General features: G+C 39.6%; 1 long non-coding RNA gene across 4 annotated transcripts; it reads right to left on the reverse strand.

Annotated features, from left to right (window-relative positions):
- Positions 1–26665: 26665 nt before the first annotated feature.
- On the reverse strand, positions 26666–49535 carry LOC140507169 (uncharacterized). Of its 4 annotated transcripts, none has more exons than XR_011968229.1 (3): positions 49220–49535; positions 36329–36446; positions 26666–27056 (listed from the first exon to the last, which is right to left on the reverse strand). It is a non-coding gene; the product is annotated as an uncharacterized lncRNA (long non-coding RNA). The 4 variants fall into 4 exon arrangements; XR_011968228.1 differs by lacking the exon at positions 26666–27056 and adding an exon at positions 35479–35806 and having other exon boundaries at positions 49220–49533; XR_011968230.1 differs by lacking the exons at positions 26666–27056; positions 49220–49535 and adding exons at positions 35479–35806; positions 46608–47102.
- Between the last annotated feature and the right edge of the window lie 22554 nt (positions 49536–72089).

Genomic DNA, 72089 nt, shown 5'->3' on the forward strand with positions numbered 1-72089 from the left:
TTTGAGATGGCAAGTTCTACACCCTTGTCTAGGCTCTCTCTCTCTCTCTTCTCTCTCTCTCTGTCTCTCTCTTTCTCTCTCTCTCTCTCCATGTATGAGTGTATATATACACATATATGTATATCTATGTGTAGGTATATATGTATATGCACATACATACATATATATTTACATATACACACATATACAATAGGTGTTGAGGATACAAAGCCAAAAAAAAAAAAGCAGTCCCTTCTCACATCTTCCTGGGGGTAGGAGTAGGAGGAAAGGGAGAATATTGCTTATGTGTCATGCCTGATAAATAATTACAAAATATCCCTGGCATACTGGAAAAAATATTGCATTTAGGTCACCTAACCTGAATTAAAGAGGCTGCCCTTTTGGTCTACTCCTACATCTGTAAAGTAAAGGGAGATTGGACCAGATGACTAAAGCTCCTTGCAGTTCTGTGATCTACCTGGACACATGAAATTCAGCGTCACCAATAGCTGTAACTTCTCACAGAACAAACACCTGGTAAATGAACACTAGGCAAATGCGCTCTCAGGATGGAGGAAGGGGACCTTCTGTCTAGTTTTGCCATGTTCTACCTGGGTGACTTTGGGTGAATTTATGTAACTTCTCTGAGGCCTCAGTTTACTCATCCATCAAATAAGACTTCTGGGGAGGAGGCAGAGAAAGGCAGAGAGTGAGGAGTGGAGCCAGGAGTGAAATGCAAATGATCCAGACATTCCATAAAATGGTGGGCAGGACCAGCTCACCTATCAGAAGAGAAATCTGCAGTTGCATTATAGCAAGATTGTGAAGGGTTTTAAATGTCAAAGTACCTTACATTTTATCCCTGGGGCAAGAGGGAGTCCCTGGAGCTTCTTGAGCAGAGGAGTGACTTGATCAGATCTCTGTTTTTGGAATATAATCACTGTGTGGGGGAGAGATTAGAAGCTAGATGCAGGGAGGTGGAGGTGAAGGTGAGTGAACATTATTGGAGAAACTCTATAAAGCCTTGTTCATTCAAACCTAGCTTCAAGTACTTACAATCTGTATGATGGGGCAAGTCATTTTGTCTGTGTGCCTTAGTTTCCTCATCTCTAAAACTGGTATAATAATAGTACCAGGGTTGTTTTAAGGATAAAACAGATAATATTTGTAAAGTGCTTTGCAAATCTGAAAATGCAATATAAATGCTAGCTATTATCTTTTTTTACATCCATGTCCTAATTCTTTATCTCCCTCTAGTAGATAGATCTAGCCAAATGGGGATTGTGATTAAGGTTTTAAAGGCTGACTCAGGCAGCACTTGGTCATTCAGGCTACCTAAACAAGTAACTTTATCCCTCTGAATATCAGTCACATGACCTACAACATAAGGATCGTTATGCTTGAACTACTTTGTGGCAGAGTTATGGAAAAAGTGTAACCCTTAAAGCGCCAAATGAATGGGAAAACGATTGTTATTGGGAGTCATTGAATGGTTAGCACAAGAAGGGGCAAGGAGGTAGAAGGGATTATCGAGAGATGTGGACAATTATACAGCTCCTGAACAGAGGAGTGCTTTAGAGAAGTAATAACCAGAACCCCCGAAACTTCGTGTTTATCAGTTCAGGTGACAGAATCATAGACTTAAATCTAGAAGGGACCCAAAGGGGCACTGAAGGTAGTTTGAACTGACTCCCAAGAGCCAATAGTTCAATTTTCAGTGAGTATTTATATCTCAGAGAAACAGGGCTTGATTTATTATTGCTTTAGTGATACTGTGGACCTAAAAACATAATGTATAAAACATTTGTAATATAGATTAAACTTAAAAGTGTATCTTGCATCTATATATATGTGTGTATATGTGTATGTGACACACACATATGCATACATACACATATATTACCCTAGACTTAGTTGTCAAACATTTGTCAGTAAGCTTCTGAAAAGACTCTAGAGATGATTTCATCCAAACCCTTTATCTTACAAAGGAGGAGACTGAGATCCTGGAGCAAATGACTTATCCAAGGTCATATAGGTAGTAAGTATCTGAGGTGAGATTTGAATAGAGGTTCTCTAACTCCAGAGTTATTGTCTTTTCCACAGTACTATGATGTCTTAATTTAATTTGATTCACATTTTTAGTCTCCATTATGTATAAAGCATCATGCTAGGGATGTAAAGATGTCATGGAATACTATCTATATACTCAGGAAACTTATGATCAAGTAGAGGAGATGAATTATCTGCATAAATAAGTGTGATATAAAGTAGAAATAATAAAGATAAAATCCTTAATTTATGGATGAGGAAACTAAGACCCAAGGAGAATAGGAAGAGATCATTTTCAATGGAAGGAATTAGGGAAGTCTTCATGGAGAAGGTAGTGCTAGAGCTGGGCCTTGAAGGAAGTGGGAAAAAAAATGCAACTAGCAGGGATGGGTGGTGTCCATTCTTTTTTTTTTTTAAATTATTATTATTATATTTATTTATTTATTTTTAGTTTTTAACATTCACTTCCATAAGATTTTGATTTCCAAATTTTCTCCCTCTCCCTCCCCTCCCCACTCCCTAAGAAGGTGTGCAATCTGATATAAGCTTTACATATACATTCATATTAAACATATTTTCACATTAGTCATGTTGTAAAGAAGTTTTAGAACTAATGAGAGAAACTATGAGAAAGCAGAAACAAACAAAAGAGAGAGAGAGAGCGCGCAAATAATATGCTTCAATCTTCATTCAGACTCCATTGTTCTTTTTCTGAATGTGAACAGCATTCTCCATCATGAGTCTTTTGGAGTTGTCTTAGATCCTTGCATTGTTAAGAGGGGACAAGCCTATCAAAGTTCAGTCATCACACAACGTAGCTGTTACTGTGTACAATATTCTCCTGGTTCTGTCCAATTCACTTCACCCAGTATCAGTTCATATAAATGTTTCAAGGTTTTTCTGAAATCTGCCTGCTCATTAATTCTTAAAACACAATACTATTCCATTACCACATATATTGTGGTATATTACCAATATACCACAACTTTTTCAGCCATTCCCCAATTGATGGGCATGCCCTCAATTTCTAATTATTTGCTACTCTTGACATGGGGGGATAAACTACATTTATTCATTCACTGTGGACTAAAAAGGACTGAATGAGATCAAGAAAAAATAAGTCTAGTAATGACTGAACCATTGGGTACATAATCAGTCAACCAACCAGTCAATAAACATTTATTAATGGAGATTTATTGATTGAAAAGATCAAAGGAGTTCAACTGGGTGGGCAATGAAGAGGTGACTAGCCTGGGAGTCCTTTTCAAATAGAGGTTTTAGAAAGAACTTATCACCATCCAATCAGAGAAAACAGAGCAAGCAAATCTTAAAAAGTCAGTGGGTCCCGCGTTGTGAAACACCTCAAATGCCAGGCTACAGAATTGGTTTTATCCTACAGGGAATAGGGAAACAATGAAGTTTTTTTGGGTAGCGTACTGATATGACCAATGTAATATCCTAGAAGTATTATTTTGAGAGCTGTGTGAAGGATGTATTGGAGAAGGGAGAGGTTAGAGGCAGTGAAATGTTTTAAAAGGTTATTATGCCTTATTAAAGATGTAAAGGGTAGCTAGATGTCACAGCAGATAGAATGTTGGGTCTGAAGTTGGGAAAGTATCTTCTTGAGTTCAAATCTGGCCTCAGATACTTACTAGCTGTGTGACCTCGAAAAAGTCACTTAACTCTGTTTGCCTTAGTTTCCTCGTCTGTAAAATTAGTTGGAGAAGGAAGTGGCTTTGCTGGTAACTTTGCCAAGAAAACTCCAAATGAATCACCAACAAATATGTAAGGAGAGGATTTTTTGGTTAAAATGGTGACATAGAAGGTTGTAGAGAAGCCCAGTTTTCTAGTCTACAAGCCAACAAAGATTTAAAAAAGCGTCAGACAGAACAAAAATCAATAAAGCCAAAGAAAAAGAGTAGTAGGCTCTTCTACTCAGTCCATGTTTACAAAAGAAAATAAACAAAGAAGCCTGTGCTTACTGGGACAAGGAGTCGGACTAGATGAAGCAAAAGTCAGCATGATCTCTTGTTTATTATTAGATTATGAGGTTATTGAGATCTCAGGTTTGGTCTGGTAAAGTGGCAGTAGGGAAGAGAGCCTGTCCTATTGGGTAAGGTCATGACCTGTACTGAGCCACCAGAAAATAGATCCAGATGTCAGGGATTATGATCCTAGTATCAGTGTCCTATCCAGAACAGGAGTTGCATAAAAATGATGGAGGATCAAGACCAAACGTTGCCTGACTACCCAATCCAATAGCATGAGAGGGTGACAAAAACATCTCAATCTAGAAAGTTAGCAATGCTATTTTTAATTGCCAGATTTAATGACTTTTTCTAAATCTACATTTTGCTTGACCTCTCTGGAGCCTTTGACATTGTTAATTTTCCTCTTCTTGATATTGTGTTCTCAACATTGTTCTTTGCTAGTTCTCCTCCTAACTGACTCTTCTTAATTTCCTTTAGTGGATCTTTGTCCATGTCATGCCTGCTAACTGTGGGTGTTCCCCAAGGTTTTGTCCTTGACCCTTATCTCTTCTCCCTTCTCACAGTTTCACTTAGTGATCTCATCAGCTCCCATGGTTTTAATTATCATCAATATACAGATGACTTTCAGATCTACTAGTACAGCCTTGATCTCTCTCTAGGCATCTAGTCTCACATCACCAATTGCCTATTAGCCATCTCAAATAGGATACTCCATAGACATCTTAAATTCAACATGTTTAAAACTGAACTCATTATCTTTTCCCCAGACTCTCTTCTATTCCTAATTTCCCTATTATTATCAAGGGCACCACCATTTCCCTAGTTACTCTCACTTGAACCTTAGATATCCTCACTGTCAACAAACAGTTGCCAAGCCTTAATGTCTCTCCTAATTCCTCTTTCTCTTTCCTGATACTGTCACCACTTTGGTATAGACCCCCATCACCTTATGCCTGAATTTTTTCAATAGCCTGCTAGTTGGTTTCCCTGCCTCAACTCTCTCCATCTTTCATTAAGCTATCAAAGTAATCTTTCTAAAGTACAGGTCTGACCATCCCTCCTCTTTATGCAATCAACTCCAGTGGCTGCCTGTTACCTCCAGGATTAAACATGAAGTCCTATGATTTTTGAAGTCATTCATAGCCTGTATTCTTCATCACCTGCATTCATAACCCTCCACTGCATATTCTCCAATCCAGTAACACTGGGCTTCTTTTTGTTCCTTGAATATGACATTCCATCTTTGAATTCTATGCATTTTCACTGTCTGTTCCTCCTCCCCCATGTCTGGAATTCTTTCCCTAATCATTTCTGCCACCTGGCTTCCCTGGTTTCCTTCAAGTTTCAGCTAAAGTTCCACCTTTAGGCAGAAACCATTCTTGGTCCCTTTAATGCTGGGGATTTCCCTTTGAAATGATCTCCAATTCATCTTGTATATAATTTTGTCTGCATGCTGTCTCCATCATTAGAGTATAAGCTTCTTCAGAGCAGATTGCTTTTGTCTTTCTTTGTGAGAGCATAGCACAGTATCTTATACATTTTTTTGTTCAGTCATTTAGTTCTGACTCTTTATTAATCCATGGACCAGAACATGCCAGGCCTTTCTCTCCTCCACTGTCTCTTGAAGTCTGGCCAGGTTTATGTTCATTGTTTCTATGATATCTATCTATCTCATTCTCTGCTATTCTTTTGCGTTCAATCTTTCCCAACATCAGGGTCTTTTCCAGTGAGTCCTGTCTTCTCATTATGTGGCCAAAGTATTTAAGCTTCAGTTTCAGTATTTGTCCTTCCAATGAATATCCTGAATTATTTGCTTTAAATGTTGACTGATTTGAACTCCTTGATGTCTAAGGGACTGTCACAAGTCTTCTCTACCATCACAATTTGAAAGGGTCAACTCTGCAGTGTTCAGCTATCTTTATAATTCAACTCTCACAGCCCTACATTGCTACTGGAAGAAACCGTAGCTTTGACCATATGGATCTTTGTCAGCAAGGTACTGTCTCTGCTTTTTAGTATGCTGTCCAGATTTGCCAAAGCTTTCCTTTTAAAGAGCAAGCATCTTTTCATTTCATAGCTGCAATCACCATCTGCAGTGATCTTTGAGCCCAAGAATATAAAACCGGATACTATTTCCAGTTTTTCTCCTTCTATTTGCCAGAAAGTGATAGGACCCATCGCCAAGATCTTAGTTGTTTTGTTTTTGTTTTGTTTTTATGTTAAGCTTCAAGTCAGCTTTTACATTCTTCTCTCCACTCTCACCAAGAGGCTTCTTAATTTCACACATAGTAAGAACTTAATATATTCCTCTTAACTCGACTTAAGAGAAGTTGCAGTTCAAAGAAGAAATGGTTAAATGAAGCGCAAGAGATAAGTCCAGATAAAGAGAACAACTACACAATTAGTGCAAGTAGTAGCTCAGAGAAAAATACCTTGTCATAAGAACTGCAGGAGTGGCTAGAAGAAATAAAGCAAGAACCAGCTGTGGTAACACACACTGATAGTAACTGCTGCTGAGGAAGCTGAAGCTAGTGGACTGCTTGAGTTTGGGAGATCTGAGCTGCAGTACTAGGGTAAAGTCAATCAGAAATCTGCACAGAAATCTGTGGCATCAATATGATGGACCCTTGGGAAAGAAAGACTACCAAGGTACCTAAAGAGGGTTTAAGTATCTCAGAGCAGGTCAAAGAAAGAAATAAAATAAGGCACAAAAATAGAACCAGAAAACAAAATTAAAATGGAAAAATACACATTACCTGCTGGGGAAAACAACTGAAAATGCACAAATATTAAGGTCAATATCTGTAGCTTTTAAGTTAGAGGAAAAATACTGCAAGCAGCCATACAAAATGAGTTTTAGCATCTAGGAACCACAGTCAATATCACATAAGACTCAGCAACAGCTACCATGAAGAAGAGAAAATATTGGAATGCAATATTCCAAAGGGCAAAAGATAAAAGACTTACAACCAAAAAATAAGCCACTCCATAAAATTGAATATAATGCTAAAGGAAAAAAAATATTGTGTCTCTAAGAGAACAGAAAACTTTCAGACATTCCCAGTGAAAGGACCATAGCTGGATAGGATCATTGAAACACAAACAAAGGACACAAGAGAAATCTAAGAAGGTACATATGTTTGAATGATTAAAAAGGGCTAAAAGATTATGAAGTCCTTATACTCTAAAAGAGAAGAAAAGATATGTCCCTTCAGAATCCTATTGTCTTCAAGGGCCACAGAGGGAGATAAGAAAAACAAATATAGGACTCAGATTTAGTTTTATTCTGTTTAGTTGGCTTTAAAAGAAGAAAAGAGAGGGGAAAAGAATACACTAGGAAAGAAAGGAAGAATTAGTATATGTAAATTTGCAGTAAGAAGGGAGGGGAATAGACATCTCATGAATCTCACTCTTATTTGAACAGGACAGAGGGACTTTTCATATACATAGCCATACATACAAAAAATTTAGGGCAAAATATATTAAAGTCAACAGGGGAAAGACAGAAAAGATGAAAGACAAAGAGAATTAATTGAAAGGGTAATGTTGGAGATAGGAAAACAAACTTTAATTTCGTAGGATTTCATAGGATAAGGGGGATAAAATAAGAGAAATAGAAAGTATAAAACACTGATTTCATCTCATCTTGATGAAGAGATGAAGGTTAGAATTGTGTCCTTAGATCACTTCAGCTATAGATTATTCATTACATTATTTTTCTTTTACCATCTTTGTAAAGAAAACAGTAAAGGAAGCAAAAAAAATGAAAAAGAACAAGTAGATATGATAGAGAGAAATATACAATTAACAATCCTAACAGTGAACATGAATAGGATGAATCCACTCACAAAATGGAAAGTAGCAGAATAGCAAAGCAGAACCCAACACTGACAATGCAGAACTTTGAATAGAATAAGAATTTTATATTGGGACAGAATTTATTATAACTCAGGTGACTTTTTTAAAAAGCAGGAGTAGCAATCACAACTTCAGCTAGGAAAAGAGTAAAAATACAACAGTCAAAAGAGATAAACAGAATTAGTAAACTATTCTTGAATGCATCATATATAATGTAATATATATGGACCAAGTTCTGAACATTTAACTATTAAAAAGTTCTTTAGGGAGAAATACAGACAAATTATAATAATTGGGGACCTCTTCACACCTATGCCCCATTTACACCAACATAAATGTAACAAAAAGACAAACAAGAAAGAAGTAAAGTGTCTAAATACAATTTTATTCAAATGAGACACAGATACATTACTGAACTGGAATACAAAGGAACATATGTATATATGCACAAGATAATATTATATATTACATATATACACTATAAACATTATATGTACATAATATAATATAATATAATACATATTATACATATACACATACACACGTATATGTGCATATGTGTATAAAATATTTCAGTTTTAAATAGTGACTTTACAAAAATTAATCATGTTCTATGGCATGCAATCCTCATAAGCAAATGCAAAAATGTTAAATCCATTCTTTATTAACCCCAGTACAATAAAATTATTATCAATAAAGACCATTTGAATAAAAGATTCAAACATAAAAGCGTACTAAATAATTTATTCCTAAAGAATTAAAAAAAACAAATCATAGATAATTTCATTGAAAGAACTGATAATAATGAGACAATATGCCAAAACTTTTGAGATTTTGCCAAAGCAGGCATCAGAGAAAAAAATATATCTTTATACACTTTCATCAAAGAAAGAGAGAAAAAAAGAATTGGGCATAAAATTCAAGTTTCAAGCTATATCACAAAGCACTAATTAGCAAACCTATTTGATAGTGGTTAAATACTATTTAAAAAATAAGTTGATCAGTGCAACATGTAAGATACACAAAACCAAAAACAATTGATTGTAGTAGCACAGTATAATTGATATCAACTACACCCAAGGACAACATATATTTGAATAAAAATTTAAGTCCTTACTGGGGATTTGGGAAATTGAGTGAATTACATTGATTTCATCTTGTGATTCAATTCTGGATCTAGCATAGTTCTGTTGAATTATGGATCTAGTCTAATTTCTGTCTTGTGAAAAAACTATATTCAGTTATTGGAATTATGAAAAAACTTCAGGGTTGGGAAGCTGGACCACCTACATTCATTGCTTAGAGGCCCTTAAATAAGAACTTAGCTTATGCCGGTCAGATTAAAAAATTAATGCAAGTTTTCTCACAATTACACATCTCAAGCAACCCAAATGCCTTATCTAAAAACTGACCCCTTCCTAGTCAGTTCCTTTGATTTAATACATACTCTTGGGGAGAATGGGACACCTCTTTTTCTGATTTTAGGGAATTGTATCTGTTTGCTCCTCTAATTAGAAATAAGATTACTTAATTTTTCTTCCTGGTTAATTGTTTTCTTTTCATTAATTGGTGTTATTTGATTAATTGTTTTTAATTCATAAAATCTGTCTCCCCCTGTATTCAGGGCTTAGTGCTAGGCTAAGGGAGGCCTGGTCCAGATTTGTTTTGTACCTGGCATGCATTTCTCATAAATTGATATGCTCAGAAATTTGAACCTTTGTTTCCTCAGTCATTTCGTCTTTCGTCTACCATATTACTATTCCATAAATACTGCTGGGGAAACTAGAAACCAGTATGGCAGAAGTTTGGTTTAGATAAACTTCTCATACCACATATCACATACCACAATAGGTTCTAAAAAGCTATATGACTAGAAATAAAAGTTTATAAGGTAAGCACATTAATGGAGCAGTGAAAGAAATACTTTCCTACATGTAGGGGAAAAGTTCCTCTTGACCAAATAAGGAAGGGATTGAATCATAAAAAATAAAACATACAAATTTGATTACATAAGATTGAAAGGTTTTGCACAATAAAATCAATGTCTAGTTGGTTTTATAATAATAATTAGATGGGAAACTATTAACTGGGGAAAACCTTTTTATAAAATTTCTCTGATAAAAGACTGAGATGCAAGATATATTAGGAATGTATACAAATATATAAGAACAAGAACCATTCCCAAAAAGAGAAAATGATCAAAGAATGTGAACAAGTCACTCATAAAAGGAAAGAGACACATTATCAGCAATCATATAAAAGTTATATAAATTGCTAATAAGAGAAATGCAGATTTTGAAAAATCAGGTTTCACCTCATACCCATTATAAAACACAAAAATTCAACTATTGGAGGGGGTATGGAAAGGTAGGCACACTAATGCTCTATTGATGGAGTTTTGAATTGGTCTAGCCATTACAGATAACAATCTAGAACCATAACCCAGAAGTCACTAAAGTGATTACTCTTTCACTCAGCAATCTTGATACTGGTCATATACCCTGGAAGGTGAAAGAAAAAAAAGGAATGCACTTTTTGTTTTAGCAAAGAAGTAGAATCAAACCAAAGTGGGTACCCATAAACTGTGGAATGACTAGACAAATTACAGTATATGAATGTAATGGGATATTATTGTGACAGGAAAAATGATAATTAGTCAACAAGCATTTATCAAACTCATGGTTTGTCAGGTACTGTGCTATTTGCCAGGGATATAAATAGAAAGAATAAAATAATTCCTATTCAAAAGGAGCTTACATCCTAACGAATTGATAAGCAGCTGGATAGTACAGTGGCTAGAGCCCTGAGACCATGATTCAGAAAGACTTGAGTTCAAATCCAGCCTGAAACTTTCTAACTGTGTGACCCTGGGCAAATCACATGACCTCTATCTGCCTCAGTTTCTTCATCTGGAAAATGAAGATAAAAATAGCTCCTATCTGCCAGGGTTTGGGGAGGATAAAATGGAACAATATTTGCTAAGTGCTTTATAAATGCTATTATCTTCAGTTATTGTGAATGGAAGAGACAACAAAGTACATATATAAGTACGTAAAGAGAACAAAGGCAGATAAGTTCAAGAGGGATAGGTTCACAGCGACCTACAAAGACTTGTGTGATATTGTGCAAAGCAAGGTAAGTGGGTCCTGAACAATTTATACATTGACTACAACATTGCAAAGGAGACAACGTCAAAACGTTTAGGAACTTTGATCGATGCAGTGACTAGTCTTGACTCCAGAAGACTTAATGATGAAGTATGCTTAATACTCCTTGGCAGAGAGGGGATGGACTTGCAGAAATCAAATGAGACATATTTTCCAACATGAAAAATGTGTGAATTTGGTTTGCTTGATTATACTTATTTATTACAAAGAAGGGATTTTATTTGAGGGTGTGGAAAGTTTTAGGGGAGGGTAATGAGAGAGATGATGATGTGAAAAGGGAAAGAAATAAAAGAGTCAATGAAACATTTTAAAAAATATGTGGTCATCCTTCATTGCTGAAGAAGACCATGCCATCAGAGAAATGGTGATATGACTTGCACTTGACTTTGTTTTGAGTGAGGGAGGGCTGTGCAGGTCACCGGCCTCACTTCTCCTCCAGAGCCATCTGAATCCAGTGACCAGATATTTATCAGGATGACTGGAGATGAGCCAGGATGAGGTCATTGGGGTTAAGTGACTTGCCCAAGGTCACACAACTAGTGAGAGTCAAGTGTCTGAGGTGAGATTTGAACTCAGGTCCTCCTGACTCCTGCACTGGTGATCTAGCTACTGCAACACTTAGCTGCCCTATTTTAAAAAATACACAGAAGAGAACATAACGAAGTTCAGAAAAGGTCACAGACAAGCAGGGTACTGTGGATATTTAAAATTTAATATACGCTTTAAAAAAACATCAAAGTTATATGTAATAGAGATTCAGTTTAATATACAATCACCCACCCTTTTTTCTTTTTTTCTCTTTTGAGGCAATCGGGGTTAAATGACTTGCCCACAGTCACACAGCTAATAAGTGTCTGACGTTGGCTTTGAACTCATGTCTTCCTGAGTTCAGAGTTGGTGCTCTATCCATCGTGCCCTATCTACCCTATACAATCTTTTTTTCCTGTTTTATTTTATGGAAACATGTATATATATATATGGAATATTATGGAAATATTGTGGAATATGGAAATATTCATGTTTATCAAGTTCATAACAAAAAACTTTGGAAGTATAGAAATATTCACGTTTGTTTATCAAGTTTGTAATAAAAGCATTTTGGAAAACATATACACACACACGCATATGTAATGGTATATAATGGGACAGGTTTGGGCATACCTACATCTCCTACCATGAGAGAGGCCTTTGTAGTATAGCCAGATAGTATAACATAGAAGTACTCTGCGTCCTCTCCCATGTGAGTATGGGTTGTTGTTCAGTCTGTCTGACTTTTTGTGGCCCTATTTGGGGTTTTCGGGGTAAAGATACTGAAGGGGTTGGCCATTTCCTTCTCTAGCTCATTTTACAGAAGAGGAAACTAAGGTAGCGTTGAATGACTTGTCCAGGGTCACATAGCTAGTAAATGTTTGAGGGGGCAGCTAGGTGGTGCAGTAGATAGAGCACCAGTACAGGAGTCAGGAGGACCTGAGTTCAAATCTCACCTCAGACACTTGACACTCACTAGCTGTGTGACCTTGGGCAAGTCACTTAACACCAATTGCCTCATCCTGGGTTATCTCCAGTCATCCTGATGAATATCTGGTCACTAGATTCAGATGGCTCTGGAGGAGAAATGAGGCTGGTGACCTGCACAGCCCTCCCTCACTCAAAACAAAGTCAAGTGCAAGTCATATCACCATTTCTCTGATGGCATGGTCTTCTTTGGCAATGAAGGACAAGCACACAAGTGTCTGAGACCAGATCTGAACTCAGGAAGATGAGTCTTCCTGATTCCAGACTCAGCAATCTATCCACTATGGCACCAACAGTCCCGCAAGTCAAGGTAGCCTCCTTTAATTGGCTGTGTAACAGGAGAAGGCTACATCTTTGAAAGTGGTAAGACTGAGACAATCTCTTTTTTACTGATTCCTTTTCTTTTCTATTTCTTTTCCTTTCTGCTGACTCTAAAGGGTGAAGATCACCTACCATGAACAAACTGATGTGAGGAAAAGGATCTCCTTCTTTGCTCTCCCTCTTTACTCTGGCTCTGAAAAATGGACCTGGGAATGTTTGTGTTTGTTTCTGTTCTGTGTCATTGGACTATTGAGTCTTTTGTGTTGTTTGTCCTGTTTCATGTGTCAGGGTGACCCCCACAAGACCTGACTGAGAGATCAACCGCAGCCACCAAGATTGCAGGAAGGACGTTGCAGCAAACTGACCCAGCAGAGAAAACCCTGACAAGCCAAGGTGCCTGGGACTTGAGACCAAATGTAGATTGGGACTTGGAACTGGGAATATGCCTCCCACATATTGGGGAGTAAGTTTGTATATTTTTAATTATACCTTTGGAGTAAATATTCCTTTGCAAAAGCTAATCTGACTATTAGTGGATAAATGAAACAGGGGTACAAGGGAATATTACCCCTACAGTTGAGGAGACAGCATTGGTCAAGGCTGGAGTGATTAAAAGACAGCCCAGAGAGCCTCAAATGCCCTTATGTGTTCCTGAGAGCCTAAGAGGAGAGGTGAGAGGGAACACACCTGGTCTTCAGGTAGTGGAGACCAGGGTGTTATAGACATACGTATTTACACATATACCTTTCCACATATACACATACATACATACATGTGTATATACTAGATATGCTTATGTTTTAGAGAGAGAGGAAGAGGTATGATCATGAAAGTTATAACCTTCAGGGTATAGTGAAGTCCTTAAACTCTCAAGGGTGTGGGATTCAAATAGATTATTATTTAATCTGTGAGAATTGAGGAGGCCAAGTCAATTCTGACAATGCTCTGGGGTTAGGTTTCATTTGTTATTATGCTAGAGTCATGTCTGATGAAGCAGGTTTTTTTAATGGCCTGAGTTCATAAGAATTCTGTCCTGGGAAGTGTAGTTATGAAATGTCTTGTGATTATGACCCCAACGAGGGGCAAAGAGACTTTGCAACAACAGGCGGGGAGGTTTGGATGCTAACACTGCACTGAGAAAGGCCACTCTCTCTTCTGTAGCTCACAAAGCTAACCGTTTCCCTTCTTCCACCAAAAAAAGGACATTCAGGAAATGTAAAGGTGGACTTAAATCACAGGTATTGATCAGAAATAAGATTAGATCCATCAAACATAGTCTGTCTTTCTTTCTTTGTTTGGAGGCAATCAGGGTTAAATGACCAACCCAGCGTTACACAGCTGGCAAGTGTCTGAGGCCAGACTTGAACTTAGGTCCTCCTAACTCCAGGGTCTGTGTTCTATCCACTGCCCCACCTAGCTGCCCTCAAATATAATCTTGAATCAAAGAATGTAATTGGAAATTTGTATCTGTCAAATCCAGAAGAAAAGGAAGGTAGAGGGCAATGGGTACTACCAGGTCCTTTCATTTGTTTTCCTCTTAGGTCTCCAGCTACCAGTACGCACCTGCAATTAAAACACATACACACACACACATAATCATATGTCTCTTTATTCTTTGAGAGTTTATCTCTTATAACCTCCCATAGAGGCTTAGATTTCAAGAGGGAAACTGCAGGCGTGGCTAGCCCAGGCCACTGCTGTGTAGCTGTTCTCCACCTCTTCTCTCTTTGCTCACCTCCCTTCAAGAGATCCTCCAAGCTCCACCTAGATGGGAAAACTCCTCACCCTGTAGAACTGATTAATTTTTCCTCCATTCCTATGATGCGGAGACCTACAGCTCACTGGGTCTTTGCAGTCAAGCCAAGTGTTACTAGAGAGGAGATCTGGGATTTGGAAGATCTGGACCTGATCATAAGCCATATTTATATTCCCAGAGTAACCTCAGAAAGTGAAACAAAATTTCCAAGGTTGCCCTGAGAGCAGGAGTCCTGAACCTTTATTTTTTTATTTTAATATCTTGGCCCACTTTAGCAGTCTGAGGAAAACTATGGACCCCTTCTCAGAATAATTTTTTAAATGCGTAAAATGGAACACATAGGATTATAAAGGCATCCAATTCTATTGAAATTCAGTTATCAAAATATATGTTTTAAAAGTTAATAGACCCAAGATCAGTACTCCCTGCCTTAGAGAATTATCCATGACACTGAAGACACTGTTTCAGATTTCCTCCCAGAATCCTTGCTGACTTCTCCCAGGCACTAGCTAGAAACATTCCCACATCTCAATGGGGCACTGATGTTCATGACAAGGTAGTATGATAAAAGCCAATAATGGAAGCACCTTTCTCCTTCAGCTTAGGAACCATACTGGATACCCCTTGCCATCCATATAGATGTTTCTAATAAAGGTATAAATGATTCCAATTACCTGTAATAGCAGCACTATCCTAATATCTTGATGTTAGTAGCTGGCGATCGAAGACAGGAATATGGGAAGAAAACTCTTTAGAGCTGTCAGTAACAGGAAGGCGCTAGTTTAGTCTAATGGTAATGACTCATACTTGCAGAGATGTTCTCATCCCAGAGGACCGTAAAGCATCTACAAACATACTTTCACTCTTAGACTTTCTAAAAACCTTAGGATTCAGTAAGATATATATATACATATATATGTATATATATATACATATATATATCTCAATAACATATATTCTGAGTGCCTATATATACCATCAGTATGTGATATAAATATGTATAAGCATAACAAATATGATTTTTGCAGTTTTCACATGTAATCTTTTTTTAAATGAGGCTGGTATTGCTGTGCTCAGTAACCATATGTAATTTTTAATAGCAAAGGTGTTCTTTGAATCCAAAGAATCAACAAATAGTAACTGAGATTCATATAGTTTTTTATGTCTTACCGTACATTATCTAATTTGAATTTCATGGTTCTAACTGTGAGAGAGGACAGGCATTATTCAGATGTGATGTACTCTGTGGACTTCAAGTATGAAAACTCTTTCCCCCGGTGTAGTTGACAACCTTTCTTTAAGTCATAACTTAGTTGCCTGGGGCACTGGCAGATTAAGTAATTTATCCAGGATCACATAGCTTTTAAGTGATAGAGCCAGGACTTGTATCTTCACCTTCTAAACTAGGCAGAATTGCCTTTTGAAGATATTTTGAATCTTCCCAATTAAAAGAAAGAAAAGTAAGGCTGGGGGAGACTTAATGACTTATTCAAACATATATAGAAAGCGATAGAGTCAGTATAACACTCCAGACTTTTGGATAAACAATCTTTTATATTATGTAACTTACGTTGGAGAAGCCAGAGATTTGAAGAACTTAGAAAAACTCACACAGTAATCATTTCACCTGGTTCCTAAATTTCCTGATTCTGGTATTTTAGGTAGACTCAGTACTCTAACGCAATCCTCTAAGTATCCGGCCACATTCACACAGAGTTTTCCTACTCAAAATTTAAACTGACTGTGATAGTTTAAGCCTTCTGAGGATTACTGGGTAAGATTTTATAGCTGTGGCCCCAAGTCTGTGCAACACCAGGACAATCGCAATTTCTCAAGACCTTCATTATATCTCAATAGGCCCAGACTTCCTGAAGGAAGTGAGGCCTGCACCTATACTCCTGTTAATGAAGTACATCATCTCAGCAAGTCTCTGCATAATGTGATGAACCTAAAGTCCCTTACTCCATTCCCACTGGGCTTGGCAAGGGACACACTGGTACTATGTTCATCAACAGCCAACATTTATCAAGCACCTACTGTGTACAGAACACCATGTTAAACCCAGTAGTGGCTATCACTGTATTATCCTTACCAAGGTCTCTCTAGGCAGAGGGAAGGCTTCTCACCCACAGAACATAGGAAGGCCAGATCCCTGGCAGATTCAGGAATCATTGACTTTAGGATTGCAAGAGAACTTGAGGAAGTAAGATGTCCTCATTTTATAAATAAGGCAACTCTTCTCAGCAATGCAAAGACCTAAAACAATTCTAAAGGACTCATGATGGAAAATTTTGTCTGCATCCAAAAAGTACTATGGAGTCTGAATGCAGAGCCAAAAGCAGACTATTTTCTTTTTCTTTGTTTTTGTGTTGTTTTGTTTTTTCTTTCTTATGATTTCTCCCATTCGTTCTAATTCTTCTATACAACATGACCAATGTGAAAATGTGTTTAATAGGAATGTGTACGTAAAGCCTACATCTGATTGCATGCTGTCTTGGGGAAGGAGGGGGAAAAATGAAAACTTATGGAAGTAAATATTAAAAACTAAAAATAAATTAACTAAAGCCAAGAAGCATTTATTCAGTGTCTACTATGTGCCAGCCATTGTGCTAAGTGCTTGGGATACTAAAAAAGGCAAGAAATAGTCTCTGTTCTCAAGGAGCTCATAGTCTGGTGGAAAGAACACTGGATTTAGATTCAAAGAACTTGGGTTTGAACCCTGATTCTGTCCCTTACTGCATGTGTGGGTTTTGTCATGTCACCTCAGTTTCCTTATTTACAAAATTGTGGTGGTTGATAAGAATAATATGGCACTAATCAATAGCACTTCTATAATGATTTAAGGTGTTCAAAGCACTTTACAAATATTATATTGATTTATTCTTACAACAGCCCTGGAAGGTAGGTGCTGTTATGATCATTCTTTTATGGATGGGGAAACTGAGGCAAAACTGAGTGATTGGAAGGATGCTAGCTCCCTTAAAAGAAACAAAGGGGGTTTGGAGAAAGGGAAGGTTTAGGGGAAGAGATAACAAGCTTCATTTTGGGTATGTTGAGTTTGACATTTCTATGGGATAGCCAAGTAGAAATATACAATAGGCAGTCAGAAATATAGACCTTGAGTTATAAAGAGTAATTACATATAGAAACATAGGTTTGGGGTTCATTTGCATAAGGGTGATGACTGAAACACTGGGAGCTGATGAATTCACCAAGAGCGAAGATATAAATAGAAAAGGTTGAGGACAGAACTTGGTTTTCTGGAGCAGAAGGTGGAAGATATTCCAGTAAAACAGATTGAAAAGAAGTATCCCTCAAGTAGAAAGAGAATCAAAAGAAAAGCAAGTCATGAAAACTGAAGGAACAGAGGTTGGTCAATAGTACCAAAAGATATTAAGAGGTTAAAAAAAAAAGAAAAAGTGAGTGACTTGTTCTAGGTCACACAGCTAGTAAATATCTGAGGCTGGCTTAGGTTCCCCTGACTGAAAGTCCAGTATACTCTGTTGTATCACCTAGCTGCCTTAAAAAGCTAAGTTCCTAAAAGAAAAATCAAAGAAGTTACATAACATTTAAATGAGAATAATGACTTACATTTTTGTCTGAGTAACCAGTGTGTATTTTAGTACACATACTTAAGAACTTTATACACCTCTTTTCAAAAAGAGATCTTTGAATTGCTGGTACAATCTACCAAAATGCATTCTTTCCGAGGCTTAAAGATCTCAAGTTCAGTAGAACTTGAGAGAAAACTTGTCAATAGCAAAGGGAGGTACAACGATTCACCAGAAGTCACACAACCAGGAAGCAGCATATTCATTCATCTGGAAATTGAATCTAGGTCTTCTGACTCCAAGAATAGTGGCCTACTCATTATGGCATGCCAAATGAATTAATGGTATGCCAAAGGAAGATTCTGGAAGGGTATTGTCTCTTAGATAAGGGAGGAGACAGTAAGTCTCGAGCTCAATGAAGTAACCAGGCTTAGACAAAGATAACAACAACATAAAACAAATCAAAAACAAACAAAAATACACCTATCTGATGTGCTCGTTGAGCCATTGCTAGGGATATAGGAGAGATTTGAGAAACTGTCAAAAGTGTCATAGGACCGGAGAAGGGCAAATGTTGTCTAGATATTTCAAAACAGGAAAAGAGGGGGAAGGATTAAAGGGAAGAGTCTGTAAACTCCTGGTCAATGAGTTTGACTTCTCTTCCTGGCAAAATTCTAGAACACATTGTTAAAGAGATGGTTTTGGAGCACTGAGGGAGAGAAGTAGCCATCATTAAACTGCAACATGGCTTGATTAAGAACAGGTTATGCCAGATTCACTTCCTTACTTTTCCTCCACCCACCCTTCATTTTTTTTTTTTTAATAGAGTAATGAAACCTGAAAGATCAAAGGAATGCCATGGACAGAACATATTTAGATTTCAGCAAAGCATTCTTTTTTGTCTGTTTGTTTCAGTTTGTAGGAAAAAGAGATTTCAAAAATCTTCCTCCCCCTCTTTTTTTGGGGGGGGAGGGGTGGGACAGGGCAGAATTTAGATTTCATAAATTTAGAGTTCAGGGAAACTGAGACAATAAGAGGTTTAAGTGACTCATCCAGGGCTATCTATCTAGTAAGTGTGTGAGGCAGTATTTGAACCCAGGTCTTCCTGACTCCAAAACCAATGATTTATCCACTATGACATGGGCATCTTATAGGCAGTTCAGTTCAGAGCTGGTTCAATGACAGAACCCGAGAAAGAGTCATTATTTGGTTGATATTAATAATCTGGAGGGAAGTCTTTAGTGGATATATATATATATATAATATGTATGTATAATTTATTTATTTTTCAGTTCTTAACATTCACTTCCACAAGAATTTGAATTTAAAATTTTCTACCTATTTCTCCCCACCCCCACCCCATCCACCCCTTCCTCCAGCCTGTCTTCCCTTCTATTACTCACCCTTCTTTCAACCCCCTTCCCCTCTATTTTCCTGTAGGACAAAATAGATTTCTATACTCCGTTGCTTATATAGCTCAATTTCCAGTTGCAAGCTAAAACAATTTTTAACGTTCATTCTTAAAGCTTTGATTTCTGTATTGTCTCCCTTCCTCCCCATCCACCCTCATTGAGAAAACAAGCAATTCAATATAGGTCATACATATGTAACAATGCAAAGCACTTCCATAATAGTCATGTTGTAAATGACTAACCATATTTCCCTCTGTCCTATCTTTTCCATTCCCTCCCTTGACCTGTCCTCCCACAATAGTGTTTGCTTCTGATTATCCCTTTCCACAATTTGCTGTCCCTTCTATCATCCTCCCTCTCCTATGTCTTTTCCCCTTGCCTTCTTGCAGGGTAAAATAGATTTCTGTATTCAACTGAGTGTGTGTTTTCCCTCTTTAAGCCAAATCCTATGAGCATAAGGCTTGATTATTTCCTTTCATCTCCTCCCTCTTCCCCTCCATTGTAAAGGCTCTTTCTTCCCTCTTGTATGTGAGATGATTTGCTACATTCTACCTCTCCCTTTATCTTACTCCAAGTACATTCCATTCAACAGTAAATTTTATTTTCTTTGGCTATTCTCCCTTCATATTTGGCTCACCCTGTGCCCTCTGTCTGTCTCTCTCTCTATGTATATATACACACATACATACACCCATGTACATATACATACACATATATAATATATACATACATACCCATACACACCTACACATATATAATATATACATACATACCCATACATACCTACACACACACACACACACACACACACACACACACACACACACATATATATATATATATTCCCTCTAACTACCCTAATGCTGAAAAGGTCTCATGAGTTACAAACAATATGTTTCCATATAGGAATGTAAACAGCTCAACTTTAATGAGTTCCTTATGGCTTCTCTTTCCTGTTTACCTTTGCATGTTTCTCTTGATTCTTGTATTTGAAAGTCAAATTTTCTATTCAGCTCTGGTCTTTTCAACAAGAATCCTTGGAAGTCCTCTATTTCATTGAAATTCCATTTTTTCCCCTGAAGTATTATACTCATTTTTGCTGGGTAATTGATTCTTAGTTTTAATCTTATCTCCTTTGACCCTTGAAATATCATATTCCAAGCCGTTAGATCCCTTTGTAGAAGATTCTAAATCCTATGATATCCTGATTGTATTTCCACCATACTTGAATTATTTCTTTCTGGCTGCTTGTAATATTTTCTCCTTGATCTGGGAACTCTGGAATCTGGCTACAATATTGCTAGGAGTTTTTCTTTTGGAATGTCTTTCAGGAGGTGATCAGTGAATTCTTTCCATTTTTATTTTACACTCTGGGTCTAGAATATCAGGGCATTTTTCCTTGATGATTTCTCAGAAGATGATGTCTAGGCTCTTTTTTTTTATCACAGTTTTCAGGCAGACCAATAATTTCTAAATTATCTCTCTTGGATCTATTTTCCAGGTCAGTTGTTTTTCCAATGAGAAATTTCACATTGTCTTCTATTTTTTTTATTCTTTTGGTTTTATTCTTTAATTTCTTGGTTTCTCATAAAGTCATTAGCTTCCATCTGCTCTATTCTAATTTTATAAGGAACCATTTTCTTCAGTGAGCTTTTGAACCTCCTTTCTCGTTTGGCTAATTCTCATTTTTAAAGCATTCTTCTCCTTATTGGCTTTTTGGACCTCTCTTGCCATTTGGGTTAGTCTATTTTTAAAGGTGTTATTTCTTTAGCATCTCTTTGGGTCTCCTTTAGCAAGCTGTTGACTCATTTTCATGATATTCTTTCATTGCTCTCATTTCTCTTCCCAATTTTTTCTCCACCTCTCTTACTTGATTTTCAAAATCCTTTTTGGAGCTCTTCTATGACTTGAGACTGTTGCATATTTTTTGGGAGGTTTTCAATGATTTTTATGTCTTCCTCTGATGTTATATTTTGCTTTTCCTCATCCAAAAGGATGGAAGAAAATACCTGTTCACCAAGGAAGTAACCTTCTATAGTCTTATTTTTTTCCCCTTTTTTGGGCATTTTCCTAGCCAGTTAGTTGACTTTTGAGTCCTTTGTTAAGTGGAGGGTATACTCTAGGGACTGGTAAGTTCTCAGTCCCTCCAAGGTGGCACAATCAAGGGAGAGGAGTTCAAGTACAGATCTGGGCTACTATCTCTCTACCTTATTCTCATTGTGGGTTCAGACTTGCTATATCCTTTTGGGTCTCTAGGGCTAATCCTGAGGAGCTAGAGGGTATCATTCTCATACTATAGCTTATGTGCCCCCACTAGTGAGCCTCTTCCTTATGGTTATCAGTTGACACCCATTAGTCAGCCAGACATAATTCACTTTTAGAAAAAGGTGATATATCATTTCACAAATTGTCACAAAAGTGATATAGTAAGAACAGTTAGTGTGTATAAACCATTGTCCCAAAAGTCTGTGAAATATTCTTCCACTTGGACATACAAAGTCTAGGGAAGAGGGGGCTCAAGTTTGGAGCATATATCATAAAGGGGTCAAGCCACAGATTCTGGTCACAGGAAATTCTTTTCTCCCCATTCGGAGGCACTTGTGAGGTTTCCCTTAGGCATGGCATAGTTTCTGCCAGGTTCTTTGTAGACTTCTTAGGTTGCTTTTCCTCAATGGGTCCTCCGGAAACAGACACTGCCACCAGGCACTGCTGTTCTGGGGGTACTGCTAGGATATGAATACAAAGGTCAAAATCATCTGGATCCTTTAAAGCTCACACACTCTTCTTCAAGGAAGGATGTGGAGAAAAGACCAAGAGGGAGGCTGAGGCTGGGGCTCTTCTCCCTTCATCTATTGGAATTCTATCTCAGGGGCTTGGAAGGAATAGCTTTCCCTCCTTTCCAAAGGTAGACACTCAAAAACTTGGGTCTTGCAATGTTTTATGCTACATATGTGTGTGTATGTATACGTATATGTGTGTGAATGTAGGAATGTTATATATGTGTATATGTATGTGTATATATGTATGTGTATATGTAAGAGTGCATGGCCAAATCTCAACCAATCTAAACATACTTCCCATTCAGCATCACTTCATTTTATCCAATAGCTTTCAAGGACTTCTAAATTGATCAAGGACTTTTCCCAGCTAGTCTAAAACCTTTGACTGACTGATTGAATAGAGATATTCTTACCTGATTAAGGTAGTAGGGCATAGCATTTTATTGATTACTTTAAGTGGGGTGGAGCTATTTGACTGATTGACTCAAAGATGTCCCCACTCCTACTCCCACCCCCTTAAACTTGAATTTGAGAAGTGATCTTCACAAGTAAGAGATGAGGAAGGCATATTAGACAATAGTTTCTCCAATGAAATCTGGGATTTTAATGGACTGTAAGCTCAATATGAATCAGTAGTGAAATACAGCAGCAAAAAAAAGCTAACTAAAGCTCTTCTAGGCTGCATTGAGATGGACATCATGCTCCAAATGAGAATGGCAATTGTTCTGCTATTTTCTTCCCAGGTCAGCTCATGCCTAGAATTATGGGCTCAGTTCTAGTCATCACATTTTGGGAACAATTTAACAAGCTGGAGCTCATAAGGAAGAGGGCAGGTGAGCTGGTCAGAGGACTAGAAACTGTGCCACATGAGAATTAAGAAAATAACAATTTTAAGAAGAAGAGCTAATATTATATAGCACTTAAAGTTTGCAAAGAATTTTACATTAATTAATTATTGCATTTAATCTTCACTATGTACTATGAGATAACAACTACAATGATTTTCCCCATTTTATAAATAAATAAGGAAACCAAGGCTCAGAATAATTCACTGACTTGTCTATGGCTATACAGTTATATAAGAAATAGCATCTGAACCCAGGTCTTTCAGATGTCAGCTTCAGTGCTCTGGCCACTTTCATGTTGATTTTTATTATGCCATAATGTACCTTACTGATTAATTAAAGCAGCTTGAAGAAGTCTTAGATGGGATTTGGTAGAAGTTTTCAAGTTGTTATTTTTCTCCCCTGTGTGATAAATGATCTATGCCAAAGGTGGGGAACTTGTGGCTTCCAGGCCACATGTGAAATCTGGATTCCATCAAAGGGCTGCACTTAAGGACCTAGAAGGCCACAGGTTCCCCATCCCTGGTTCTATGCCCTAAGAATACTATTTCTGTCTTGCCACTTTCCTGGAATGCTAGATTCCCTCCTTTCACTGTGATCTGTGAGTAAAGGGAGGAACTAAGCATTTATAGAGAGCCTACTGTATACCCAGGCACTATGCTTAGTGCTTTTTACAAACATCTCATTTCATCATCACCACAATCTTTGGAGGTAGGTGTGGTCATTATTCCCATTGAGGAAACTGAAGCAAACAGAGGTTAAGTGACTTGTGCAGGGTCAAACAGTTAGTAAGTATCAGAATCTGGATTTGAATTCAGTTTCCCAACTCCAGGCCCAGGACTTTATGCACTGCTTCTGTGATGTCAGGATATGAAGTCAATCAGACTTGCCCAAGTGGGATGCCTCTCTTCCTTCTAAAACACTTGAGTAGTTCTACTCTAGGTGCCTTCTTGACTCTAGAACTGCCCTGAAACATGGACCTTGGAAGCCCAGAGTTTTCTCTGGTGCATTGGTGTATTCATGTGCCAAACCCAGGGAGAAGCTTCTCTCAAGTTTCTTTCTTCTTGGCTTGAAGACCATGTTGCCTAGGGTTCCCCACTGATATCCCCTGGTTGTAGGCCTTCCCTGGACATTCCAGCCACACTCTGGTTGTATCAGTCTCAGCCCCAAATGAAGGGGTGAGTAGGCTGCCCTGGTATGCTTCGTTTGTACACACTGACTCCCTGCCAAGGATCCCTTGACAGTCTTCAGTTAGGCATCTGTGGTCTTCCCTAAAACACCTCACATGAAAGGGCCTATTACCATCAACACTGGTTCAAATTGCTTACCATTTTAGGAAGAGAGGAGGAGAGACAGAAAAATTTAGAACTCAAAATTTTGTAAAAATGTTAAAAAATATCTTTACATATAATTGGAAAAAAATAAAATGTTAAAAATTAAAATCTGAAAAAAAGAAATTACTGTGAGTTTTAGAGAGGTTAAGTGAATTGCTCATAATCACACAGCCATTAAGTGTTGGAATTGGCATTCCAACTCAGGTTTCCTGTGATTCCTAGTCCAGAGTTCTTTTGGCTAATGATCAGTCTTGATCTCAATGTCTGTGGGTTTATGTTTTTTTGCAGGGGTTTTCTGTTAGCCATGCCGTAAGTATCTTATGGTAATAGACTATGGAAGGTAAGGCAAGTCTGGCTCATTGAACATCTTGTCCTTCTTGACCCACCACCACATGGCCATGACTGTAACAGGATTATAGTCACAGTCTGGTGCCTGTATGTGGCTTGTAGGTATCCCTTGGGCCTTGTGTGTAACCATAACTTCTAAGCTACTTTTCCCATGAGTTAACACAGGAAAAGCTACCCAAAGTCATCTGAATAACTCATGCATACACACAGAAACATCTGGCAGTGAAGTTGACTTTGGAAAAATTTCATGGGGTTTTTTGAAAGGCTATATCTGAAGGGAATAACTGTTCTTTAGTCAGTTTCTCCTCCTCTCCCTCCTCCTTCTCATTTTTGAAATCCCTCAGGTTTCATAGATCTCATTTGTCACCTTCCTTTGATGAAGCCTGAGAGTTCTCATTCTCTTGTGAGCCATAGTGGGGAGTAAGAAAACTGAAAAAGAAAAAGAAAGAGGAAGAGAGAAGGAAGGAAGAAATGAAGGAAAGAAGGAGGAAAGGAAGGAAAGAAGGAAGGAAAGAAGGAAAAGAGGAAGGAAGGGAAGGAGGGAAGGAGAGAGGAAGGAAGGAAGGAAGGAAGGAAGGAAGGAAGGAAGGAAGGAAAAGAAGAAGCAAAGAAAGAAGGGAGGAAGAAAGAAGGGAATAAGAGAGATAAAGAAGGAATGAAGAAAAGAAAGGATGGAAGGAAGGGGGAGAGGGAGAAGAGGAAGGAGGAAAATTGTACTTGGGAGTCCTACATTCTAATTCTGAATCTACCACTAATTAGCCATAGGATGTTGAACAAGTCTGGGGCTCAGCTTTCTCATTTGCAAAATGAGGAATTTGGACTAGTCACTTGCTAACATCTTTTCAAACTCTGAAATTCTAAAATTTCATTTAAACCTTATAACAGAAGCCTGACCTAAGAAAAAATGCAGAGTGGATGATGGAGACTTGAGAGAATGTTTTTCTTCCTGTCTATGTGTCCCCATTATTTGTGCCTTTCTAGAGGGACATTCCCTTTCTAAAGTACTGCTTAAGTTTCTTCATTCTATTGCATGGTTCACATTGGTCTCCTGTCTGCTCACAGGGCTCTCACTCTGGGTCAAGTCTTTCACGTCCATTACCTAATATATTGCAATAGCTTTCTAATTGGATTCCTAGCTTCTAATCTAATCCATCTACCACACGGCTGCCAAAGCAATCTTCCTGAAATGTATCCAATAATATCATTCCCATGCTCAAGAAACTTCAATGGCTCCCTGTTGGCTGTAGGATAAAATACAGATTCCTCAGCTTGATGTAGGAAGCCTTTCACAATTTCTAACCTGCTCTTCTAGATTTAATGGAGGTGTTTTACATTCCAGTCAAATTGGTCTTCTTACTGTTCCCTCAACTCAATTTCCCAACACCAGGCCTTTGTACACTTGTACTGTACTTGTTCTGTATTCCCTTCTGACCTGTGCCTCTTAAAATCCTTAGCTTCCTTTATAGGGCACATCATGTGAATTCTCCTACAGGAACATTCTCTCAGTCCCCTTTGCTATTAATACTCACTCTCACCTATTATGTATACATAATACCTGCACTAAAACTACTCTCCCAATCCCAACTCGCACTGAGTCCCAGAGAGTGGCTACTATAGAACTATAGAACCTCAGGGTTCTAGGGAATGCTGAAGGTCTAGGAGTATCTTTCTAACAAAATAGCTCATGAAGCCCCATCAGTGTGCCTCCTCTCAATGACTATCTGTTGATATCGACAAGTCAGCCAGACTTAACTAGTTTATTGAAAAGGAATATTTACTTAGTTGATAGAATAATACAAGGACATATTAAACTTCCCTCTCCCCTCAAAAGTCTGTGACCATTCCCCATCAGTACAGACAGACAGAGTCCTGAGGAGAGTGGGCTAAAGCTTAGAACAGAAAAGGACTAACTCACAGGTCCTGGAAGTCCTTTTCTCAGGGTTTTCAGCTTCCCCTGATATGTGGTGGATTTCTTATAGACATCTTCTGGGCTTCTTGCAGAGTCTTTCAAGCTGCTTGCCCCTCAGTGTGTCTCACATGTCCTTGGCTCTCAATGCAGACACTTTTATTAATTGTTCTGGGGTTGCTGCTAGGACACCACAAATGGCAAGTTCAGAATCTTCCAAACCCTTCCAAATCATAGGATCCTCCTGTAGTCAAAGGGTGAAGGAGAGGGAAACAAAGGTTTTCTCTCTTAGCCCCTAACTGATTTTTTTTCCCCAGTGGCGTGACTGGACTTCTCTGTGCTGCCAGATGCTAGAATGCCTGGCTTCCAAACTGGCTTACTATTTTATAGAAGACCCACAGGAGATGAATGAATCTCCTTAGCCAATATCAAGACACCTACCTACATTGCACCCAAAGACTTTCAGATACTTCCCCCATTAAATGTAATCCCCTATATTAATTGATTGATTTAATAGAGATATCTAGGCCTTGTTCACACCCAGGTCATCCCCCTAATTGATTGATTCCAGATGAACTGCACTCTCTCATAAATACTTATTTGTTTATCTGTTGTATCCCTCTTCTAGAGCTGGAATGTTTCTCGTTAAACCTTTTTATTTTGGTGCTGAGTCCTTTCAGTCATGTCTGACTCTTCATGATCCCAGCTGGGGTTTTCTTTTTTGCCATTTCCTTCTCCAGCTTATTTTATAGGTGAGGATACTGAGGCAATCAGGGTTAAGCGACATCCAGGGTCATACAGTTGGTAAGTGTCTGAGGTCAAATTTGAACTCAGGCCCTCCTAACTCCAGGTCTGGCTGCCCCAAAAACCTTTGTATCCTTAGAGCTTAAATACTCAGAGGTTATTAAAAGCTATTAGACTGAATTTTAAGTCCTTTGCATGGCATTACATGTGTTCATCTTGGTAATTTCCCATATCCTTGAGTATCTTTTTTTCATTTTCTTCCTGAATGGTGCAATAATTCTCGAAATTCTGGATTTAATTTTCAGTGCCTATATGTTTTAGACCATCATCTGAATTTAAGTCAATGAGAAATTACTGGAAATAGTCACTGAAGAATATTTTGAGAGAATTCTAGGTGGTAAAAACAACAACAAAAAAGGCTAACAGCCAATAGCCAGCTGAATGGGGGACTGAAGACTGAAGGAGAAAATAGGGATGGGAATAGGGAAGGACTAGATTATCTAGATTTCTAAGGTCTCTTCCAGTTCTGTGACTTTATGAAATCCATGAAATGGTTAGGGAATTACTCCTCTGAAGAGTGCTAATGCTTCATAAAAAGCAAATCTTCTGTATTTTTAACACCTTAATAAAAATAGAGATGCTCTGGGAGAGAATAACAGTTATAATACCTCGCACCTTTTTTCAAAGGAGCTCAGAGCATTCCATGTGTACTATCATATTATCATATTCATTACCCTACTTTCTTCACATTTCTTATTAACTTTGGGGGGGTGGCCGGGTGATACATACTAATAAGAAATTCTGCATTACATTTAGAATGCTGTCAGCCTATTTCTTGTCTTCCCTCACTTTCATCCCATCCTCCGTATCTACTGATGTGAGAGGAAAACTCAGTCATGTCCAACTCTTGATGACCTCAGTTGTGATTTTCTTGGTAAAGTGTAGCAGCAAGCACCCTGACACACATGCAAGTGACCTGCTAGAACAGGTTCCTAGATCTGTTTTTCTAAGAAAAGCAATTAAAAAGGGGTAAACAGTCTTCTTTAATTACATTCACCAAGAGAGAAAATAGAAGCAGAGAAATAAAGATCAACAGACAAGGCTTCTAACTGCCTGACCATAAGTAATACCTACACCACACATCAACAGACAGATCCAACTATCTGACCATTACATACATACATAGTTACCAGAAAGAGACGCACCAACATCTGAATTTTCAAAGCTGGGGGGCACCTTAGTGGCTACTCAGAGTCTCATCTGGCACACAAACCTTCTTCCAAAGAGTAAGCTCCCAAAGCAAAAACTCACCTCAGCCATATATACGCTTTTCAGAGTTGGAGTACACAACCCTCATGACCCAATGCCTCATTAGCAATTAACAAAAAGTATGGGACTTCCTATAAAACAAGCCTCCCCTAATCAAGCTTCCCTTAATGAGCTCCACCTGAGGCCCATTCATGGGCATTTAACTTATGTTAACATTATACAAAGGTACTAGAGAGGATTACTATTTCCTTTTCTAGCTCATTTTACAGATGAGGAAACTGAGGCATAGACATAAGTGACTTGCCCAGAGTCACACAGCTACTAAGTATCTGAGACCAGATTTGAACTCAGGAAGATGAAAATTCTGGATTCCAAGCTGAGTGCTCTATCCCCTGGGCCATGCAGCTGCACAAGAAGGAAAGTAGCCATCCATAAATCTGTTTTACAGTAGGACAGTAGAGAGGAAGATGTGAGAAAGACCTGCTGCTTTCAACCTGGCCACCATTTTCCCCTGGTAACTGTGAGGATTTCCCTAAATTGTTCACCAGCTCATCTTGTCCTGTTTTTACCTCTCTTATAGTCTCAACTACAGAGATCAGTTCAAGGGGCTGTGACCATGATTGATACACCACACCTGGTTTCTACATCTGATGCTCTAAACTTTTTCTCATTACTTATGTGGAAGGGGGCCATCTCCAGTTGTCCTGATCTATATCATCCACTGGAACCAGATGGCTACAGAGGAGAAAGTGAGGCTGGTGACCACAGTCCTGCCTCACTTAAATCCAATTCACTTTCACGTCATGGCATCACCTCCCTGATGTCATGGTCGTCTTCAAGAATGAAGAGCAAACAACAGCTATGGACAAACCCCTTCTATTCCCTGAGTTTACTGAGACAAGCCTAAGACTTTCCAAATGGATATTCCCCAAAAGGTAGAGAATTGATGAACATATAAAGTCTACATTTCTACTCACAAGATAACTACAATTGAACTTCAGTACAGCTTGGAGAGCACAGCTTTAGGGAACTGTATCCTATTTTCATTCCAGGTCTCAACCTTTGTTCCAGACTTCTATCAGATCATAGATTTAGAGCTGGAAGGAATCATAGAGATCACCAAAACCAATTCTCCATTTTTCAGTTGAGGAAACTGAGGCCCAGAGAGGCTAACTAGTTTGTCCAAGATCACACAGGTAACAAAGTGTGGATTTGAACTTTGATCTTCCTGCTCCAAAGAGCTATAGCCTTTGCCACAGCACCAAAATGCCTCCTCATGAAGTGTGGCTTCTTTTATTTTTATAAGCTAGAATTCAGGCCCAGATTTTCTTATTGCCAGGTAGCAGGTTGCTCTCCTAATTGGAATATTACATCAGCTCCTTTCTTTGCCAGAATTATAAGGCCTTCTTATACTGTTTCAAAAGCCTGTACTCCCTGTTGGTTCCTCTACCCCTCCTAAATTAATTTCTAGTCTGTAGAAGACCTCTAGCTTTGATCAAGGCTTTCTCCCTTCCTGATTCAGCTTAACAGCTACACCTCCTTCCTCAGGTTATCCCTAAATGACTTGTTCCATTTAATTCAATTCAATAAACATTTATTACATGTCTGCATTGGGTCAGGCACTGTGCTAGACTCTGAGGATGCAAAAAAAATAAGCCCCAAACAAAAATCTAGTGGTTCTAACCCCTAAGCCAAGCACATCTCTCTCCCTATGTCTCAATTTATACATCTCCATCTCACACCTCCATGAAGAGGAAGTCTTCCTGTTTGAGGAGGGAGGATAGGAGATACACTGGTACTCCTGGGAATGAAGGAAGGAAAGGGAAGTTCTGGGGACCTTCTGCCCACCTGACTGGGCAAAGCCAGGTTGGAAATTTATGAGAGGGAGTGAAAACCCAACCCATCTCTTCCCACCTTCTTGGGCTAGCATCTGAGCTCAAACTCCTCTCACTACCTTCTACTGTGCTAAAGGAGATTTCTGTATCCTCTAAATTTTCCACTCCAGGTCAAAGCACCAATCACCCAGAGTTAGAGCTCTGCTGTGTTTTCATTAAATACACGATAATAATAACAGAAAATTATGACTGCTGCCATTAATAATAGTTCACATTTATGTATCATCTTTAAAGTTGCAAAATGCTTAACATATACTATCTCAGACAGATAAGGAGAGAGAGAGAGAGAGAGAGAGAGAGAGAGAGAGAGAGAGAGAGAGAGAGAGAGAGAGAGAGGGAGGGAGGGAGGGAGGGAAGGAAGAAAGGAGGGAGAGGGAGAAGAAGAAGGAGGGAGAGAGAAAAAGAGGGGGAACATTTATTTAATGCTTACTTTATGCCAGGACCACTATGAAATTTGGATTCAGTCAAAGGGCAGCGCTTGAGGACTTAGAGGGCCACATGTAGCCTCAAGGCTGCAGGTTCCGCACCCCTATGCTAGGCTCTCAGCTAAGCCCTGGGGACTCAGAAGTGCAAGCAAACAAAGCAATTCCTTACACTATAGCAGAGGAAGACAATGCATAAAGGTAAAGGTATAAAGAAGCATGAGGGTAAGGTACCCTGGTAGGGGAGAGGAGAGAAAAGGCAGCTAGTGTGAAGGTGGTAAAGCTTGGGAAGTGAGTCACCTGGGAATGAAATTGACATTGCTGGGGCTGAGCAGATCTCCTAGTGATTGCTTGGGGGGACGGGCAGTGGGAGGAATGAAGAGGTCTTTTTGTAATTATATGACCCAGCTGCTCTCCTTTCTGAAATTTCCTGGTTAGGACTGAAACTGTGGCAGTCTGTAGACGTGATGGGACCAATGTTTATATTCCACATCTGTCACTTAATACCTGTGTGGCCTTGGACACGCTACTTAGCCTATCCATGCCTCAGTTTCCTCATTTATAAAATGAGTGGGAGAGCCTAGATGGCCTTTGTGGTCCCTGGCAGCTCCAAGTCTACGATCTTCTTATACTAATGAGCCAGAGGAAGAAAGCCGTCTGCTTTCCGCCCCGTCCCCAGTGTGTGCAAACCTGTCCCTCCCCCAGATAGGGGAGAAGGGAGCAGGAGAGAAATAAGGCTCATTATAGATATTATCATTCAGTTCTTTATATTTTCAAAGAGCTTTATAATCACTAATTAGTTCTTGCCAGAGAATATGGAAATGCCACCTTGCTGGAATTCCGCAGCTTTGAGGCCAGATTTCCAGCAGGTCTGTATCTCTCCTGCATGCAGATCAGCTTGCAGGAGGGGGAGTGGCGCTCTGCACACCGTCACATGTGAACCCCACGCTGTCTGTTGGCTGCACATTGGAGAGCATGGCTTTGAGTCATGCCTGAATCAGGTTCCGCAGGGATTGTGACCCTGGCTGTCCTCCCACGGAACCATTCAGCCTCTGTGTTCCCGTTCCTCCAGGTTAGCAGAGCAGAGAGACACATGAAAGGCCTTGGGTTGTGTAGAAAATGATGAGGCAGAATAACATCTCCATGGTTAGGAAAATGCTAACAGAGAAACATCAGCACCTTTCCTCCATAGCCTATGGGTCACAAAAAATGGACAATAGATTAGGCTGTGGGATGGGCTGAAAAGAAGAAGCCGGGAAGCCAGAAAAGAGTTTATCTTGGATATATGTATATGCAGTGATCAAGTATTAAAAAAAACAAAACAAAACAAAAAAGACAGACCAAGCAATATTTATCCAGCATTCTTTGGGGATGTGTGTGTACACACAGGCATACACACATAAACACATACATATGACTGAGGGGAGCAAATAGGTTGCAGTTTGTTATTCCCACATCCTAGGACCCAAACCTCCTCCCCTCACTATTTGGGCTAACATTTTATTTCATTCTTTTTTTTTTTTAATAGACTCCATAGGTTATCTCAGCTGTCTCCTAATCTCCAGACAGCCTGAATCCCCAGTGCATCCTGGATAAATGCTGCTGAGACTGTTTTGTAAATTTTTCTCTTTTTTTAGTTTTTGGAGATCACTATGTGTTTTCCATCCTCCCTCAGAAAAGAGGTGGAATAGCAGCTTCTTTGTTTGTGTCTATGTTGTTTTAATGTCACAAGTAAGACTTTAAAAATGACTTGAAAAGTCAATGAAAGAAGTAAAAAGAAAGATGAGGGTTGGGGGGGAGGGTACTTCTTGAGTCTGACTCATGTGTCTCTGGGTCACAATGTCCCAGACAAGGAGAGAACTCAGAGATAGGGAGTGTTCCCTCCCGTTTAGATCTCTGATCCATCCCTCGACCTTCCTGTTAATTAGAAGAGGGAGGCAGTAGGGAGAGCTGGTCTTCTGGAAAGGCAAGACAGCACAGGTCAGATGCCAGCGGGACAAAGGCACTGGGAACCACTCCCAGGCTCACAGAAACTCGGCTGAGACCCAACTGGAGACTTCTCTTGAAATGTACCTAAGTGTGAAAGAGATGAGTCATCTTGAATACAGAATAAGGATATCAGAGAATTTGAGCTGCAATGAATCTTAAAGTCCTTCACAAAAGTTCAGTCCCCTCATTTTACAGATGAGGCTACTGAGGCATAGAAAGGTTAAGTAACTTGCTCAGCTGTTAAGTGTCTGGGACAGAATTTGACTCAGGGTCATCCTGACTTCAGGTTTAGTGTTCTGTCCACTACTCACTGCACCGCACCAACAGCACACAGAGAAACCACTCAACCAGTCTTCCCCACCCAATTGTTCCAACTTTGTGCTGAAATGTCATGGAAAGTACTCTGGGTATGGAGTCAGGAGACCTGCAGTCTGATTCCAGTTCTCCCTCTTACTCATTATGTGTCTTTGAATAAGTTACTTCCTCCTTCCCCCACCCTCTGCTTAGTTATAGTAAAATTGAAATAATAGTAATATTTGTACTTACTACCTACACCACTGGGTTGCTGTGAGGAAAACATTTTGTGAATATTAAAATGTTGGGTAAATGTGAGTTTTTACCATTTTAGTAGGGAGCAGGAGGATGAAGAAAGAATCAAACCTCCTAGAGATGATGAGAAATTGCAGACTGGACTACATAACTGTAGGACCAATGCATTTCAACTCTATATCAAAGACAAATTACCCACTACACTCTATTTCTACCAGTCATTTACTGGTGGGTCACCTACCAGAACTGCCTGCCTCCTGCTAATGCACCAGTGTGCAAGGAAATGGATTAGGCCACCCCTCTCTCTAATTTCTCAGAACTCCAGCAGGAGAAGAATTCCTTTCATTACAGGGCCAACAACCAACATCTGTTCATGATGTGAATTGAAGCCTGTGACAAGGTCCCTTCTAGGGCTGGCCCAGGTCTGTAAAATGTAAGCTGGCACCAAATCTGGGTGACTCAGAGGCATACTTCACACAGCTTTTGGAAATGATGGATTTTTTAAAGCCTTGTCCTTTTGGGATAAGAGGTAACCCCTCCTCTCCCTTTTCATGCTATATGCCAATATACCAAGGAGCCGGGGTATTTAAGGGTCAGGAAGCCCTGTGATGCCATTCCAAAGAAGACCTAAAAAAGTAGTCAGAACCACAATTCTGGTTTGGATTTCATACCATTATCATTTTACTCCCATCTTCCTCATTGCTGTCTTTACCTCCAGCAAGGCTCTCCTGGCCTGACTGCTGCAGAATTGTTAAGAGGGGTTTCCTAATAGTCATTCAATTTCCTTATTTTCCTTTCCCCAATCAAAAGCAGGTTCCTCTAAATTCTAGTTACTCGATTCTGGATTCCTGCTCTGTGCTCTTTCCTGCTCCAGACCTTCCTTTCGGTTCCCCCCATTACTTGTCCCTGGCTCTATAACTGTAAATAGAGCTTTATTTTATGAATGCTGGTGAGGAATCAGACCGTCCCGTGAGGCTAGTGGTAGCTCAGACATTTTGGCCAGCCTTGCTGTCCTGACTCCGACATTCAGCATCTCAAATAGGAATACGTATTTATAGAGGAATAAATGAAAGACCAGGGTAGCTTTCCTTTGGCTCTTAAAAATCTTTTGTGCCATCTGAATCCTTTGTTTTCCTAGTCACCTGTCCTGTCCTGCCCTGACCTATATCCCAAAACATGTAACTGCCCCTCACCCCATAATTCTGATCATTTCAAACAGACTTAGAGAAAATTAGAGCAGTGAGAGACATTTCTTGTTGCTTAGTCATTTTTCAGTTGTGTCTGACTCTTCCTGACCCCATTTAGGGTTTTCATGTCAAAGATACTGCAGTGGCTCACCATTTTCTTCTCCAGCTCATTTTACAGATGAGGAAACTGAGGCCAGCAGGGTTAAATGACTTGCACAGGGTCATACAGAGAGTAAGTGTCTGAGGTCAGATTTGAACTCAGGAAGAAGAGTCTTCCTGACTCTAGGACTGACACTCTATCAATTGTGTCACCTAGATGCCCAGTACGCGATAATAGAGACCATCTAGTCCAAACGCCTTGATTGACACAGGAGGAAAATGGGGTCAAGAGAAATTGATTGCCTTATGTTTGTTCATTTTGGTTTTCCCCAAGTCATACTACTTATTAGCGGCAAAGCAGGGCATATGGGATGTTCAGAGAAGACCAGCACCTCTGGTGTGAGGGCTGCTCATCCATCTTTGGTGTCTACCAACTCTCATGGCATCATCTTGATGTCATGGTCCTCTTCGAGAACAAAGGATAAACACAACAACAGTCACCAGCAATCAACTATGGTTCCAAGAAGCTGTAGTATGAACAGTGGTCACACCTTGGCAAAAATCATCTCAGCAGGGAGGTTAAATCAGATTGAGAGCAAGCTATGGACCTCAAACATGTCAATGAGATAAGGGGATGTCTACCCTAAGCATGTGAAGATTTCTCCAGATGGAATGGGTAGATGAGAACAATTTGATCCAGTGGACATGAAGGTGGCCGAAGCAGGAGCTATGGAGCTGTTAGAGCTTGGTCAAACATTGAAGATGCCAAGGTCATCCACTGCAATCCTTGGCCACCACCAGGCATTCTGACATTTGTCTTGTCACTGGACTTTCATAACTCTGGAAGAGAGAGAGTGAGGCTGATAACTTTGTGCAACTCTGCCTCACTTCAATCGAATTCACAGGCAAGTCAAGACATCACCCCATGGTGTCATTGGTTCTCTTAGAAACAAAGAGTTGAACAACAGTGGCAAAGCTAAGACCAGTCAAATCCTGACTGCCAGGCAAGTCTCTTTCTGCTACATAACCTTATTCCTCAATTGACAGAATTGAAGCTTGAAGTGGAAAAAAAAAAGGTGTTAGGGGAAAGTTGAGAAGAAAGACAAAAAAGCAAGAAAAGTTAGGGAGAAAATCCAAATGGGAGGTAATGATCTGGGGTGTTTAGTACCAGACTACAACTGAAGATGTAGAATTAAAGCTGCTCCCTGTCTCAACCATCATCAGTGCTTAAATCAGAAAGGCTGTGAGATGTTAGCATGTGAATTTTTTTTTTTACAAGCACAATATTTCTCCCATCTCTCCTCTAGGGTACCACCCTAGCACAGGTATTCATCACCTCCTCCCTAGAGCTACTGTACTCACCTTTCTTGCTTCCCACTCTGGAATCCATCTTCTTCCCAGCTGCCAAAATAATCGACTTGAGGCACCGACTATAGTATCACTCTTCTGCTCAAAAACTTTCAATGACTCCCTAACGTCTCTAAGACAAAGACAAAATATAAATTCCTGAGCCTGGCATTTAAAAGCCACCACAATCTAGCTTCTACTTACCTTCCCAGACTAATTTGATTACTGCTTTCATCACAAAGTCTATGTTCCTATAAAATGGAACTACTAATCATTCCCCAAACTTGACATTCCCTCTCCTACTTTTGTATATTTGTGCAATATATATTCCCATTCCAGGCTTAAAGGGGTATCCCTTTTTGATTTTACATATTTCAATATTGCTTATTAAAAGGAACAAAGATGAATGTGAAACTGGCATATTTAAAAAAATACTAAGAAAAAGATTGCAGAGTCAAGGCACTTAGAGCAAATACATAAATATGTCTTGTTTCTCAGCACCTAACTGGCATGTAACTGACAAAAGAACTTTGGAATTAATAACTGGGAAACTCAGGACTCTCAATTTCTTTTGTGATGTTTGGGCTAATCCAACTTGCCTGATTATGGCTTAGCCAGCAGACCTTAAGATTTGATTAATCACCAGGAAGTGAGTTTCCTCACTGCTTTGCACCAGGAAGGAGATTTAAAAGAAAACTACAGAGCTTAGTGGAAAAAAAAAGAATTTATTTTTCTCTGTTGCCTCAAAGAGCTAATTGATGATGGAGAGGATGTTCTTCTCTCTTTGCCTTGGCACTTGCTTCTTGGGAAGTAGAAACTGTTCAACACCCAACCAAGGCAGCCAAAAAAGAAAACCCAGGCTCAGTTGTCTGCCATTGACACAGTTTCCTGGTCACCTGAGGATGATAACAACTGAGGGTTTCCCTAAAGCTTTGGACTGCAGACTAGGCAGCAGGAATAGTACGGGAAAAACTGTGTTCTACTTAATCAATAGTGTCTTCAAAGAAAGTCTCTTCCCTTGTCTGAATGACCTTCTTCTGGTATGGCTAAGTAACCTCCTTTTGTTAAAGGTTAAACAGACTAGTTTTATTCCAGTTATGAACCTGAGGTACCTGACCTGTATGGTCAGACTTGGTCTCTGGCATGGGGCATCTATTCTGCCCTTGCATGGTGGGTGAGGTGGCAAGTGGAGGTAAAGTCAAGCTAAAGCAATGGTAGAGCCTGCAACATTGCTCCTTTCCTGAAATAAGGTGGGTGGTGGCATTGCAATAGCCCTTATCATTATGGCAATACTTGTCCTCAATTAGACTCTGGTGTAAGAGGTCCACCCAAGAATGGGGAATAGAGCCAAGCCCCTGGGATAAGAAGTCCACCCAAGAATGGGAGGCAAAACCAAACTCCAGAAGAAGCAGCACTTAGGAGCCCTCCTTCCCTGGCAGAGGGCAGCACTGGTAGGTGCCAGCATGAGGAATCTTTGCTAGACCTCTGCAGTTAACACATGGCAGGATTGCCAACTCAGATCCTCCTGACTCCTGCACTGGTGCTCTATCCACTGCACCACCTAGCTGACCCTGATTCCTCGTCTACCTTACTGCTGATGATCCTGACCCATGATGAGAACCAGCAGCTTCACTTGTGGCCCTGATGTCCTCCTCACTGTGCAGTTGTTTCGATCATATCTGATTCTTAGTGACCTATTTAGGGTTTTCTTGGCAAAGATACTGGAGTGATTTGCCATTTCCTCCTCTAGTTCATTTTTTATAGATGAGGAATCTGAGGTAAACAAGGTTAAGTAACTTGCCTAGGATCACATAACTAGTAAGTGTCTGAGGTGGGATTTGAACTCAGGTCTTCCTGACTCCAGGCCTGACACCCTTCCCCTTCACTATTTAGCTGCCCATCCTCCTCATTAGTCATTTGGCATCCTCTACCCCATAGGACCAGATCATTGGATCTGGGATTCAGTCCTTCCAAAGGGAAAAGTCAAAGCCTTGGATTTTGTTCTCCTCTTAAGATGCTGTCATGTTACTCGTTTGTTTTGTTTTGTTCGAGTTTTGCTCTCTCTGTATTTCTAGTTTTTTCTTTTCCTCTAGTGCTGCTACGTCAGACTTCTTGACCCTCCGAGGTCAGAGTTGTCCAGGTACAGTCCCAAAGCCCTTTAAGCAATAGAAGTCCTCTAGAATAGCCTTAGGGCCTTACCACTTAGGGGACAAGAAGGGACCAATCCCACCCCAGAAAATTCATGCCAGTTTTTTTCTTGAAAGGTACTAAAACTGTTCTCAAAATTTTATTGTTTTAGGGGACTAAGGCTTATTTCACCAGTGAATCTTTTCATTTGGGTATTTCAAAACAGGACATGAGAAACTAAATGTCTTCCTTTAGATTTCAGTTGGCAGACCAGGAGCATGACCATCAGAAGCACAAAACAACTAGTCCTGAGGTACTCAGCTGAATCAATAATTCCCTCAAGGACCATCTGTTCTATCCTCTGAATCCTCTCCTCCTTCCTTTGTTAACTGTTGGATATGAGACTATGAACGTCTCATTTCATTCCAGTTCTAAACTTGAGGTCCCAGACCACCCTGGTCAAACATGGGTCACATTGATCAGCCATGACCCACAACAGTGTCCCATGTTTATGGGTTAAAAGGTATGTTAAAATTATCCTTGCTCTGCCTTCTGTTTAGAATGTATTTTGATGAAGAAGCACACCAGTGGGGACTCAGAAGCTAGACTGAACCATAGTAGGAGAACATGAATTCATAAGGGTTATCCTAGGAAGACCTATTCACATCAGCTGCTGCCCTTTTGGCGGAGTCCCCCAGCCTACCTGCATGAGAGTGTTTTGGGTGAGGGAGAGAGAGAGAAGAGAAAGAGCCTGAGAGAGCATCAGAATCACATCCAGTATCCTGTAATGTCTTTCTTCTTTGCTACTGCCTTTTGGAATCTGCCAAGCCTAGAGGCCTGTATTGGGCTACCCGAGTCTTTCTTACCTGTCCCAGGTCTTCGGTTGGCCAAACCGGATAAACGTATGAGAGAAAGGACGTTCCAGAGTCAAACAGGGGTTGAGCTTTATTTCAGGGTCCGGGTTACAAATGCAGGGGGGTATTCCTTAGGAGGAAGAGGGGGAGATTTCCTAAGGAGGCTAAGCTTAAGGGATTGGAAGTAGAAGTACAAGCGGGGAGAGAGGGGGAGGGGAGAGAGGAAAGAAAAGAAGCGGAGCCTTACTGTCCTCTTGGCTCCACACGTGCTAAGAGAGAGCTTTCTGGCTTCCTCAATCCTACTTAATCTTCAGCCACACAGTTTGCATCTCAATACCATGCTGTTAGGTAACTAGGTGTGCTCCAATCCGGGAGGACCTCAAGGGCAGGGAGACTCCACCCATCAGGTATCTCCGGGGGAGAGGCGGAAATACCTGAGCTAGCCGAGCTAGCTCAGTCTGACCTTCTCGAACCCCCGCTGTTCATGGAGGGCCTCGTAAGACTCTAAGATTTAGAAGTCCCACTTTTACCTGCCCGAGACCGTCCACACGGAATTGAGCTTCCAGTCCCAACAGGAATCTTTGTCTTCCTGTCTTTCCTCAAGTGTCCTTGGGTGGCATGCAACCTTTTATTCACTCTGCCATGGTCAATTAAATTACAACTACTACTCAGGGAGCTAGGGGTACCCCTGGGGGGGTTGGGCTATCAGCTTGAGCCTACGCAAACTGTGCGTTAGAGGCCAGTTAGCAATCAGAAACCTGGATCCACACGACTACTTAACAAGTACAGTGATCCTTCCATATTTCCACTTTTCCCATCGAGGGTCAGTATAAGAAATTAAATGGGAATTTTGGGGGGAATTTTGTGGAAGCTGCAGACAGCACACAAAAGCAAGCAGAAATGCATGAGACATATGTATAGTATTGTATTACATCAATATATTTTATCTTTTAATACCATAATAATTTCTCTGATACTAAAGGAGGGCTAAAAATTTTTATGTGGATTTTTCAGATCACAGGGGGATGTCTCTAACTCCCATAATGTGGAAGGAATAACTATACTTAAGCTTTAACAAAGGGAAAACTTAGAAGATATAAGTACAAATATTTCTCTCCAGCACCTCAGAGACATGCTTCTCCCAATCCCACCTGAGCCTCTGAGGGGAGTAGGTTTTTATATTATATTGTCCCACCAAGTTAACACATGCATACAGAACTGCCGCCAAATGAGTCTTCATCTCAGCTATAGCGGACTAGATCTTGCTGGTCACTCCTTGATCCTCAAAGCATTGATGATGACCTGGCCACAAATCTTGTATAATGGGATGGTAGGATATCATTCTCCAAAAGGGGAATGGAACAGTTGTGAAGGCAAGAAAAGAAACTGGCCTTGGATTTACAGGGCCACATGGCACACTCAATGGGGAGGGCCCAAAGCTTCTCGAATTACAGCATTGTCACTCTCATCAGGGAGGGAGCCAAACTTAGGGAAAAGAAGCCAAAAGACACCTCCCATTCCAGTTACATAGACAGTCAGAAAGGCTTCCCCTAACCATGTGGTGAGCAGACCAAAACCATTTACGGAATGCCTACACACGCACTGATATCTCTCCGGGAAACATACTGTGCGTCATCAGGACTCTCCCAGAAGCAGGTTCCCCATCTCTCCAAGTAGGGGCAATACCATCAGAGACTCTCTGAAAGTGCTCCAAAGTCTTGCTACACATATTTGTGACTACAGTTATCCCTTCCACATCTTAGGGGTTAGGGACACCCTCCTTCCACAATCTGGAAAATCCATGTAAAATTTTTTGCCCTCCCTTCATACCAGAGAAGAAATCTGAATTATTATGGTATTAAAAGATAAAATATGTTGATATTATACAAAATTTATGCATTTCAGAGTTTCTAAACTTTTTCTGTGTTGTCTGCTGGCTTTACGTAGTCTGTAACTTCCACAAAACTCTCACAAATTCCTATTTAATTTGATACATTTAATTATTTTAATAATAATTTAATGATATTTAATAATAATTTAATAATTCCTATTTAATAATGACATATTGAAAATATGGTGGGGAAAGTTGATGTGGAAGGGACAACTGTATAATGTATTGTTTCTGTGTTTCTGTCCCCAGCACCTAGAACAGCTTTATAGTGGGAGCTTTATATGTTGGGTTTCTTTTTAAAGGAATAGAATTGGCCAAAGTGGGACCTGGCACTTCAGTCTTACTGTTAAAACCCTGAATAACATGTCCTTTTCCAGCTCCCTAGACTCGCAGAATCATTCATCTACATGCTTAGTGGTAGGGAGACCTGAGAAGAGATTGGGAAATTAAATACTTATTTGGGATCTGATCATACTGATATGTATCTCAATAGGGAGCAAGTGGTTTCAGTCAGCCAGTCAGTCGATAAACACTTATTAAGTGACTACTATGTGCCAGACACTGTATTAAGCAGTGGAAATACAAAGAAAGGCAAAAAACAGTCTCTAGTCTCTACCCTCAAGGAGTTTATGGTCTGATAGGGAGACAGCATGTGAACAAATATATGCAAACAAGCTATATTCAGCATAAAAAGGAAACAATTCAAAGAAGGAAGCAACTGGAATTAAGGGGGATCAGGAAACGCTAACTGTAGAAGGTGGGGTTTTGAAGTTTATTTTTAATTTATATATGTGTGTGTGTGTGTGAGATCTCCCCCCAATAATATGTTAAAACAATTTTTAAACATTCATTTTTTAAAGTTTTCAGTTCCCCATTCTATCTCTCCCCTCTCCCTTCCCTGAGACAGTAAGTAGATATAGGTTATACCTATGCAATTACGTAAAACATTTCCATATTAGTCATTTTGTACAAGAAGACTTGAATCAAAGAAAAAAAAGAAAGAAAGAAAGTGAAAAATCACATGGTTCAGTCTGTATTCAGACAATATCAGTTCTTTCTGTGGAGGCCGATTGTATTGCTGAGAATAGGCAAGTCATTCACAGTTCTTCATCAAACAATATTGCTGTTACTGTGTACAGTTTCTCCTGGTTCTGTTCACTTCTCATGCATCAGTTCATGTAAGTCTTTCCAGGTTTTTCTGAAACCATCCTACTTGTCATTTCTTATAGCACAATGGTATTCCATCACAACCATACACCACAACTTATTCATCCATTCCGCAATTGATAGGTATCCCTTCAATTTCCAATTCTTAGCCACTACAAAAAGAGTTAATATAAATATTTTTGGACAAATAGGTCCTTTCTCTCCCCCCCCCCCCCCCCTTTATTTTTTGCTATCTGGGATAGAGACCTAGCAGTGGCAGAAGGTGGGATTTTGCCTGGCCCTTGAAGGAAGCCAGGAAAGGCAGGAGGTAGAGATGAGGAGGGAGAGCATTCCAGGGCTAGGGGGCAGTCAGTGAAAATGATGGGAGGTAAGAGATAGAATTTCCTGTTTGAGCCAGCAACAAGGAGACCAGTGTCATTGGATCACAGGTGTCGTCAAAAATATACCCGGAACAAAGTGCTGAACATAGGAGGAATTGACTCAAGAACCATGCCTAGTAATAAAGAAAGCCCAAAGGGCTACACCAGAGGGGCAGGACCGTGGAATCGGAGAGGGAAAGCATGGAGAGAGTAGATCTCTGGTCCAGCCTCCTCATTTACAGCTGAAGAATTTGAGGCCTACGTCAACGAAGTGACCTGCCCAAGTCACATAGGTTTCAGTGACACAGCAGTGATTTCAATACCAAGTGCTCTGACTCCAGAGTCAGTTTGTTTTTCCATTGTACCAAGCCAAAAAATCCACATTGATTTGGCAGTGTGGAAGGAGCATATGGTAGAGCTCCGTTTCCCCCTGCCTCTCTTCTTACTATCTCATGTTAAAACCAGAGTTTCCTCAGTGAAAGATCAGTCCACACCAGGAGTGATGGACCTACCAGGGTGGTGCAGGCAATTGGGGACCATTTTAACAAGTGGGATTGGAGGGGATTAGAACAGGTGAGGCAGAGAGAGGGTCAGGAGATTTGGCAACAGAAGGGCGACAGCAACATCACCCAGGAGATTTGACAGCAATGGCAGGAACCTAGCTATGGGGGGAGTTCTGGAAGAGAAGAGGCGAGGTCGGTTTCTAGCTCTAGAGCTAAGAAACCAGGACAGGGATCCAATCAATCAATGAATACCTACTGTGTGCCAGGCACTAAGCACTGTGGGGCACAAAAGGAGGTGAAAGACAATTCCTGCCTTTAAGGAGTTTTTAATCTAATTGGGGGGGGCGATATAATATAAAAACAAACACATACGAACAGGCTACATCCAGGATAAATAGAAAATAATCAACAGAGAGAAAACACTGGAATTCAGATATGAAAGGGACAGGTACCCAGTGCCTACAGATTTAGTTACAAGGAGGAAAGCAAGAATCCATTGACTAGATGGTCAAAAGGAAAGCAACAAGTCGGGCTGAATTAATCAATCAATCAACAAGTATTTATTAAACACCTACTATGTGCCAGGTAACATGTTAGGAGTCAGGGATGCAAAAATACAAATGATCCCTGTTCTTCAGGAGTTTATATTTAGGGGAAAGCAGCATGTTGGCACACACAGCACACAAGGTAAGCATATAAATAAATATGCATATACTGAATGAGCATATACACATGCATTTAGCCATCTGAATTATGGATGCAAAGGAAGGAGAGGGGAACAAGGATTTCTTAAATATAGACAGTGCGCTAACCACTTGACAAATACCATCTAATTTGATCCTCACAACAATCCTGTGAAATAGATGCTATTTATTATCATTCCCATTTTAAAGATGAGAAAACTAAGGCAGATAGTGATTAATTGACTTGCCCAGGGTCACACAGCTAGTATCTGTTTTTTGAGCTCAAGTCTTCTTCACTATAGACCTAGCACCCTATCTACTGCACAGCCTGGCTATCCCTAAGGGTCTTTATTCACTTACTTAAGCGGTAAGATTAGTTCCAGGAACTGAGATGGGGCTAAATTTACAGGTGAAGGTTCCATGGCCACACCTGTGGTCCACAGTGATTGTGAAGGGACAGGCAAGAACTCTAAACACCTTGTAGCCTTGGTTTCAGAAAAGCATCTTATCTCCTGTACTTCTCAGCCACACATTCTGTGGCTAGGCTTGAATGTAACAGAATCTAATTTACTACAAGAACAGTTTTACAAACCACATATGGAAGCAATCATGTGCACAGCTTAGGAAATGTCTAAGATTTCCTTCTATTTCAGATGACTCATCGGATCATTACTTTAGAGCAAGAATGGACCTCAGAGGCCAACAAATACAAACTCTCATTTTACAAATGAGGAAACTGAGGCTGAGAGGTTAAAGGACTTTCTTAGGATCACATAGCTAGTAAATGACTAAAGAAAGTATTCAAACTCAAGTCTTGATTCTATTATCTCACCAGCTCTCTCTAGCCTCTGGGACGCAGGTAAATTTAAAACATGCTTGTTTGTTGGCTAATTAAAACCTTCCCAACCTTCCTTTTAAAGTTTTCTGTGGCACTTTGGGTCTCCTCTATGCACATATTACATTTTACCTAGACATCCTTCAGGGAAGCAGCCTTCCATCTTCACCATACCGACATCAGCTGCTGGCCAGCTGCCCCCACTAGGCAAGTAAGCCCAACAAACCATATACCGTCTTTCAGAACCCTGGTCCTGCATTCAGTCCAGCTCCCTAGCTCGGAAGGTCATCCTCCAGGGAAACATCTCCCATGGAAAAGGAGACAACCACCTCCACCAATTGCCAACCAGTTTTGACCTACTAGGCAGACAAATCAAATTTCATGAAGCATCAAGGCACCTTGAGGGAACTACAGAAGGCAATAGGCATCGGACTAGGTGAACCAGTACCAAGTAGACCACTACCTTTAACTGCCCTTGAGTTGAGATCTTAGCTTAAAAAGCCCAAGATCTCCCACTGCATTCTGGGATATCCCCAGTTGTCTTTATTTGTATCTAGCTGCTTGACCCAGATGGCTCTGGAGGAAAAAGTGAGGTTGGTGACATTGCACAGCCCTTTCTCACTTAAATCTAATTCAGTTGCAAGTCATGGCATCATCTTCCTGATGTCATGGTCCTCTTTGAGGGTGAAGGACAAACCACAATTGCCTGTGAAGACCTGAAAAGGAAAGCTGTCTCTACCAAAGTCCTTGGCATTGTCAAAGGGTTCAATATCTGAAATGTATATTTTATTCATGGAAATGTTTTTTAATTATTTAAAATAAAATAATGAATAGTTTAATGATTTAAAATAAAATGATAATTCATTTAGTTATTTTAAATAAAATAATAATAAAAATTATTTTTAAAAAAGACACAACACCAATGACTTTGCTCTTTTACCCTAAGGACCATGAGATTTTTACTCCTGACTCATCGCTGAAACTTCTCTATGTTCTCTCCTTCCCCATTAGAATGTAAGTTCCTTGAGGACAGGCACTTGTCTCTGTTTTTATTTCTAATTCTTATCACAATGCTTTCTATGCACATAGTAAACTCTTAATAAATGTTCATTCATTCGTTCATTCATTCGTCTTCTCTTACCTGTTTGTGTCTATGCTCCCTTGTAAGACTATAAACTCACGAGGGCAGAGAATGAGGTACATTTCATTTGTTCTTTATCCCCTGCTCCTAAAACAGTATCTTGCATACAATAATTGCTTATTACCTCTTTATTGAATTATACAGTCTAGAACCAAGGGATTTATTGGAGGAAGGGGGGGTGAAAATGAAATTATTGTTCTCTAATTTTTTTTTTCTCTTTTCTTGGAAGAAGCAAATTTTCTGGGACACAGACTGTCTGATAGCAGTCTATTCCCCAAAGTTCAGTTAAAATGAATCTTTTCATCCATCCTCCTTCCTCCTCCACCATTCTTTTTGCTTTCAGCCACGCAGCTGAAGAGCTTTGGAATTTTCCAAGTGTGACAGGCAGCACCGAGATGGGATCCAAGGAACCTGCCTCCAAATTTGGCCCCATGCCCACCACACTCTGGCACCAGAACTCCACCCCCTCTCTCCCTGCACTCCTACCCTCTTCCCACCCTTTCCCTGCCCAGGAGACAGGCAGGCGCACCCAGCAAACAGCCTGCGCTGCCGAAAAGCAGGAATTTTTTTTCCTTCACTAGCAATGGAGCTGTCTCACTAGGCTGGAGAGACACCCAGTAAACAAACACTCGCACATGGAGACGCAGGGTTTTGCCAAATTATGCAAAACATTCTTCTCGATTTTTATCTCGCTAATCAGCTCTCAGGCTGATTAGTCACAGACTGGGGCTCACCTGGGGAATTCTGTCTCTGGCTTTCACTCCCGGCAGAGCAGCTCTGCTTTCCCTGTGGCAGCTGCCCAGTGAGGGGAGGAGGGAGAAAAGGCTGAGTATCCAAGGGAGAAGGTTAAGCCCGGCAGCGCTGGCCCCAGGTCTCTCTGGGATCTCCCAGGGAATTCTCTTTGGGCTTCAGCACTAAAATGGTGTGAACTTTCCCTCCCTCCTCAGTTTAGGGGAATCAGAGCAGGAAATCACAGAATCTAGAACCTTCTATGGTCTCTGGAAAGGAACCATAGTCAAAGGCCATTTACTCAAAGCTGAGCTTGGCTAATGACACCCCTGACAAGGGAGCCCCCACCACCTGGGTAGGCGGCACGATCCAAAGCTGGGCAATTCTGATTTGGGGGAAGATTTCCTTTATATCAGCTCTAGTCTGCTTCTCTACAATTTCCACCCATTGTTCCCAGTTGGGGAGCTTCTGATAGCCCTTGGTCCCCTCATCCAGGACAGGTTAGGTCCTTCCTAAAATGAGAGGAGAGGAGCAAGATGTGTCAGGAAGGTCATATTCTCAAACTCAGCTGGCATAAGGCAAAGGACTAGGATCCAAGAGGTTAGTTTTGAGTCATTTACTTGCCCATCTAGAATATAGTTTCTTCAGTGGAAAATTAGTATTCTACAGTCATTTTCTTTTCAGTCCCATCTGACCCTCTGTGAGTTCCCTTTTGGGCATTTTCTTGGCAAAGATACTGTGTGTCTGTATGTATATACATACATATATGCATACATATACATGTATGTATGCATATGTGTGTATGCATATATGTATGTGTGTGTATGTGTGTATGGACCTGCTGGACAGAGGAGTAAAAGAAATTGAAAGTATTAGGCTCACACAATAGAAGGCTAAATGTCCAATTGATAAAACTTGTCTGATTTCCAAATTAAATGGAAATTTGCCAGAAATGTCAGTGAGACCCTTTATCCCAGCTGTGTTTCTAAATCACAGACCTTTCCATTTTTATGCCAAGCTTTCATTTTTATTGCTACCTCACTGGATTGCTGTGAGGCAAGCTTTTTGTAAACCTTAACACACTATGTTAATATTAGGGAATACTGGTGGTGGTGGTGCGGTGGTGGTGGCAGTAGGAGTACTGGTGGTAGTAGTAGTAGTAGTGGTGGTAGTAGTAGCGGTAAGTAGTAGAGGAAGGATCCTGAAGAAGGGGAAGAGAACGCAAGGATAGCATCCTACAGTTGTGGGAGAGTGTTTCAAGAGTACTGTTTTAAAGGACCCACATGTACAAAAATATTTATAGCAACTCTTTTTGTGGCAGACAAGAATTGTAAATTGAGGTGATGCCCATCACTTGGTGAATGGCTGAACAAGTTGTGGCATATGAATGTGAGGGAACACTATTGCGCTATAAGAAATGATGAGTGGGAAGATTTCAGAAAAACCTGGAATGAACTGCATGAACTGATGCTGAGTGAAGTGAGTGGAACCAGGACAACATTGTACACAGTAATAACAACACTGTGCAACGATCAACTTTTGATAGACTTAGCCCTTTTCAGCAATGCAACAATCCAAGACAATTCCAAAAGACTCATGACAGAAAATACTGTCTATATCAAGAGAAAGAATTCTGGAATCTGAATGCAGATCGAAGCATATTATTTTCTCTCTTTTTTTTCCTTTCTTGTGGTTTTTCCCTTTTTTTTCTGATTCTTTCACAACGTGACTGATGTGGAAATATGATTAATTAATATGATTGTACATGTATAGTCTATATCAGATTGTTTGCAGTCTTGGGGAGGGGACTAAGGGAGGGAGGGAAAGAGGAAAAAAATTGGAACTCAAAATTTTATGAAAGTGAATGTTGAAAACTATGTTTACATGTAATTGGAAAAAAAAATTAAGGCTATTAAATGGGGGAGGGGGAGAAAATGTCCTTTTAAAAGTGAATACTGCTGTGAAGGAGAGGTAGCACTTTTAGCCAGCTGTTCTCAAAGTGGTGTCCAGAAACTTCTGGGGTCCCCCAAAGACTCTGTCAGAGGGTCTTTGAGGTCAAAAGTTTTTTTCATAATAAATACTAACATGTTTTAATTTTTAATATAATAAACATCCATTGATATCCATGGATGTGCTAATAAATTTTTAGCAATCAACTCTTCAAGAAAAAAATTTATACATACACTTTTACATTTAATCTGCATTATAACTTTTCTCTATCACTTTCTTAAGACTAGACAATCTACAAAAAAAATAAATCAAACTCTGATTTGTAGTGTTTGCCAATTCTAAGGTATAAATGCTCATACTTAAAATTTAATATTCTGCCCTCAATTGGCTCCTCACACCCCAGGATGTGAAATGATATTTGGGTTATTTATAGTATAACCCACATTTTAAAAGGTTTTGGGGGGGGTCTTCAATAATTTTTAAGAATCTAAAGGGATCCTAAGACCAAAAAGTTCAAGAAACAAACCGTTTTTACATGTAATTGGAGAAAATGAGATACTCAATTTAATTTTTTACAAAAGAAACAAACTGTTTGTCAACAGCTGTTTTGTCAATTCACACTTAAATTTTCTGTTAACACCTTAGTAGGGGCTTATGAGGTACTCACCAAGGACTAGCACCTTTGCTGTGAGGGCTTGCCAAGTTCTTTTCTGAGCTTCTCTTTCACTTTTGGGGTCTACCAAATTCTCATCTGTGGCTCCAAGAAGCTGTAGCATACACAGAGGCCACACCCCAGTAAAACATCTCAACAGACTGGCTAAACCAAGTTGAGGCCTCAAACCTGTTAGTGAGTTAGGAGGTGTCTATTGCAAGCATGGGAAGATGTCCCCCAGTGGAATGGGTGGTCGAAAGCAATTTGTTCTAAGGTCCATGAAGACAGTTGAAGCAAGTTCTGTGGAGCTCTTAGAGCTCAGGTCACACATGAAAGACTCCAAGGTTAACCACTGTATCCTGGGTCATCTCTAGTTGTCTCAACTTTTGTCCTGCCACTGGACTTTGATGACTGGAAAAGAGAGTGAGGTTGATGACTTTGTACAATTCTGCTTCTCTTAAATCCAGTTCACACGGGGTCAGGACATCGCCCCTCACCTTGTGATGTCACTGGTCGTCTTTGACAGCAAATAATGAAAAACAACACCTTAGCAAAAATTGATTGAGTCAGCCAAGGAGCAAGAATTCAGATATTGTAGATTGGTGGTAGAAAGGGAGGACAGGATTGTCCTTCTTTCCTTTTCTTTTTCATTACCTAGTGATTTATTTTGACTGCTATGACTCACCCCTTGTTTGGAAGTACATTAATTTCTACTTTTAGAATTAAAATTATGATAAATTCTAAACTGACACTGTGATCTATTGTCTACGGTAATTGCAAGTGCAGCCCCCATTTTGGAAGACCTTTTCTAACAGAATAAACTTATATTAAGTATTTGATACTTACACATATTTTTTAAATTTAATATACTTTATTTTTTCCTCACTTACCCGTTAAGATAATTTTTTAATATTTGTTTTCTTTCAAAGTTTTGAGTTCCAAATTCTCTCTCCCTCCCTCCCCCTTCCCTGAGACAGTAAGCAATCATACATATATAAGTACATATATGTGTGTGTGTATGTATATGAAATCAATCAAAACATTTCCATATTAGTCATTTTATACAAGAAGACAGGACTAAAGGAAAAAGAATGAAAGTGAAAATAACATGCTTCAGCCTCTATTCAGACAATATCAGTTCTTTCTCTGGAGACAGACAGTATGCTTCATCGTTAGTCCTTTGGGATTGTCTTAGATCACTCCATTGCTGAAAACACCAAAGTCATTCACAGCTGATCACTGTTATAATGTTGCTGTTACTGTGTACAAAGTTCCCTTGGCTCTGCTCATTTCACTTTGCATCAGTTCACGTAAGTCTTTCCAGGATTTTCTGAAATCATCCTGCTTGTTATTTCTTGTAGCACAATAATGTTCCATCACAATCATATGCCACAGTTTGTTTAGCCATTCTCTAATTGATAGGCATATTCCTTGGTTGCAAATTGAGTTAGTGATTTTCTTTGAAACACTGCCTCTAGTAGCATCATGACTTTCTTGTCAAAAGTGAAATAAGTTTTGCTTTTTTGTCCTTTTTACTTTTGCAAAAAGTCATCCTACTCACCTTCCTCCTCCCTCCTCCCCTGCAATTTCCTTCTTCACAGGACAGTAAGACAATAGAGACCAGCCAATTAAAAGGCTTCTGAAGTCCAAACCTGCTTGACATACCAGTGATCTTTTCTAGTGAACTCTAGATGAATTTGGAGATGCCTGTACCTGCCAGAAACCACAGGACCAGTCTTGATCAGTTCAAGAGCAATCTTCCCCCCCATATCTATTAACTTACTTGTTTTCAGTTTTCAACAATCACTTCCATAAGTTCCAAATTTTCTCCCCCTCCCTCCCCAAGATATTATGCAATATTATATGGGCTCTACAAATACATTCCTATTAAACATATTTTTATGTTAGTCATGGTGCATAGAAGAATTAAAACAAATGGGAGAAACCATGAGAAAAACAAAAGAGAAAATAATCTGTTTCATTCTGTGTTCCAGTTTCATAGTTCTTTCTCCAGATGTGGGTGGCATTTTTCATCATGAGTCCTTTGGAAATGTTTTAGGTCCTTGCATTACTGTGAAGTGCTAAATCTATCAAAAACAGTCCTCACACATTGTGGCTGTTACTGTATATAATGTTCTCCTGCTTCTGTTCACTTCACTCAGCATCAGTTCATATAAATCTTTCCAGGTTTTTCCAAAATCCACCCATTCATCATTTCTTACAATAGTATTATCTACAATAGTAGATATTATTATCTACAATAGTAGTATCTACAATAGTAGAATACAATAGTATTCTATTATATTCATATACCACAACTTGTTCAGTCATTCCCCAACTGATGGGCATCCCCTCAATTTCCAGTTCTTGGCCTCCACAAAAAGAGCTGCTATAAATATTTTTGTACATGTGGGTCCTTTTCCCTTTTTTATGATCTCCATTCAAGGGTAAACTTGAGCAGAATCTGAAGACTTAAGGCCTTGCTCAGGATTTTCCAAACATCCTGCTGCCCAGCTTATTGTGTCTACAGATGTCCTTTCCCTTAATCCACCTGAAAGCTTCTAGAAACTATATCTCACCCTTTTCCTATTCCCCTTTGAGCTGCTGAAGGACACTCCTTCTCTGCTCCCCTGCAGGACCTTCTCTCACCTACAAATCTTTTTTCTCAGACAATAACCACTTTTAATCAGTGACTGGACCTTGTTTCATTTCAGGTTCCTGTATGAGCCTGGGGATCATCTGTCTGAATATGGTCTAGCCTAAGAACCCAGCCCTAAATCATAGGAACTGTTGAAAGAAGAAGAATATATTTCACCTACCTCCTGACTGCCTGAAAGAAGACAAATCTCAGCTTCTGCAAATCATTGGCTAAGGTTTCTTCTTCTCTTTCTGGAAGAACACAGTAGAGCCTCAGCTGAGCCTGTGACTAGAGGTAGAGACCAGAGCAGCCCATTAAGTAGTAAATGCAGGGAGTCTGGCAGATTGAATGAACATCCATCAGAGAGATGTGTTGGGGAATTCTAAGATTCTCTTGGAGAGTAATTCCTCCCACCTTGGTCTATTTGACTGGAGGTCAATAAATCTAGAGACAAGGCTAGAAAATTAAAAAAAAAAAAAAAAGCAAATTCATTAGCATCAGCTGATGAGAATTTGCCAGGTGGCTAGCTTCTCCAAAAACAAAGGGAGTTGCACACACGTAGATGGTTTTACATAGCCTTAGGGCAACATTACAGGATAGAAGGAACCCATCTAATGAGATGACCCAGCCAATTTCTTTATTTAAAAGGTTGAGTAATCGGGACAAGATGCTAGGTGATTTGTGAGGAGACTGTCTTAACCTTGGGTTTGTTGTTTAACTTTGTGGTCTAAGGCATGGGCAAAGATTCACTTTATTTTGCCAGGGACTTTTCCTTATATTTAATCTCATCAGACCCTCTTCCTGAGGCAAGAGGTACCGGAGGTCTCTAGTCGATCTCTTTAAAATATCCAAGTTGGAATAGGAGATCTCCTTCATGATAGGGTTTATCCTGCTATTAAATAAAAATACAGATTGAGGGCATACAGTTCCATAGTTCCTTTTCAGGGCAGCTAGATGGTATAGTGGACAGAGCACCAGTCCCGGAGTCAGGAAGACTCAGCTTCCTCACTTCAAATCTGACTTCAGACATTTACTAAGTTGTATGACCCTGAGCAAGTCACTTAACCATGTTTGCCTCAGTTTTCATCATCTGTAAAATGAGCTGGAGAAGGAAGTGGAAAACCACTCCAGTATCTCTGCCAAGAAAACCACAAATGGAGCCATGAAAGTTGGACATGATTGAACATCAATAACAGAAAGCATCTTTTCTGGTTACTTTTTCTGGGGAGAAAAAAATCCCCAGCATACAAGCTCTATCCATTTCCTCCACAGATTCTTTGCTCTGCGAAGAGCAAACCCATCCAAGTGAGAACTTCTCTATGCCAGCCTAGCCTAGCAGCAGAGAGACCCATCTATCACCACTGCTATGACCCACACTGAACTTGGATTTTCCAGAGAGAGAAAGGATATCAAAACCCTGCAGTTCTAGAGTTGTGACTTTGTTAAGGTTTAGACCCAGGGACTCCAAAAACTGTTGAGGTTTCAACTGTGGGACTCTTGCGATTTCACGATGTATTGGGGTGGAACTGTCTCAAAGAATTCAGACTACCTCTAATCCAAGTATAGGCATTTATTGAGACTGATGCCTCTCATGAAGCAGGCTAAGTTCCAAGAGGAACCAGCAACTTCAGAGAAAGCAAGATGAATTTTTATAGGGTAAAGTTGCAATTACATAACAGAAATTTACATAGAATATAGGAATATGATTAATATTAAAAAGGCAGGAGGAGATTATTAAGGGATTAGGTAATGGAGGAGGGGTCCCATCTATGGTTCTGTGGTTAAACATTCTGCTATTATGGTTAGCTATTGTGCTCTTATCTGATTAAGATAGATTATTAGGTATTATGGTTCTGTCTTGAGCTAGATGGATGATGGGATTGTGATTGACTATAAAAACACACCTACATTTGTGATTGACCATAAGAACACACAAATATGTGAAAATGGGTCTAGGGGTCTAGTGGCTGGGTTCCCATCATGTAGATATGTTTGCTGTTTCCATGGGAACTGAGAGTTCAGGGACACCCCTGTTCTTCCAGGAAGCAGTGAGGCATATATAAAGAAGTTAGGACATTGGTGGGGGGTGGGGCTAGCTAGGTAGGTACAGTGGGTCTGTTAGAATATTGAGGCTGGGGGCAGCTCTTATTAGGACTCCATTAAATTGTCTTGTTCCTTATACGTGTTCCATACTGCCAAGACTGATACTTAGCTTGTTCTCCTTCATGGATTCTGTGGTAGGGTAGAGAGCACATTTAGAGGTTTTCCTGGGGGAAGGGGTTAGAAGGGGAGGCCACTTGAACAAATGCCCTTGATAAGCATTGTTTGAGTCTACTGGTTGACTATTAAAGGGAATGATGGGAAGTAGTTAGTGGGGGTTCATGAAAGAGTGCTAGGAGTAGTCACCAACAGGGTTGCTCTCGAAACCATGAATGCATGTTTAAACTGGAAGCATAACCCCACGGGTGGTCCTATGAATGAGATAAGCAGAACCCTAAGATTCATTTCTCAAAATAATAGTAATAATAGTTAACATTTATTTAATGCTACATTCTAGGCACTGTACTAAGCACTTCATAAATGTTATCTCATTTGATCCTCATAAAAACCCTGGGAGGTTACTATTCCCATTTTATAGTTGAGGAAACTGAGGCAAACAGGTTAAATGACTTGCACATGATCACATAACTGCTAAATGCCCAACATCAGAGTTGAACACGGGTCTTCCTGACTCCTATGTGGAGCAGTGAATTAGTTCTGGGCTTGGAGTGAGGAAGATTTGTCTTAAAGAATGAGGTGCCTTACTAACAGGGACTGAGGTCAGAAATGAAGCCTTTTCATTTTATAAGCAAGAAAAATCCACCCTTAAATGGCATTGCTGTCAAAGACATCGCCTACACATGACTACTGCTATGGGCATGGAGAAGACTGCAGAACCAGAACATATTTTACACGTCTAGAGGAGAGTGCCTGTCACCCAGAAGTACCAGAGGGAACCAAAACAGCATTCATCTGGGATCCATCTGGCTGTGATTCATCTCTGCTATTAATGAAGTCTTTTTTGGTTGTGAAGGCAATCAAGTTAAGTGACTTACCCAGGGTCACACAGCTACTAAGTCCTTGAAGGTCACATTTGAACTTCAGTCCTCCTGACTCCAGGAATAAGTCAAGTCAATTAAATCTTAATCTCAAATCTCAAATTTTAAATCTTAAATCTCACTAGAATATCATTGGGTTCTTTCAGGTTTTGTCTTCACCTTTTGATTCTGGGAAGATCTTATTCACCATATAATTAGCTATTTTAAGAGAATTAGAAACTAAATGTTGGGAAATGGGCGGGAAAATCTGAGCACCATTCTGACCTTCAGAATTAGCCTCCATGCTCCTGAGACAAAGATGGAATAAAGGAACGCTGAAAAAAGAAACAACAGGGAACCAAAGATTCCCTTCATTTCAGATGATAGATCAAGAACTGAGAGGGAACTCAAGCTATCTAGGACAACCTTCTCATTTTACAGATGAGGAAACCGAGGCCATGGAGTGTGAGGTAATTTGCCCAATATCACCCAACAGTAGAATTTAAAGCCTGGGCCTCTAACCCTTTCCATGGTAGGTTGCTGCAGCTTTGTTTCAGTTAAATACAGCCAAGTCAGACCTATTATGCCATTCTTATACCACTTTTGGCATGCAAGCCCTAGATTACTAGACTGTCCTGCACTCTCTTGAATCCTATTTGGGACATGATTTTAGGAGAAAAGTCACTGGGTAAAATGCAAGTGACTTTTTCTGTGCCCTGAGGCTGTTTATTACTGCTTAGGTTTTCCAGTGCCTTGGAAAGTCAAGTGTACAGAAGTGGGGCCAACAGAGAAAAACAAGGTGGGACCCTCTCTAGTACTCAAGGGTGTTAGGAACTCACTGGGGGAAAACAGGGTTGCTCTGCTGGGCAGCCAGAAACAGTCGCTGTAGGCAGAGTTGTGCCTGGTGGACGTGGGGCCAGGACTTTATTCCAGAGATTTCTAATGGACTTCTGGTTTTGGACTAATTTAAATAATTAGTACTTCCCATTGCACAACAATGGGAAGGTGTATTCCAAGATAATGAGTTTTTTCTCTAAATCTAAGGGTATTTTATTTGCCTAAGGTTTGCATGTGCTTACTCAAAAGCTATAACTACAAGTGTATAAAATTTTTAAAAAAGATAAGCACAATTTATCATGATGGTATAGAACCTGATATAAGGAAAACAATGAACTGAAATATACAACAGGTATGTTCTAGCCCCCTTCAGCCACAATTCACACAGTCTTAAGGCTGCAAATGGTCAACAGCAGGGAGAGGGAGAGGGAGAAAGAGACAGAGGGAGCTGAAAGTTTCTGTTTTTTCTCCTTTCTTTCTAAAGATTATAGTTGGGAAGGAGGTTACTTTGATCTGGTCCCTGAAATTAGAGATAGTCCCTTCTTCCAGGAAGAATAGAATTGAGGCAGGCCAGGAGGTGAGGGAGAATGAGGAGCCTTGATTTGCTCAACATCCGTAGACTCATTCTGGGTCTGGATGAGACCCAGAAAAGAATCAGCAAGGACAAAGACTCTGGTGGTGGTGGTGTTTGTCCCTTGTTTCTGCAGAGAACCAGTGGGATCATGGGATATCTTGACTTGCCCATAAATTGGATTTAAGTGAGGCAAAGTTGCACAAAGTTGTTAGCCTAATGCTTTCTTCCAGAGTCATCAAAGTCCAGTGGCAAGACAAAGTCAGGATTACTGGCCATGGACCAAGATGTAATGGACAACCTTGGCATCTTCCGTGTCTGATCAAGCACTAGGAGATCCATAGTGCCTGCTTCAGCTGCCTCTATGACTGTTGGAACAAATTGTTCTCATTCACCCATTCCACCTGGGGATGTCTTCCCATGCTTGGGATAAACACCCCTCTAACTCATGGATGAGTTTGAGGCTTGTTGGTTACCCTAAACCTGGTTTATCCCATCTGCTGAGACAGTTTTACCTAGGTGTGACCACAATGCATGAGCTTCTTGGAGCCACAGGTGAGAGTTATGATAGGTGGACACCACAGGTGGATGAGCAGCCCTGAAAGCAGTTAGGCAAGCCCTCATGCCAGAGGTGTTGGTCCTCTCTAAAAACCCCATAGATCCCAAAGACTCTGGTATTATCTGTTCTATGCCCCGTCCTCTTTATTTCTATATTATCTCTCTTAGTGACAGCATTCATTCACACATGTTCAATTGCCATCAGTGTGTGGATGATTTATATGTTCTGGTCTAGTCTCTCTCCTAGCTCCTATCTCTGGTCAGAGAGCCTTTTAGATATCTCAGATGAGGTGCCTCACAGGTATCTATATTTAATAGATCCATAACAAAACTCACTATCTTTTCCCTTAAACCTATCCCTCTTCCTTATTTTTCTATTTTTGCCAAGGACACCATTGTCCTTCAAATCACCCTCAGTGACTTCAGTCATCCCTCTTCATTTTCCATATTTAATCAGTTGCCAAAAATTGCTGGATTCACTTTCACAACCTTTGCCCTCTGTCTCCTCACAATCACCACCCTAGTTAAGTCTCTGATTATCTCTCATCTATGCTATTATAATGGTCTCATTAGTATCTCCCATCTTCCAATCCATTCTCTACACACCTGTAAAACTGATACTCCTAAAGCACAGCTCTGACCTAGCTTCTTCTTAGTTTAAAAAGCATTGGAAGTTTCCTGTTGTTTCTAGAAATTCCTCAGCTTGGCATGGAAAACACTTCATGATCCAACTTCAGTCAGACATTTCATATTACTCTTCTTCAAGTAATTTATGTTCCATCCCAACTGTCTTGGTCATTCCCTATATAGCTGTTATCTCTAGCTATTCCTCATGAGTGGAATATACTTTGATTCTGCCTCTTGGGATCTCTAGCTCCTCCTACTTAAAACGTTTGATGTTCCTGGCTGTTACTGCTACCTGCTCTACTCTATAATTTGGAATTTCATATTTATATAACCTTTGTTTCAACAGCTCCTCTTGTAGAGGTCATAGAAATTTTTTCCGTCTCCCTAAAAACAAGGAAGCTAGGAGTAATCATTTTGTCATTCTGTGAGGTGCTTTGCCCTGTGGAGTGAGCTAGAGAGTGTGCATCTATCTCAGATATATGAGGATCTATAAGGAGTTTGTGAGGAAAGAGAAAGTTTTAACTGCTGTTTGTAAAGATATGAAGAGTTAACTTTAATCTGTTTCTTGCTATGTCCAGAGAGACTGAGCAATAGTAGAAGGAAAGAAACAGAGAGGACTTCTTTAGGAAATGATTCTAACATATTTTTCAAAAAGGATGAAGACGATTCTAGAGAAGACAATGTGAAAAAAATTATTTTCCTTAGTAATCATTATCTTGGAAACTCGGAGCTACTTTCAAAATAAGTTCAGTTTCTTCCTGAGGAGGATGTTAAGATCTAATCTAAATGGGTCCATTCCTGTTCGTTGAGTTGCCCAGACAGGTCAGGAAGAATGTTGATTCCTCCCTATTGTCAAGATGGATGATGTGGAAATTAATGTCTCTTTGACTAAGATTAAGTGACCTAAATCACTACCCCAAGACCCTCATTTTAATCTAGTCCATGTCCCAATTTGTTGACCAATCAGAGTTTATTGACACCCCTTGGGAACACCTACTCTTTGAAGAGCATATAATTCTGTACTCCCAACCCCCAAATTGAGTCAGTTCTGGACTGCTCCCCTTAGTAGGGTCTAGTTCTGGACTGTAACTCCCATGCAATGCATGTCAAGCCATCGAAAGAAATAAAAACGTGGACCTGCCCTAATCTAGTTTGTCTTTCTTAGATCAGACACTGTTTTGGGGGGTCAACAACACTTTACTTTGTGTCTTGAAGGAATTGTATGGTAGTGCTGTGTTTACATACATCAGGAGAAGTCATCTGAAATTATAGTAATTGTTAAAGGTGACTTGAGGCAGCTAGGTGGCACAGTGGACAGAGCACCAGGCCTGAAGTCAGGAAGACCAGAGTTCAAATCTAGACCTAGACACTTACTAGCTATGTGACCCTAAGTGGGCAAGTCACTTAATACAGCTTGCCTCAGTTTTCTCATCTGCCAAATGACCTAGAGAAGGAAATGGCAAACCACTCCAGTATCTTTGCCAAAAAACACTAAATGAGGTTATGAAGAATCAGACACAACTGAACAGTAAGAAAAATAAAGGTGACTAGTTTGTGATTACTCTTGTAGCTAAAATATTGTGAGTAGTTATCTCTGTTTTATTGTTGATTTCATTGTTAATAAATTGTATATTTAGTAACTTTTATATTTATTTGATCCTACATACGATTAATAGATTAGTATGCTATGCTGAAGAGCTTTGAGGGAAAACAGGTGAAATTTGAATTGGGTGGTTTATAGACTTCTCGATAGGACATAAATTTTGTTTAAAAACAAACAAACAGAAACACCACTAACAAGTCTGTGAGGAAGTTGTCTTATCTCCTCTTAGCACCATTTCTGTTTCCTCAGATATTTGGAGTTGTTTCCATCCTGTCTACAAATTGCATATCCTCCCTTACTCACAGGTTCCTTGCTCTGCTATTTCAATACTGAATCAGAGCCCACAGATTTTTATGAGTCAGCCTCACCATGGCTAATGAATAAGCTGATGTTTTCTGGTCCACAGCTTCATCTACCACAGCTGAAACTAAATGGACCATTATCTTTCATTCCCAAGGCCTGATGAGGCTTCTCTGATGAATCACCAATTTCTTTTGGTGATTAGAACCCTCTTGGCTTCCAAGAATGCTTAATTGTTTTTGCCCCTGGGCTTTTCCCCAGGCCCCCTCTCTTTCTTCAATACAGCAATTAAAAGAGTCAAAATGAACTGTGGATCAAATTAAAAGAAAATCCAATTCAATTCAAGAAGCATTTAATAAGTGCCTACTAAGTGTCAGCTAGGTTGTGCAATGGATAGATCACTGGACTTGGGATCAGGAAGACTCATCTTCTGATTTCAAATCTGGCCTCAGACACTCGCTAGATTTGTGATCCTGGACAAGTCACTTAATACTGTTTGCCTCAGTTTCCTCCTCTGTAAAATAAGCTGGAGAAGGAAATGACAAAATACTTGAGCATCTCCATCAAGAAAATCCCAAAACGGTGTCATGAAGGGTTGATACAGCTGAAAGGACTGAAAACCAGCAACAAGTGTCATGCACTGTGTTAAGTTCTGAGAATACAAAGAGAGAAAAAAGTCTCCTGCCCTCAAGGAGTTTATAGTCTAGGGGGAGTTCAACTATTTTGAGTCATAGATGGGGCAACTAGGGTCTGGTTTCTATTTACAATGTGGACTCATTGTGTCCTCTAAAGCAACGATTTGTTCTTGTATTTCTGTTACTTTATCTGAAAAATGGATTATCAATGTGAAGCAATTACATACCACTTACCCCACAGGGAAGTTGTGAGCAGATGGCACCTATGGTATAATGCATTAATGTCATCAGGGACAATCACAGTAATAATGAGCTGACATCACAAACACAGCAAATTAAAGAGCCAAATTGTGGAGAGGATATAGAAGGAGCAGCTGGACGTTTCTCTATCCAGATTTGGTCAGAATCTCCTAACAGCTTGCTCTGTCTTTCACTGACAGACATGAAATGATATAAGACCACAAGGAGATCCACTAGAAACAGACCCCAGTTCAAAGGAAGCCATTTTTAATGAGCTGTCCCAAAGAGTGCATTTATAAAATGCCAAGAATCACCACTGATGAAGTTATATAACTTTATAGTTGAACTGGTTATAATATGTCCTCCCTTTACTTTAAGTGAGATCGGGGAAGGGGAGAAGGGCCCACAAGTTACCATACATAGAGTTCCAATCACCTTTCCGTCTAAACCTGAGGAAATGAAGGTGAGATGTAGGCAGAATGTTTCTGATATTTTCCAGTAGTAGGATCTCCAGTATACCTTCCATTTTTCTTATTCACTTTCTTGACCTCTATGCCCTTGAGCACTCCCTCGAAAAGTTACAGTCTTTGTTATCTTTATCAGTTATTTGTGTTAAGCTATTGGAAATATTCCTCCTAAATTAAGTCAGAGAAAGAGAATGACTGCTGATTGATCCGTAGTTAGTTCTCCTTCCTTCTGATCCCCAAAGTGAGACAGGAATTTGGATTGGCTCTTCATCTCTATACAAAGCCAAGAGCACCACAAGGTGCCTAGGTGCCCTGACTGTGGAGATGATGAAACCCAGATATATTAACTAAGTAGAGTGATGGAGAGCTTGATGAAGCCTGGCCTGCCAAGTCTAGAGGCAGTCATACTGTAGGACTCCTTCCCAGTCCTGCCAGGGCTTAAAGATCATCACATTCAAGGTTCCAACAACTGACCTTACTAATCACTAACCCTTCTACCAACTGAGACAATATTTCATTCACCCCTTGCCCCAGTGATAGATTTGAGAACATCCTTTGCCCTCCCAGGTGACCAAGACTTGAAAGTATTCTTTGCTTTGGACCCCTATTCTTCTGTCCTTTCTTCAAAAATGCCCTGCCTCAAGTTAAGGTTTTGTGCCTTCTTTCTTATAAGAAAAATACATGCTAATTAAAATCTATTGCTTTATGTATTACTGGTCATTTTCTCATGGAAGTATCTTAGTCCCTAAGGAAACTGAGTCAAGATGGGATATGAGAAGTCATATTTTGGCTTTATTTCCAAAAGAGCCGGTACAGATCTTAGAGGTCATCTAATCCAAAGAAATTAAGGTGCTGGTAGGACAGCTAGGTGGCACAGTGTATAGAGCACCAAGCCTAGTCAGGAAGACCTGAGTTCAAATCAGGCCTCAGATAGTTACTACCTTTATGATGCTGGACAAGTTCTGAGTGTCAAAGTCAGATTCCTGATTCCAGCCCCAGCACTCTATCCCTTGTACCACCTAACTGACCTATACTCCGCATTAAGATGTGCAATCAAAGATGTGCTTGAGCCAATTCCAACCAGAGAGCCAACTTAATTTTTACTGTAAGTATTTGCGCTTCAGGAAATCAGCAAGTACTACAAATCAGGGCTTTATTTATTATTTTGTTGATTGTCTAGACCTAAGAAAATAATGGAAAAAATTTGAATAATGCAGATTAAATTTAATAGCTTCCCTTCTTTTTTTTGAGAACCAGCTATTATATTTTTACCGGTACACTTCTGTCATACTCAGCATACCAACTTCTTTGTTTGTTACTGGGAAATTTCCAAAGGAAAAAAAAATAAGCCATATAGGTGAGCCACATACAATATTGGGCTACAATCATAACTTTTATTGTTTAATAATAATAACAGAAAGCACTTTTTTGATAGCTAAGAGCTACAAACAAAGCAAATGCCCATTAAGTGGGGAATGACTAAACAAATTGTGGTATATGAATGAAATGCAATATTATGTCCTATATGGAATGATATGTGTGATTGAATACAGAGAATCATGGAGCAATCTATAAGAACTGATGCAGAAGCAAGTAAGCGGAGTCATGAAAATAGTATACACAGCGACTACAACATGTAAATGGAAAGAACCATGATGCATCAAAATATCAAAAATAAATATAACAAAATGATAAAGATCAAGTGGGGCAAGAATAAAGAGATATGAGAAAACACCCCCTACCTTCTCCTTCATGGAGGTGTGAGGTCCCCCATTGTTATATATCACACGTTTACTTTTACTTTTTCAAGGTTTACCAAAAAGTTATGCTGACCTTTTTCCCCCTCTTCTAAAAATAATATTTGTCATATGGGACAGATCTCTGGGAGGAAAAGGGAGAGGGACACATGGGATATTACGTTGATGGAAGAAATATAAAATATCAACAAAAATGTTAAAAAAATAAAATTAATAGGAATAGCTAGAATTTTCATAGCACTTAAGATGTGCCAAGCACTACGTAATATGCTTTGCAAAAAGTTTCATTTGATCCTAGAAGAATCCTTGGAGGTAGATGTAGTTATTCTCATTTTACAGTTGAGGAAGCAATAAAGGTTGATTGGCCTACCCAAGATCATAAACTTATAAGTATCAGAAACCACATTTGAACTCAGATCTTTCTGACTCCTGGTCAAATCCTCTGTTCCCTGGGCCTCCTAGCTGCTTATAGCTTCCTCATTCTAACTTATACCATGCTTGTGGTTTCTACATTCTTGTATTTTTTTCTTCTTCCTCAATATATTTTTCCTACCCTAAATTCAGATCATCTAAAGTGTTCCTCCTCAAGTTCATTTCTCTCACTTTCAGGTTCCCCCTTTTTTGTTCCTTATAAAGAAAATATCTTATAAAATGCTATGTACTTTCCATGATCTCAATAAACACAAATAGATTGGATATAGCTAGACTTGGCAGTGCAGGCAGGAAGATATAGAATCCATTATTTCAGTTATTCCCCTTCCAGTGAAAGTAAGAATTGGATTTCTACCTATCTGTGTGTGTGTTCATCCTTCGTTGCCGAAGAAGACCATGCCATCAGAGAAATAATGACATGACTTGCCCTTGACTTTGTTTTTGAGTGAGGGAGGGCTGTGTAGGTCACCAGCCTCACTTCTTCTCCAGAGCCATCTGAATCCAGTGACTAGATATACATCAGAATGACTGGAGATGACCCAGGATGAGGGAATTGACTTGCCCAAGGTCACACAGCTAGCGAGTGTCAAGTGTCAAGTGTCTGAGGTGAGATTTGAACTCAGGTCCTCCTGACTCCTGCACTGGTGCTCTATCCACTGCACCACTTAGCTGTCCCTCTACTCATCTAGGATTTATAGAAGAACTAGGAAGATAATCTCCCTATTAGCATAGGCTCCAGCTCTAAAAGAACCTTATAGATCACTTTGTGTAAAACCTGTTCATTTCGCAGATGGAGAGACTGAGTCCTAGAGAAGTCAATCAATTAATAAGCATTTATTAAGTACTTCTTACTCACTGGAAGGTCAAATATTGAAGCTGATACTTAAATACTTTGGCCATATAACGAGAAGATGGAACTCATTGGAAAAAGCCCTGATGTTGGGAAAGATTGAAGGAAAAAGAAAAAGGGAATGGCAGAGAATGAGATGGATAGATAATGTCTTGGAAACAACGAACATGAACCTGGGCAGACTTTTGGGAGATAATGGAAGATAGAAGGGTCTGATGTGCTCTGGTCCATGGGATCAGACACGACCAAATGAATGAACAACAAAATATACTAAGCTATGAAGACAAGGAGAAAGGCAAAAATAAAACATCTAGGCCCTACCCACAAGGAGCATATCTTTTAATGGGGGAGGCAACTTGTAAAACGAAAAAGCGAAAACAAAACTTGGTAAATACAATATAGAGAGAGTGAATGAAAAGATACATATACATGAAGGTATATATGTACATATATGTATATGTGTGCTTATGTGTTATATATGTAGATATAGTTATAAAGTATGGAGATGGTAGATAGAGGATTGTGTTTGAAGTACTACAATTAGGCTGGTGTAGCTGGAGTGTACCATGTAAGGTATAAGCAGACTGAAAAGAAAGGAAGGAGGCAGGTTGTAAAGGAGCATTAATGCTCAATAGAAGAGTCTGTATAATAGCTAACATTCATATAGTGCTTATTATGTGCCAAGCACTCTGCTAAACTCTTTACAAATATTATATCATTTGATTCTTGCAACAATCCTTGGAGGTAGGTGCTATTACTATTCTCAGTTTACAGATGAAGAAACTGAAGAAAACAGAGGTTAAATGACTTGCCCAGGGCCACACCATTAGTAAGTGTCCCAAGCTAAGTTTGAACTCAGATCTTTCTGATTCTAAGTTTGGCACATCATCTATCAGGCCACCTAACTGCCTCTCAGTGTTTGATCCTGCAGGTAATTGGAGCTCATTGAATGGGGGCAAGGTGACATTGTCAGATCTGTCTTTTATAAATCACCTGGGTAAGTTGAATGAAGACTGAATTGGAAGTAGGATGATATTTAAGGTGGTTAGGAAAGTTAGAAGGCCATTAGATTACGCTGGATTAGATTTGTTAAGGTTCTGAACTATTATTGTGGTTATGTGAATTGAGAGAAAGGAATATATAGGAGAGATATGAGGGCAGAAACTGTGAGATTTGGCTGTGGATTTATAGGGTGTGACTGTGAGGAGCTGAGGATGACGCTGGGGTTTCGATCCTGTGAACTAGATGAATATTGACGTGAATTTGGAAGTGGGGAAGGATTGGGAGAAAGAGAAAAGGCTCTGGATTAAACATGTTGAATTTGAGAAGCTTATGGATATGTATGACAGTATCTCATCAGAAAGACTGGAGATATTTATGTCACACACCATATATGTGTATATATGCATGGATCTATACAGATAGATGGAGAGCTAAGAGAAGTGAATAGGTAAATGTGAATCATCTCCATGGACATAATAAATAAACCCCATAGAAGTTGATGAAATTACCAATTAAGACAATATAAAAGGAATGAAAAGAGAAGGGGGCTCAGGGCAACATCGTGGGGTACAACCACAGTCAGTGGGTGCGACATGGCTGGAGTCAGCAGTGGAGACTGAGAAGGAGAAGTTAATACATAGAAGAACAACCAAGAGTCAGCATTGTCATGGAAACCTAGAAAGGAGAGAGGATTCAAAAAGAGAAGGTGATCAATGGTGTCAAATGCTGCCGAGAGGTCAAGGAGGATCAGGGATGAGAAAAGGTCATTGCATTTGTCACTTAAGAGAGTATTGGTAATTTGGGAGAGGGTAGTTTTATTGGAATGATGAAGTCAGAAGTCAAACTACAGAAGGCTTGCAAGAGAAACAGATCAGAAGTCTGGGTGCCAAATGTAAATTGTTCTCTCAATTATTTTAGCCATAAAAGGGAGAAGAAACATGAAATGAGAGTTCGCAGGGATTTTTATCAAGTGATGAGTTTTTTAAGGATAGGAGAGACATGAGTATATTTGTAGATAGTAAGGAAAGAACATTAACAGAGTTGACAAACAGCCCCTTCCTTCCTTCTCTGTCTGCTTACAGGTTTCTCCTAGTCATGTGTGCTGTATCCAGAAACACTGACCTAGTTGTCACACTTCAGACATGATCCATCTCCATCCCCAGAATTCTCAGTCAACTTTTTATGAGCAATGGTCCCCCTACCTTGCAAATCTCAGCTGGAATAGAATCAGCACCAGGTGCTTTGCCACATGAAAGGAGCCTAATGGCCCTCAAGACCTCTTCTTCAGTTGGAAGTTCATCTAAGGAGAGACTGACTTCACCTCGAGGTAGTGTACTTTCCAGGGATATACACAATGACAACGAGGTTGACACAAGCATAGCTCAGTGTTTGGAAGACTGAAGAAAAGTATGGGAGATAAGATGTATTAGACTGACTATCAAACTGAAGGTCTACAGAGCCCTTGTGCTGACTTCATTGCTTTATGCTTGTGAAACATGGAGGCTACCCGAGCCGTGCCAGGAAACTGAATCACTTCCATTTGAATTGTCTTAGGAAGATTCTGAAGATCAACTGGCAAGATAAGGTACCAGACACAGAGGTCCTTGCTCGAACCAAACTGACAAGCATTCAAACTATGCTTCAGAGAGCGCAACTCTGATGGGCTGGCCATGTTGTTTGAATGCAAAATGTATGCTTGCCAAAAAGACTATTTTATGGAGAACTCACATGGGGCAGGTGATCACACAGTGGTCAGAAGAAGCGATACAAGGACACTTTCAAGGTCTCTCTCAAGAACTTTGGATTTGATTGTGTGACATGGGAGACACTGGCACAGCACTGCTCAGAATGGCATGCCCACATCAGAAAGGGTGCTGTGCTCTATGTGCAAAGCAGAATTGAGACAGCACAAAATAAATGTAGGATGTGCAAATTTGGAGTATCCACCCCAAATGTTCACATGGACTGTCTGTGCTCAATCTGTGTTGAAGCTCATATTGGTCTGATCAGCCACAGTTGGACACACTGAAACTTGAGTTTATCATGGTGATGTCATTTTGGTCCTCTTAAAGAATGAAAGACAACAACCATCCAACCGACCAACTCTCTATCCATCTATTTATCCATCCATCCATCCATCCATCCATCCATCCATCCATCCATCCATCCATTCATCCATCCATCATCTACCTGATATAGAAATATATCTACATACATAACACATAGGCATATGTGCACATATATCCATATATGTATCTAATGCCCATCTGTTTTCTTTCTCTACATTGCATTTACCTAATTTCTTTGTTTGCTTTTTTGTTTTACAAATTGTTTCTCCCATTATAAAGTATTCTCCTCTAAGGTTGAGAGATTGAAGGTAAGAGTGAGCATAGGGAAGTTAGCGGGGACAGTGTGCTATAGGAATTGGGAGAGTGAATAGAGATAATAAATTTGTCTTGGCAAGGAGAAACACCATCTCTTAATCTAAGACCAGAAGGAAAAGGACATCATGGAGGACAATGCCTGAGTGTGAGATGAGGACAGAGGGAAAAGGGGGAGTTCTTGGCAAATGGTTGTGTGTGTGTGTGTGTACGTGTGTGTGTGTGTGTGTGTGTGTGTGTGTGTGTGTGTGAAATATAAGGGGAGGTCCTTAGCAGAGAGAGTTGGAAGAGGAAATGTCATAAAAATCTTGAGAAAAGTGGAGAGTGGGAGAGTGAAACAATTAAGAATGTTTACCTAGCTACAGGGAGGGCCAGGGTAAGATTAGATTAATGTAAATTTGTAGTGGGTCCAGTTAGAATTGTTTTGTGATTCTTTTTTTTTTTTTTACAGCTCCATTGAGTAACACATGAGGAGGTACAGGGGAAGTAATTAAAGTCACACAGAGAGGGAGCAGCAGAGCTGGGCTTCAGACCCATGTCTTTTGACTCCAGGTCGAGTCCTCTTTTTCACTCTACCACACTGTCTTTGAGAGTTACAGATTTTAGCCCCTGATTGAAAGATTTTGGAAATAATTAGATTATGCTTTAGCAAGATGCCTCTGGAATCCATCTTTAGTACCGTACACAAAGCTTTCATTTGAATTTGAAACCTTTGTGTGAGTATAATCCTGAATATATGTATTTGTTTATATGTATACATAAATATACACATAATTTATATACAAATATCAAGCCACTATATATATAGTGTACATATATATATAGAGAGAGAATATAGTATATAGAGAGTGTATATATTGGTACATATATGTTTATATACGTGTGTATGTATGTCTATATTTCTATATGTATATGTGTGCATGCATATGTGTATAAACACACATATCTCTACATTCATGTATGCATATAAACATACATACACAAATGTTTCTTTGGGGTGGGGTGGCTACATTCGTATGTATCCTACATAGTAGTGTTCATCTCTCAGCCTGCTGTTTGATTCATTATTACCATGTTCATTCTTATCACCCCAGGTTCTAAGGTAATACAGGGATATGTTTCAATATTTTCTTATTAATTACTAATATTACAACTTTACATCATTAATCAATTTTCTCTGAGCTTCCAACTTTGTTTATTGAATATTATTTAATAAAGAAACTTTCTCCCCAATAAGCAAGTGTTCATCTCCCACTCTATATCAAAACCTCAAATCTACTAAGATTACGTAACTATTCGGCTTACTGACCGTACAATTTATTAACAATGTGAGCGATAATAAAATAAACCTATAAATACTTACAGTATTTTAACTATGAGGGAAGGTCAATTTCACGTCTAACAATTAGTTTTATTTTTATTTGTTCTTATTTCTGGAATACTACCATTCGGTCTCAATGCTGTAGCCAAAAGCTCTCAAGAATCACCTTCTTATTTATTTACAATATAGGCTTACACTCCATTACCTCAAGAAATAAATTCTTTCTGTCCTCTCACAGTGTCTTTCCAGCCATGACAGGTGATTTTCCAGAATGACAGTTAAAACTCCGCAGTTTCTTCGTAGACTCATCAAAAATTCTCATTATAAATTTTCTTCACAACATGAGTTCAGTCAATTCTCTCAGGAAAAAAGTTTTCTTCATCCTCTTTATCTTCGTCTTCTCCCAGATGCTCAAATCATCACTGTAAAGCCTCTCGCTAAATTGAGAGTCTCTCAAAATTCTATAGCTTCTGAAAGGTACAATAACAATATCCATGGTCTCTGTGGGAGAGCTGAGGCTGTGCAGTTACACGTGTGTGAGTAGAGGTGGGCTGGGGGAAGGGAACCAGGGATTTCTCTACCAAGCCAGACCAGCAACAATTGTGCACTTTATCATCTTTGAAAGTTTCCTGGAGCACTAAAAGAGGTTAAATGATTTGCCTGGGTTTTTCAGAACTATGTGTCAGAGGCACGATTTAAATTTGAAAGTCTTGACTCAGAAGTGAGTTCTCTATTCACTTTTCTATTTTCTCTCTCTCTCTCTCTCTCTCTCTCTCTCTCTCTCTCTCTCTCTCTCTCTCTCTCTCTCTCTCTCTTTCTCTTCCCTCGTATATATGTATATATGTATGTGTGCATATAGGTGCATATCTACATACACTTTAAGAAAGTTATCAATATGGATAGAGATAGAAATAAATGCACGTATTTTATTAACTGACTTGCATCTAGGTAGGTTCCCCTCATCCTCCTTTCCTCTCACAGTTGTATAACCAGGAGAGATTCTTTGTCTGATTTATTCAGATGAGCAGGTCAGAGCCCTCTGCTCGCAATGGTCTGTCTCTGGTTTCTTTTCTGTTGTTAACTTGGATCATGGAGAAGTAGAATTGAGAGAGTAAGAAAGAGAAGAGGGAAAAGGGACTCAACAGAATTCAAGAATTGTTCATGGATTTTATCACTTTACTGAGAGCAAAACATGATGTTGTTTGGAAATTGTTTAAATGGATATTTTCCTCATCATCTGTATAAAATTACATATTTTCAGTGTTAATACTATACATTTTGGGGTTTGTCTGTTTTATAATGTGAAGAATCTTTGATCTCTGGGAATCCCTAGGACCAAGGTGTTTCTTTTGAGTGTGGCTGGGTCCCCATTGTATACACCAGCAACTAGAAGGATCTCTTCTGTCTCTGTCTGCTCCAATTCTCAAGGTTCCAGTTGGCCAAAAATGACAGTCTTAATTTCTTCTTTGGTTAGACTCATGGTCCTGCCTCCAGGGAAAGTTAGGCTTTGCTGGGTGACCTGAGCTTTTGTACTTTTCCAGGCATGTAAAGGAAGGAGTCAGCAATACCTGTCTACCCCAGGGCTTCTCCCTAATGTTTTGGAATCCCGAGAATCTCTGAGCCTACTCTGTGGAGATTGACCCACTTTAGTTTAATCAGGATGGACAACCTGGAACCTTAAGTTCTTTCTCTTTTTAAATTTTTTTTTAACTTTCAATGTCAAATTTTCTCCCCTACTCTGCCTCCTTCCCTACCAGCTGAGAATTCAAAAAACACAAAACACACACGAAAATATGTTTATATATACATGTATGTGTATACGTATATGTGACATCATACTAAATATATTTCTATACTAGCCATATTCTGAAAAAAAAACATGAAAAAGAAAGAGGAAGGAAGAAAATATGCTTCATTTATCTATCTGGATAGATTTTTCCTCATGGAATTGTGGTGGATCATCGTACTGATCAGTAAGTCTTTCACAGTTAATTATCTACAATATTGCTGTTAATGTGTAAATTGTCCTGGCTCTTTTTGCTTCAGTTTGCATCAGTTCATATGAGTCTTCCTATCTCCATTGTTTCTTACAGCATAATAGTATTCCATTAAATTTATATTTTATATTTTATATGTATCATATAATAATTTATACAGCCATTCCCCACTTGATGGGCATCCCTCTCAGTTTCCAATTCTTTGCCATCACAAAATGAGCTACTATAAATATTTTTGTACGTATAGTCCTTTTCCTTTTTAATTTGATCTCTTTGTGGGTATAAATTAAGTAGTAGTATTGCTTGGTCAAAGGGTATGCACAGTTTGATAGCTTTGGGGGCATAATTCCAAATTTCTCTCCAAAATGGTTGGTCTTATCCATAGCTCTACCAACAATTCATTAGCATATATATTTTCTCACATCCCCTCCAGCATATGTCATTTTCCTTTTCTGTCATCTTAGCTAATATGATGGATGTGAGGTGGTACATCACCTATTTTAATTTGCATTTCTCTAATTATTAGTGATTTAGATAACTTTTTCAGCACTATTGATTTCTTCCTCTGAAAACTACCTCTTCGTATCTCTTGACCATTAACCAATTGGGGAATAGCTCTTATTCTTATAAATTTTGTTCAGTCCTCTATATATTTGCAAAATGATGTCTTTGTCAGACAAACTTACTGTAACTTTTTCCCTCATTTCCTATTTTTCTTCTAAGTTTGACTGCATTGCTTTTGCTTGTGCAAAAACTTTAATTTTATGTAATCAGAATTAATCATCTAACCTTACACAAACCTCTCCTATCCACAAATCTCGTAGGTAATTTTTTTCCACACTCCCTTAATTTGCTTAGGATATCTTTTATGTCTAAGTCATGAACCCATTTTGAGCATGAGATATTGATCTCTGCCAAGATTCTGCTAGACTGCTTTCCATTTTCCCAGCACTTTTTGTCAAATAGTAAGCTCTTGTTTCAATAGCTGAGATCAAACTCAGGTTATTATATTCATTTGCTTCTGTATATTACGCATCTAATCTGTTCCATTGATCAACTACTCTATTTCTTATCCAGTATCAAATTGTTTTGATGACTGCCACCTTATAATATAATTTGAGATCTGGTACTACTAGGTCCTTCTCAGCAACTGCTCTCAAGATCCCTGCTAGGAAGAGTCTAACACTTCTCCTGCTTGGTGCCTCAGTTTCCTGTACAGTAAATGGCAGGCATTGTGACCCTTAGGATGTGCTAAATAGTGATTAATTAATCAGGATAGAGCAGACTGAAAATATAAATGTCAAGTGTTTCTATTAAGAGTCATTTCCTCTGCTTTGATTTCCAGTGTCTCTCATGCTTTCCAGTTAGATGAGCTAGGATTTAGAAAGAGACCTATGAATGTAGCACACCCTCACCCTCAGCCCCCACACTCCTACCATGACTGAGAAGAAACCAATTTAAAGAAATTTGCTTTGTACATTTTTTAGCTTGGTTATTTTAGTAGCTTTTCAGTAACAGAGAAAGTACATATGCACATACATGCACAAATAGACACAATAAGGCATAGTGTTTAACTTGGAATCAAGAAACCT

Source organism: Notamacropus eugenii, chromosome 5 (assembly GCF_028372415.1).
Source record: "Notamacropus eugenii isolate mMacEug1 chromosome 5, mMacEug1.pri_v2, whole genome shotgun sequence".
Classification (NCBI taxonomy): domain Eukaryota; kingdom Metazoa; phylum Chordata; class Mammalia; order Diprotodontia; family Macropodidae; genus Notamacropus; species Notamacropus eugenii.